Genomic DNA, 72,089 nt, shown 5'->3' on the forward strand with positions numbered 1-72,089 from the left:
ATGTATACAAGTTACATGCATACTGAGCTTTCCTTTGTTTTTTTACTCCAAGAATCTCCGAGGGTGAAGAACAATGATTTATTAAGAACTCAACTTCTACAACATCTTTGGGATTTTGAACACTCAACTTCTTCTTCAACATCTTAGGGTTTCTCTGTAAACAAAGTTACAGGTATATTGTCTTGTTTTTTTGTTGCTCCACTGTTAAATTTTATCTCGTTTAGACAAAATGTATACAAGTTACATGCATACTGAGCTTTCCTTTGTTTTTTTACTCCAAGAATCTCCGAGGGTGAAGAACAATGATTTATTAAGAACTCAACTTCTACAATATCTTTGGGATTTTTTGCAGAGAAAGCCACAGGTATATTGCCATTTTTTACTACTGTTCCATGGTTAAATTTCAACGCATTTGGACAAAGCCTATATAAGTTATATGTATGTGTTGACCCAATATTTCTTTTGTTTTTGTACTACAGGAATCTGTCAGTGAAGGAACAATGGTCTTGCTATAAGTCAACTTCTTGTTCAACATATCTAGGGATCTTTGTGAAAGAAATTACAGGTACAATGTTTCTTTTTTAAATTGATCCATTTAAATTTAATTTCATTTGGAGATAACATTTGCAAATTATACACATGTTGATAGGTAACTTTTGTATTTGGTTGTTACAGATGTCTTCACGGAGGAAAAATATCAGTAGCATACTTGCAGTGGAGGTCTTCAACAGGAAAGATAATGGCGGTAATTGGATTTGTGATAAGTATTATAAGTTGGATTGGATTTTGATGCACCCAAGTACTCGAGGGAGTTTCAAGGTCAAGCGCAAGGATGTTGCAAACCCTAGCAAACATTGGAAAGGTAGAATTCTAGAGTTCAGAAAAGTGTTTAATGGCACAAGTGCAGTAACAGAAGTGTTGATTCAACATGTTTATACGCATAAACAAATCTCTGTACACGACGAGAACAACATTGCAAATTATAAACAAAACAGTAAGTTGTTAAATTTTATCATTGATTATTCTTTTGTATCAGAGTTGTTTTTAAAAGTCTTTGCAGTATTCTAATTCAGTCTTGTTTGATTGACAGCTCTATATCCATCGACTTTGCATGAATGGCAGAATGTGGAATGTTTAAGCGGCAAGATACATGTTTGGCATGAAGAGATAGGTTCTTTGATCTATGATAATACCTCTACAAGTCAACTTGCCACTCAAAATATCTTTTTTTATAATTCATTATATGTGGTAGAAAGCCAGAGATTGCAGCATGTCCCATTGCCGCCATTGTCTAGTGGTGAATGGTTCATTGGTAGCTTGGAGTTGTCAGGAGCTTGCAAGTCGAAGATAAAATCTGACATCAATAGTGCTATGAAACCCACCACAGGCTCCAAAGATGTGCATCTTAATTGGTTTATTCCATTCTCATTGTTTGCACATTTGTTTGGTTCATGTGATGTTTTGAAGAAAACAAAGATTACTTATCAATGCAAGTGTCCATCCGAGGAATGGATGAGTCAGCTATTGGGTGAGTCTTGGGAAGTCAAAAGAACACATTTTGATGAGACGATTGAGTGCAGGGTCAACCAATCTGATATTACATTCAGGTAAAACTTTTTTACTACTTTGCATACCTTGATTTAATTGATATAGGTCTCGCTTAGATGAATTGTTATGTTAGTCGCGTTGATCACTTACCATTATTTTTGTTTTTATTACAGGTATTTCATTGCTAGACAAACTCTGTGCGTTCGCTTTCGATATAGAAGATGGCGACTTTTGCGAGGGGAGTGGATCAGCTTGGATCAAGATATCCGAGATGACACACATACAGCGCTCGTAGATGTGGTAATCTTGTGGAGTGGTCATAATCCTTTCGTAGTCAGTGCAGAGAGTCATTGGCCCATTTATTTTCTGAGACAAGAAATCCAATTAATGTCTAGTGAGCCCCTCTACAACTTCTATTTCAAGTTAGATAATAGAAAAGTCAGGACTCGTAGTGAGCAATCCATGACATGTAAACAATGTGCTTCTCCACATATCCTTGAGATAGTGGAATCCTTGTAAAAAAACTTTATAAAGAGCGAATACATACCTTTTTTGAACATCTGAGTACTTTAAATTTTAGTTTACTGTGATCCAAGCGTGCGATAATACATACTGTAATTACTCAATCGTGCAGTTAAAAATCATAATTAAATTGCAGGTTAGAGGTCTATAATCTAGAGAATATTGTCTTTGCACAATGATATATTGTAGCGCATCTCTGCTGCTCGTTTATTACATTTTAATATTAAATTGGATCCAAAGGGAATTTCAAGGCCTTTTAGATTTATTTTCTTTAAAAAATTATATATTTTCTCTCGTTAGACTTGAATATACTCAGCGACCCAAACATATTCGAGGATATAATAATGTAGAACGAAGCGTTTGTCTGTATGAGTAATTTTAACAGTGACTTTAAAGTACTGAAATAAAGAAACTAAGGTAAGAGTTTTAATTTGAAACTTTAGAATTAATAACTTTATAAAGAACCTTTATTTAAAACCCTAGACACATAAAAGCTATAACTCCAAACTCATTTTCGCTTTCATTCTCCACTTCCCTACACTTGTGCTCTCATTCCTTCTCTCTTTGTGTGCCATGGCTACCACTCCCGCCTTCGCCGCATGGATCAGTTCCACATGCTACGCGCACATAGGGGACCAGATATACCCTAGGTTTTGCGTGACCTTGAGTCTAGAGAGCTCGCTTTCCGCTGTAGACCCTGACTCTAGTATACTAGCATCGTTTTGTGATGCAGTGAACCCTCTCACTTGCTCTATTCCCGACTCCACTCTCAGGTGGGTTCCCATGGATTTTTTGTATAGTTTGTGTGCCGGATCCAGCCATGCAAAGGTGATAAGTCGAGCCCTGGTGCATGTGGGGCAACATCTCTGCGCTAGAGCAGTGCCCACCTCGTCACAGGACCACGTCACGATGGATCTCATTGAGAGGGATGCCGCCTTTGCCATATATGTTATGTGCACTGAGGTGCAAGAGGACAGTGACGAGGACATCGACGCACCCTCTCGGCCACTATTAGAGTACTTTGAGAGGGAGCCTGAGGAGATCACTCTCGATCTGAGTGTTGAGGCAGCACAGAGCTTGGCCATTGTGCACCCACCTCCCTGCCCTGATGAGATGCCCACGAGCGAAGAGCCACCCCTCTCTTCTCTCCATGCTATCACCATCGAGGGGGTGGAATATCTACTCATGCAGGATGTGCTAGAGTTGTTGGAGCTTAGGGAAGAAGAACTATACTGTATCATGGTGCGTGATGCACCTAGTGATTTCATAGATTTTGATTTACAGGATGCCCCACCACATGTTGATGAGGTGGCTCGTTATGATGGCACGAGCATCGATGACATCTCTGCCATTGTGAGCATCCAGGAGCAGATTGAGGATGCGGCGCCACAGTATCAGATCTCTGATGAGGAGTTCGAGCGGTTGCAGGAAAGCCTTTTTGGTCCTCGACCCGACTATGCAGTGCCTACCCAGGAGAGAGACGAGGGCAGCCCAGTGGCAGGAGCAGACCTGGATGCTCCATTACAGCGGCAGATAGATGATGCAGAGAAGGTAATGTTCTCGGTTTCATATGAAACTTAACCAGTAGGGCCTCTAGGGCATCGGGAGCACACACATGTGTTTTTGTCGGGATCGGGCCCCCAGAAGTGCCCTGGCCGGAGGCTCGCGTCTGGGGGCCTGAATCTGCAGATTCAGGCCCCCAGACGCGAGCCTCCGGCCAGGGCACTTCTGGGGGCCCGATCCCGACAAAAACACATGTGTGTGCTCCCGATGCCCTAGAGGCCCTACTGGTTAAGTTTCATATGAATATGATTTATATATCTTCAGCACACTCCATGCATAGTGAGTCTGATACTGAACTTGTGTGTTGCAGGAGATTGTCTATATAGATGAGTTTTCATCTAGACAGGGTGGCCGATCTGGTAGCCAAGGAAGGGTGCAAGACTCGGCATTGAAGGAGTATGTTGGGCAGCTTGTCAACGACATTATTGTATTTCATAAGACATGCTCCCCTGCTTTTGCAGAGAACTTCTTGAAGTTGAGGGCACTAACAAAGGCTGGGCCCTTCAAGACCATCCCGACCAACTCCAGCCTGGAGAAAGTAGTGTTGCTTCGACGTTCGAAGCTTCTCTACTTATTCACGAGTACTAGGTCTGGCCCACTTTTCTCCATGGTGGCCCGTGGCATGGTTGCCGGTGTTGAAGACCCCACTATCATTAGACAGGAACTATTGGGGCAAAATGTATTGTTGCCTATGATCAAGAATAGCTCTGACCATGGGGAGCCTAGCTCCAAGAAGCCTAGGAGAGAATAGATGTACTTATTCCCTACTGATATCGCATCACTGATGTACTGCACTTTGTAATCTTCTCTTCAAGTAATGAAAACTGATGTTTGTTGGATTCGCGTGCAATGTAGTTTGTGATACGTGTCATTTACTGTTTTTTTTTACTTGAATGTTACATTTATTTATCGAATTTATACGTAACACGATTCGTAGCCTAAATTTAATACACAGTGCTTTATCGAATTCGTGCGCAACATGTATTTGTTCGAACGCATGTAACGATAACTCAACGACGTAAATAAAATAAATATCAAGTGACTAAACAAAAATAAGACGCGCCAAAAACTTTGTATTTGTATTAATAATAATTTTACATGGGGTCCATTACGACCAAGGCTTTACAAAATGTCTTCAGAAGCTACATTCCATGTGCTTTTGAGTTTGTACACCTCTATCCTTGCTGACCTCCGCGAGGACTATCTTTCCATCGCCGAAAGAACCTGACTATCCGCAGATCCCTCTCGGTGACAGTGACCCTCCTTACATGCACCGCTGCATAGACTGAGTCTCCAAATAAGTCGATGAGGTAGGCTTCAGCAGCTTCTTGTAGTGTGAGGAGGGCCTGGGCAGTCCAGCGATCCGGTTGTTTCGCGCGTGATGTGTTTGGAAACTGGTTCCTGTTGTTCATGATCAGTATGCCCTCCATGATCTCCCGCACCAACTTTTGGAATGGAGCCTTCGGTATCAGGAGGTGAGTGGTCTTCTGGTAGTGGCGGATCTCGCGAAGAGCCACTGTGCCTGGCTTCCATCGACGCTTGCGATGCTGGCGTGGTGGTGGTGGTGGTGGAGCTGGAGGACGTGGCTGCCGTATGGAATTTCCAGGGGGGTATCTCCGGGCCGCTTGCTTGGTGCGTACCATGTCTTCTAGGAGAGAGAACTCAGAACTCAAAAGTGAAATGTGTAAAATGAGGTGAAACTTTAAACTTATAGCCAAACTTTTCAAAAACCCTAAAATTTCAATTAATGAATCCACGCTTAGGAAAAATATCACCAGTGCTCCGATTCACATGAAATTTTACCTGTAGGCTCCTCAAGGACACATCAACCATCCAAAATTTTTTTGGCCCCAACAGAAGCCTCTGGATCACCTGTCCGGAGGCTCGCGTCTGGGGCCCTGAATCCCCAGATTCAGGGCCCCAGACGCGAGCCTCCGGACAGGTGACCCAGAGGCTTCTGATGGGGCCAAATTTTTAATATAAATGAGTTTTTCTAATGCCCAGCATGAGGGTGAAGTTTCACCAGATTCCGATTTATAAATTTGACGGTTCAATCTTTTTTTGAAAATACGTTAACTGCATTATACTGCACTGATAATGTATTGTCAACCTCGCAACTGTAGATTAAATGTATTGATAATGAGTGTGTGCAACTGCAGATTAAATATATTGTCAACCTCGCAATGCGAAACATTGGAAACTTAAAAATTGACAAAAAATAAATCATGGGTAAAATGGAATATCGCATCAGATATATTGTTGCCAAACCACTAAATATAGTAAGGATATAGTGCATCGGCCCATGTACAACTGATCACCGACGTGTACGTGGTTGCACATTGAATTTATCCTCAACAAAACTACTTACAAAATTGGAAACTTGAAAATTCACACAATGCGAAACATGGTCAAAATAGAATATCACATATTGGATTTAGCATTGCGAAACTATGAAATACACGGTAGATAGTGCATCGCACCAAGTACGACTAGAGCTAGGGAAAATTTAGCTCCATTTTGCAGGCCACTACTATCAAATACTTGAAGGTCTATTGGAAAGATAACCCAAAACTAAGATCCTTACAATCTACAACCAAACCTGAGCTAAAAACATAGATCCAATTACAAGGTAGCTTCTCAAAGCATATTGTTGACATTAAGATTAAATGCATCCTTGTTATTGCGGATCCTGCGAACAAGAACCAGATCTATGGGCTTAATAGTGATACGTCGGGCATGAATGGCTAAAAGTTGACCATCACTCATTAGATCAATCAAGTAGCTTTCAACTGCTTCTTGGAGAGCAAGCAAGGCTTGGCTTGACCATCGCCCCACATTCCTTGCCTGGTTCCTCGAAAAGAACTTGTGATGATGCCCTGACTGTAGATCTTGCAGTATTTCTCGCACCAACCTGGAGAATGGTGCCTTAGGAATAATCAAGTCGGCACTCTTCTGGAATTTCCTTATCTCGCGTAGCGCAGCTGTGCCTGGTCTCCATCTTCGCTTTTTATGTGTTGGAGGGCGTGTATTACGAGTTGGAGCAGTAGTGGGAGGTGGAGCAGCTGGAGCATGTGGACCACCATTTCTGGACAATGGCAAACCATCATTATCGACCATACTAGGGCCACCATTGTTGGCCACAGTAGCGCCACCATTATTGGCTGCAGTAGGGCCACCGTTATCGGTCACCAGGGGATCTTTGTCACTCACAGTACGCTCACTAGATTCAGAAGAGTGTTGAGCTTTTGCTCTCGCAGGCGCCTTTTTGATAGGAAGCTTGGAACGTGCCATGGCTGTGATAATGAAGGATAGAAAGGTGGAGGGTAGAGTGGAGAGCAATGGGAAAAAATGAAAGGAGAGACGACTTAAATACGAAACTTTCAAACTTACTGTGGTGTAAATGAATTTTAAATTTATCATTTCATTTCATTTCTCCACCCCATCCCTACCTCTCTCTATCTCCTGACACCCCCCTCATGCCCCCCCTCTCTCTCTAGGCCAATGAATGTTCCAATGTTTAGAATTTTCATATCTTTGTCTTAGGATTTCAAAATGGACTTTTCATAATTAAAAAACAAAGTTCGAAATCGACTTTGAAAAATATAGTGACAAACCTTTGAAATTTTAAAGAAAATTTATAAGACATCTCATGTTAGAGATATGAGTATTGATGTGTCATATCCTTGGGACTTGTGCTCTCTTGTGGACTCTAAATGCATCAAAATTATTATCTTTATCTAGGTCTCCATTTTTTGCCATCTCTCTCTTGGGTTGCCAACCATTCTGCGTGCCGTTGTCTAGCTGTGTTGTTTTCATATCTTGCTTTTCTCACTTCATATATTGCCCTACTTATAGATTCTGCTTGAGATGTTTTGGACTTCTTTTCTTTTTCCTCGTATCGTATCTCTAGTCTCCTATACCACCATTGGAATAATTGCCTCATAGAATTGGAATCATTGATGCCACCTCCATGATCAGTTGCCTTTTGAAAAGCACAGCGAGCTTGCCAGTGAGATCTTTCCATGCCTTGAGTTGACCATATTGCCAAACTTCCTTGATCTGCAAAGTATGGACCATGTGCTTCAAGTATATGCTGCACAAGAAAAGAGATTAGAAACACAAAGTAATTCGAAATGATGATTTTTTTTTGCAATGGTGATAATACTGACCATGTAGTGTGTTATGCTATTTGTAGTCCATGCCTCCACCATGGACTTATGAAATTTAGCAGCTGCCTCTTTAAATGCATTGGCATCACCATCCATAAACCCCAACTTCTGTAAGAGAGCTGCTAATCTATCTAGGTGTATCCACACTTCTGCCTTCGCAATCCTCGTTCGTCCCCCATTGCTCCAATCTGAAACAGCAAGGTGCAACTTTTTCCATGCTTCGTACTTCTCTGGTTGTTTTACTAGTATATTGCCTTCCTCATCTCGAGGTGGAGATAAAAACTTCCTAGCCTTGGGTCCGCCAAAGCATGGTTTACAAGGAACATTTCCACTCTTCCCCGATTTTTTCTCGTCCTTTTTTATTTCTACTTGGCCTCCGTGCAATCCAACTTCAGAGAGGACTTGTTCTACCTTCTTGCATGTAGCATCAGATTCTGACACGGGCTGCATCTTGTATGCAAAGCATATATATTCATATACTAGCTTCTCAATTATTCTAACCAAACAATGCAATGTGCAAAAGTGAACCCTTGTTAGTGGTATTTCCAAAATAGGGCGCCAGTTTGGATCCACTGGAATTAGCATTCCATTTCTCATGACTTTCTGATCACGTGTCGGAGCACCCTGTTGTCCTGCCTTGGCAAGCCATTCTTTCTTTCCATCTTTCCCTTTCTTCCTAGTTTGCATGCAGTATATGCACGGAAATTTTGCATTTGCTGCATTTGATAAACCAAACATACACTTCAATGTTTTTAAATCACCTGCAAGATGCCATTCAACTTGATAGTCCCCAAACCCCTCAACATGTAAAACTGCTCCATTATTTTGCTGTTGAATAACACTGGGTATATTAGTGAGGTTAAAAAAAACTTTAAGTACTTCATGGTCCTCCTTTGGTACTTCAAATGCTGCAAGCCACCATATTTCATTCTTCGATTGTACACTGAAGTATAAAGGATGTTTTTCATCGATGTTGGGATCCAATGCTCGATTCATAAGTGTTATACTCACACGCTCAAGTTTTTGCCCCTTGATAATCTCACTCTCATCAAGTTTGAGGACAAACTTAAGCTTGCCTCTACATTCTTCCATAGACATATTGTAAAACTTGACCATAGCAATCTGAACCCTACATATATCCAATACAAAGTTGTTGGATGCATTCAATACAAAGGCAACTTCTTTGGAACCATACTTCAATATGTGTGTGTGTTCCAGATGCGTAGGCTCACCAATTAGTTCTAAAACTTTCTCATTTAGTTATTTTCGAGCCTTCTTCACGTGAAATGGTTTTGGCAGAGGCATTACTCGCTTAGTATTGAAGACTTGCTTAAAACCTGTATCCAATTGTTGATAGAGCATACTATATGACTCAGAACTCATTCCCACCTTGTCACATAATCCCTGAGCATCTGTAGCAGTAAACAAGTTGCTCACATCCCTAAGACGTTCACTAGCAACACCATCCACAATGTCCCTGAATTTACGATTTTCCAATGCATTTTTTACCATATTCTTGCTAAGGACTTTGGCAATAGTATCATTCTCTGCATGAGGAAACATATTTCTCATTGTAGTAGATTGAGCATATATCCGTCTATGATATTGTCCACTTCCTTTGGCTAATTGGCCAATTGGTTTAACGGATCGGATGCGCCGACGTGCCTCTTTGGTTTTTAAAGTGGGCCCAATCTCCAAAGTTTTTGTGAGCTTCCTCTCTATGTTTTGATTCTCCTTCTCCAAGTCATTGACTTTAGACTGTAACTCCATATTTTGCACGTGTGTAGCATGCATAGCATCTTCAATGACAGACATTGCTTGTTGTAGGTTCTGGTTCTCTCTATCCTTCTTAGCCAATAATCTATCCTTTTCCATCAAAGACTGCATATTCCCTTGTAATCTTGTCTGCATATTTGTCAAGGTTTGATGAGCCCCTGCTATTCCTTGTGTGACAAGTCTGCATGTGTATCCATACAATCCTTCATTGCCTTCACAAGCAAACTTTACAAATGATGTAAGCCCTTCAAATTGTGGTGGCCTTCGAGTGAGTGGATCGGGTGGATAAATGCACCCATCAACCCAAAGGTCCACATTTTTTTTCCCTGCATTTCTTTCTTGTTGCATCCTGCATCTTATTGCATCATCTCTTTCCACAGTTCTTTTGAACATTGGTGCATATTCATCCTCCAATTGAAAGTGAATATCTCTCTTTCTCTTGGTACATCCTGCACCTGCATTCTGCAAAAAAAAAAATATGCAAATGTTAACTTGGATTAACATTCAAATAGCAGAACTACACCCCTTTGATTCACTATATCTGTGTTTTTTTTAAAACCCAGTTGGTTCTTGTCTCTTTCTCTTGCTTTCAGTCTTGATAGACCCTAATCAACCCCTAATCAGCCTGTAATCTTGGCTTTTAATCTACCTCTAATTAGCATCAAATCTTATCTTCTGTTCTATCCAAAATATTCTCTCTCTCTCTCTCTCTCTTTCTCTCTCTCTCTCTCTCAACAAAAATTCATCAAGGAAACCCTAAACACATTCATACTGAAGCTTGGCTAGTGGAAAACAATAACATCATCTTATCTTCTACCCTAATTTACTATCTGTCACTCTATCACTTATTTTCTTTGTTCATCTCACACAGTCCTCTCTGTCCCCCCCCTTCTCCCCTCCTCTCTCTCTCTCTCTCTCTCTCTCTCTCTCTCTCTCTCTCTCTCTCTCTCTCTCTCTCTCTCTCTCTCTCTCTCTCTCTCTCTCTCTCTCTCTCTCTCTCTCTCTCTCTCTCTCTCTCTCTCTCTCTCTCTCTATGAATTGATGCTTAAGGACTGAACAACAACTGTGAAGAATAATAACATCACAAAGATTTAAAAAATAAAGATACCTCCATTATCACTGGATTGCTTGTAGTATAGACTGTTGAAGACGGAGATTTCTTACTGCATATTTCTGAAGAGGAAGATGGCTTGTAGCAGGGTAGAGTGTGTTGTAGATAGAGATTCTTGATTTCAACAAATGGTATCAAAACTACTCCTCAATGCTGCTTCAGAAGAACTCGTATGCAAGAAACCATATTCTGGAGGGAAAGAGAAGAATGCACAAAATTTGGGACAAAACTAGAGCTTTCTGAGGGAATGAAAAAATGCCCAAAAATAGGTATACACTTGTCCAAAAAAGACGAAAATTTACAAGGAAACTCTTGAGTCAAAAAGGTGTCTCTGGGTAAAAAATAATCTTAAAATATGATGTGTACGTCATTTTATATCGTTTTTTAACTTCCGCCCTTTTAAGAAGCGAGAATGAGAATGATTGAAAAGTCATGAGGGCACTAAAGAGGGCATTAAAGAGTCATGAGGGCATTAAAGAATGATTGGCTGCGTTTTTAGAAAAAATAGAATTGTATTTTTTTAGTTATGAGGATTTTGAGAAAAAGTGACCTTATCCTGCAGTTTGGGAATAAAATAATAGGTGAAATCTATTGAAAACACAAAAACGAGATTTTCTTGATTGTAGAAGATCTCTTTTTATAATATTATTTTGGAATCTCTTTTTAGAGAGAGAGAGGTGAGAGAAACCCCTTAAGGGGCAAAAAAGAGAGTCCATATTTCTCCTAATGTAGAATCAACCATAATCTTCAACATCTTCATAGAATTCTTCAATATAACAAAGAACACAAAAGAATACACATCTTTGAATGGAAATCAATCACATAGTATTCATCTTCAATGTCTTCATAGTTCTCTCTCTCAATCTCTCACATACAGTTACACTGTTTTGATAAAATTGACCATCTCTGGCTCTCTCTCTCTCTCTCTCCATCAATAGTACATCATCTCCTCACTAAAATGCTCTCATAATAACCCTCAATAATCCTTCTTAGGTCGTGGATGTACCTCCCAAGAGGTATCTCTGATATGAAGAGTCACCAGAGCCACTACAGTATCTTTTCACAACTCACTACTGTCACTGTCACTTAGTCTTCTCTTCAGTCTTTAGCAGCTGCTTCTTCCACTTTTTTTTAGCTCTTTTGAACTTAGATCCATCCTTTCCAAAAGTTAGAAAACTTTCCCAAAGTCACACATACATTCTACAAAACACTTACAGAAGGTCTACAGAACAATTACAGTACAGCACCAAAACAGCTACAGTACAGTTATAGTACAGAGACAGAACAACTACAGAGGGTCTACAGAAGGTTATCAGAACCTCATAACTCATACTTAAACCATTCCAAACTATCAAAAACTATTTAATAGGCTTTCAAAAGATCTCAATCTTCATCAATCATCAATCCATGCTTCATACAGAAGACAATCAGAACAAAACAGAAGGTATATAGAACCAAACAGAACTTATCAAAACATCGCAGACCTGAGAATCATCATGAACTTCCAAAACATAATCAATATCATCCAAAACACTCTCAAATACTTCCATTAACAATCATACATCACTCTAAATCCATCAAAAATCAATCATTCAGACCTTAAAAACAACAAAAATTAGTCGAAAATTCAATCTTTTTCCACTCTCAACAAATTCCCAAGTTTAGTCACAAGAGAGCTTTACACATCATGCATGAAAAGAGGGGGTAAATTGGAGTATATTTGGTATTGATGAAGAAGGAACTTCCAAGTAATAAGGATCTGAAAGATGAGGAAGATCCTTTGATAAATTTGATTCTTTTAGCATGCCATCACAATATTCCTTCGGAACATCTTCTTTAGAGATACGTTGTTGCCACCTTGAATGAAAATAATAGTCTTCGTTCAGCTTTTCCAATTGTGATTATTTATTGGAAACTCAAACTTTTTGCGGAACCATTAAAAGGTTTGATTGCAAAGATATTTGCAAGTCCAATAAATCTCATAAAATCATAGAGTTGTAGGAATAAGGGTAATAGATAATCTCATTCTAGGATCATTTCAAATATTCTGAGCTAAAGCCTGCTCGCCAGTTCACATTGTAGGGTGGAGGAATCAATCGTTCCACCACCAATCTTTAGCATCTCCCTTGAATACAAACGGAAGAAAGGTAGGATAGTCAAACTTGTAGAGTAAGAATAATTCGCAGTGATCATATGGGAATGATACTTCAGAACGGCAGAATAAGTTTACGCTTGTTGCTGACGAAGGTGTGTTCAGACTCGGTATTTAAAGCGTCAACCCAGTTCGGCATGCGGCCGTTGTTCGTAGTCATCTCTTCTATTGCCATCACTGACATCGACTTCAGCACCGTCGACAACTTTGGCTCTCTTCTTCCATCCTTTGTCTCATCTTCGCTTATTTTCCGTCTCCTTCTACACTGTCTTGTAGAGCTTCGCCAATCCTTCTTTCAGTGGCCTTCTCATTGCAGTCTTCCGATCCCTTCCCCAGCGGCCTCCTCACGATTCCTCCCCTACATCACTTCTGTCGCAGCTGCTTTCTCGTCCTCTTTCTCTTCTACAATGACGTTTCTGCTTCCGTCATCACCTTCACTTAGGATTTGTTCTTCTTCTCCGCCTACTATCGTTCTCTGCTGCGACTTTGTCACCAGCTTCTTCGACTTATCAGTTTCTTTTTCGACTACCTGTTCATCTTCGTTGTCTTCATCGTCAGAGTTCGATGTTGCTTTCAACTTTGTCTTCGTCTTCAGAGCTTTTCCTCCTAACCTTTGTCACCTACAGCAGCTCCAGACGTCCTCTGTTTCACTGTCATCTACCGTGTTCTTCAGGATCGCACAAACTCCTTCTCCTTCATCTTCCCGTTGCATAATTTTACGTTCCCTCTGGCTAGCCGTCATCTTCCGTAGGCTTCATCAAGCTCTTCACAGTTTCATCTTTTTTCTGCGTCCTCCCCTCCGTCACCTTTTATTTATAATCAGCGCCAAAAAAAAACACGCAGTCACCCTGGAAAGCCATAGCTTTTGTGTTGAAGCTTTTTCCCAAAATCAGTTCGATTCTTGGCATGCTTTTAGTTTTTTCACTCGTTGCTGGCTACTGACATCATTGACTATATCAATTATGCTACCTCCACCAATATTTTCCTTAGCTTCTTCTTTTTAAGACTGCCCGTCAGTCATTTCTTTGCAAAAGTTCAGCCTTATCACCCTTAAATAAAATTGCCATAATCATGTACATATCATACAATAGCTTAGTAATTTAGAGAAGCTATTAACCAAGTTCGTTGCACTAAGGGTGATCAGATTTAGCCACGGGTTAAGTTCCTTCCAAGGCACTTTTGTAGACTAGACATTTTAGATACAAAGCATGTGCAACATGTTGATGTTTGTCTAAGGACTTCAAAATCCTGGTGAGAACCTCCGTCCTCATGTTCGATGTGGTAGATGCATAGAGTCACAACAGAAAACATTCCATGGGAGTGCCGGGCAGTGACGCTTAGATTCGTTTCTCGATGAACCGCTAAAACGTGCTTGGGCACACTACAGTTGGTATTAGAACGAAACTTCGTAATGTTGCATGCCTAATTAATGTATGGTTCATATACGTATCTTAAAATGGAATAACCTAAATGGTATGCCTTGATCATCAAGCACCTTCTACACCCAAGAAATGCAAGAAAAGAAGTTCCTTCTCAAGCAAATTAAGGCACCCGAGTCTCATGGAAAAGGGATAGACATCGCAGCAGAGGTGGAGATATCGATGCTAGAATGTCGTCATGGGACGCCACGAACATTGCGTCGCAAGGCGGACTCAAGGAACCCTAGGCAACAAACCCTGGAACATTCCATGGGAGTGCCGGGCAACGATGCTTGGATTCGTTTCTCGATGGACCGCTAAAATGTGCTTGGACAACCAATAGGCGGACACGTTACAGCCAATAAAAACTTAATCTAAAGCTCACTCAAAAAACTCACTTCTTGCCCTTCCCCATCTTGCACATGATCAAAGAGTACAAAAATAAGCTCCTTTAAGTGATTGTTGATTCCTTTACAAACTGATTGGAGCACTTTCATTTTCGCGATAGGAAATCAAGAACCCAAGACAATGAAGGGGACCTAAACTTAAAGAAAACATTGTCTATGGGCACAAAATATAATTGTCTTCTTTAACACACGTGGCAATGTTGACGATAACCCACTACAATATTCTTTGTTCAATAGACGAAGAGCTACATGCATGCAGTAACTAGAATCAAAGGAGATGATAATGATTCAAGTCAGGACTACAACAATCTGAACACACTTGACTATGAGGTGTTTTCAGTTGTGATGTTTGGAAGGTCTTGTCAAGGTGAAGTAAGAGTTACCATATCATTACAAATATATGTGATGGTTGAAAAGCTACCTTCTCAAGTCTTGCCATAGCTTCACCTAGTTTTCACATTCATAAGAAGAAAATCAATATGGTTAAACTATCAAAAACTATGTAAATCATCAATAAGCGGATACCATACGTGCAAAATCAATATGATTTGACTACCAAAAGCAATATATGTTATCAATAAGATCATATCATATTGAAGCATGTTCATGATATCGTGGATAATATTAAGCTACATTGCTTTCATTGTCATTTTAAATCATTTGTGGGCTAAAGCAAGCTTACATTCCCCCTTTAATCTTGCACATGATCAAAGAGTACAAAAATAAGCTCCTTCAAGTGATTGTTGATTCCTTTACAACTGATTCGAGCTCTTTAGTTTTGGCAATTGGAAATCAAGAACCAAAGACTATGGAGGGGACCTAAACTTAAAGAAAACATCGTCTATGGGCACAAAATATAATCCTCCTCTTTAACACATGTGGGAATGTTGATGATAACCTACTTTAATATTCTTTGTTCAATAGACAAGGAGCTACATGCATGCAATAACTAGAATCAAAGGAGATGATAATGATGATTAAATTGTTGCTATTCAATTTAAATAGCTCTCTTTTGCAAAATATAAGGTTTCAAGAACAAGCACTTCACAATATATCAAGTAAATTGGTTATTTGCTCATTTTTAGAGAGACCGTCGCCCCTTGCATGAGTTTCCACTTTTGGGCTTCTACACCATGGACTTAGCTATGTCACCATATGTAGTTAAATATACAAATCTAACAAACATGGTAAGATGTAATTTTTCAGAGTGATGGTTAGCATGGCTCATCTTTCCAATGGTTAAAGGCTGCAATGGAGTTTGAAGTCAGGACTACAAGAATCTAAACACAGTTGAATATGAAGTGTTTTTAGTTCTGATGTTTGGAAGGTCTTGTCAAGGTGAAGTAAGAGTTCCCATATCATTACAAATATATGTGATTGTTTAAAAGCTACCTTCTCAAGTGTTACCAAACCCAAGTAAGTCTTACCATAGGTGCACCTAGTTTTCACATTCATAAGAATAAAATCAATATGATTAAACTATCAAAAACAATGTAATCCATCAATAAGACAATACCATACCAATAAAACCAATATGATTTGACTACCAAATGTAATGTATGTTATCAACAAGATCATACCATATTGAAGCATGTTCATGATATCATGCATAATATTAAGCTGCATTGCTTCCATTGTTATTTTAAACCATTTGTGGGCTAAAGCAAGCTTACATTCCCCCTTAAGCTTGCACATGATCAAAGAGTACAAAAATAAGCTCCTTGAAATGATTGTTGATTCCTTTACAAGTGATTGGAGCACTTTAGTTTTGGCAATAGGAAATCAAGAACCCAAGACTATGAAGGAGACCTAAACTTGAAGAAAACATCGTCTATGGGCACAAAATATACACTTGTCTTCTTTAACAGAGGTGGCAATGTTGATGATAACCTATTTCAATATTCTTTGTTCAATAGACAAGGAGCTACATGCATGCAATAACTAGAATCAAAGGAGATGATAATGATGATTAAATTGTCACTATTCAATTTAAATAGCTCTCTTTTCAGGAATATAAGGTTTCAAGAACAAGCACTCCATAATATATCAAGTAAATTGGTTGTTTAGTCATTTTTAGAGAGACCATCTCCCCTTGCATGAGTTTCCACTTTTGGGCTTCTACACCATGGACTTGGCTATGTCACCATATGTAGTTAAATATACAAACCTAACAAAGATGGAAAGACAACAATTTTTCATAGAGATGGTTAGCATGGCTCATCTTTCCAATGGTTAAAGGCTGCAATGGAGTTTGAAGTCGGGACTACAAGTATTTGAACACACTTGAATATGAAGTGTTTTCGGTTGTGATGTTTGGAAGGTCTTGTGAAGTAAGAGTTCCCATATCATTACAAATATACGTGATGGTTAAAGCTATCTTCTTAAGTGTTACCAAGCCCAAGTAAGCCTTACCATAGGTTCACCTAGTTTTCACATTCATAAGAAGAAAATCAATATGGTTAAACTATCAGAAATGACGTAAATCACCAATAAGCGGATACCATACCAAGAAAATCAACATGATTTGACTACCAAGAGCAATATATGTTATCAAGAAGATCACACCATATTGAAGCATGTTCATGAAATCATGGATAATATTAATATGCATTGCTTTCATTGTCATTTTAAACCATTTGTGGGTAAAGCAAGCTTACATTCCCCCTTTAATCTTGCAAATGATCAAAGAGTACAAAAATAAGCTCCTTGAAGTGATTGTTGATTCCTTTACAAGGGATTGGAGCACTTTAGTTTTGGCGATTGAAAATCAAGAACCGAAGACTATGAAGGGGACCTAAACTTAAAGAAAACATTGTCTATGGGCACAAAATGTAATTTTCCTCTTTAACACACGTGACAATGTGGATGATAACCTACTTTACGGAGCTACATGCATGCAATAACTAGAAACAAAGGAGATGATAATGATGATTAAATTGTTGCTATTCAATTTAAATAGCTCTCTTTTGGGGAATATAAGGTTTCAAGAACAAGCACTCCACAATATATCAAGTAAATTGGTTGTTTACACATTTTTAAAGAGACTGTCTCCCCTTGCATGAGTTTCCACTTTTGGGCTTCTACACCATGGACTTGGCTATGTCACCATATGTAGTTAAATATACAAATCTAACAAACACGGTAAGATGCAATTATTCAGAGAGATGGTTAGCGTGGCTCATCTTTCCAATGGTTAAAGCCTACAATGGAGTTTGAAGTCAAGACTACAATAGTCTGAGCACACTTCAATATGAAGTGTTTTCGATTGTGATATTTGGAAGGTCTTGTCAAGGTGAAGTAAGAGTCCTCATATCATTACAAATATATGTGATGGTTGAAAAGCTACCTTCTCAAGTGTTACCAAGCCCAAGTAAGTCTTGCCATAGGTTCACCTAGTTTTCACATTCATAAGAAGAAAATTAATATGGTTAAACTATCAAAAACGATATAAATCATCAATAAGAGGATACCATACCAAGAAAATCAACATGATTTGACTACCAAAAGCAATATATGTTATCAACAACATCATACCATATTGAAGCATGTTCATGATATTGTGCATAATATTAAGGTGTATTGCTTCTATTGTCATTTTAAACCCTTTGTGAGCTAAAGCAAGCTTACATTCTGCCTTTAATCTTGCACATGATCAAAAAGTACAAAAATAAGCTCCTCGAAGTGATTGTTTATTCCTTTAAAAGTGATTGGAGCACTTTAGTTTTGGTGATAAGAAATCACGAACCCAACACTATGAAGGAAACCTAAGCTTAAAGAAAACTTCGTCTATGGGCACAAAATATAATCCTCCTCTTTAACACACGTGGGAATGTTGATGATAACCTACTTAAATATTCTTTGTTCAACAGACAAGGAGCTACATGTATGCAACAACTAGAATCAAACGAGATGATAATGGTGATTAAATTGTTGCTATTCAATTTAAATAGCTCTCTTTTGGAAAATATAAGGTTTCAAGAACAAAGCACTCCACAATATATCAAGTAAATTGGTGGTTTACTCATTTTTAGAGACTATCACCCCTTACATGAGTTTCCACTTTTGGGCTTCTACACCATGGACTTAGCTTTGTCACCATATGTAGTTAAATATACAAATCTAACAAACATGGTAAGATGCAATTTTTCAGAGAGAGTTAGCGTGGCTCATCTTTCCAATGGTTAAAAGCTGCAATGGAGTTTGAAGTCAAGATTACATGAATCTAAATACACTTGTATATGAGGTGTTTTCAATTGTGATGTTGGGAAGGTCTTGTCGAGGTGAAGTAAGAGTTCCCATATCATTACAAATATATGTGATGGTTGAAAAACTACCTTCTCAAGTCTTGCCAAGCCCAAGTCTTACCATAGATTCACCTAGTTTTCATATTCATAAGAAGAAAATCAATATGATTAAACTATCAAAAACTATGTAAATCATCAATAAGTGGATACCATACCAAGAAACTCAATATGATTTGACTACCAAAAGCCATATATGTAATCAACAAGATCATACCATATTGAAGCATGTTCATGATATCATGCATAATTTAAGGTGCATTGCTTCCATTGTCATTTTAAACCATTTGTGTGCTAAAGCAAGCTTACATTCCCCCTTTATTCTTGCACATGATCAAAGAGTACAAAAATAAGCTCCTTAAAGTGATTGCTGATGCCTTTACAAGTGATTGGAGAACTTTAGTTTTGGCGATAGGAAATCAAGAACTCAAGACTATGAAGGGGACGTAAACTAAAAGAAAACATCATCTATGGGCACAAAATATAATTGTCTTCTTTAACAAAGTTTCACTTTGCCATTATAATAATAAAACAAAGTTGCACTATGATTGTTAGACCAAAGCATTGTTCCTACAAAGAGATTACATGTTAACCAATCAACTAACTAAATGCAATTAAAGGTCTTGTCTCTCACGTAATATTGTGCTAAAATTCCTAGGAGCTAGAAAAGACCTTTGTCTAAATGCATTTATTAATGTCTTCAACATATGAATAACTTTGTTTCGCTTCATAAACCTTCACAATTGCAAAGTCTTTTGTTTTGCATTACCAGTTGTAAATCATCAATAAGTGGATACCATACCAAGAAACTCAATATGATTTGACTACCAAAAGCAATATATGTAACCAACAAGATCATACCATATTGAAGCATGTTCATGATATCATGCATAATATTAAGGTGCATTGCTTCCATTGTCATTTTAAACCATTTGTGTGCTAAAGCAAGCTTACATTCCCCCTTTAATCTTGCACATGATCAAAGAGTACAAATATAAGCTCCTTGAAGTGATTGTTGATGCCTTTACAAGTGATTGGAGAACTTTAGTTTTGGCGATAGAAAATCAAGAACCCAAGACTATGAAGGGGACGTAAACTGAAAGAAAACATCATCTATGGGCACAAAATATAATTGTCTTCTTTAACAAAGTTTCACTTTGCCATTATAATAATAAAACAAAGTTGCACTATGATTGTTTAGACCAAAGCATTGTTCCTACAAAGAGATTACATGTTAACCAATCAACTAACTAAATGCAATTAAAGGTCTTGTCTCTCACGTAATATTGTGCTAAAATTCCTAGGAGCCAGAAAAGACCTTTGTCTAAATGCATTTATCAATGTCTTCAGCAAATGAATAACTTTGTTTCACTGCATAAACCTTCACAATTACAAAGTCTTTTGTTTTGTATTACCAGTTGTAGATTCCTTCTATCCTTTCATTTTCTCTTGGTTCTGTGGTGTTCATTGGTCCACTTTTGCAACTAGACCTTTTGCATTTCCTCTACGGAAATAATAATCATGTAGATTGTATATAGTGACATTGGATGGACAAAATAAAGATAAGTGCATCATTTGGTTTGTTACAAATCCCATCAATTGTGCTGGTGATATGACATAAATCATGACTAAAGATAAGAGCCTGTGTAATAATGATAGGAAAATTCACCCTTCACATTGTTCTTGACTAACAGAGCCACAGTCCAGAAATTATCAGTTAATGTCAATAATCTATGTATAAACAGATGTGCACCACATAGAATTACTCATACATCAGCTGGAATTTGGCATAAAGGGACACTCACCTGCCCCACCTGAAGTGTGAAATAAGGCCAGTTAGTTTTGTACTTACGATGTTTCTTTCTTAAGCTTCTTGTGCCTGTGGGATTTTTTTTCTGAAGATGCTTGGAGTGCTTGCTTAGTCTTTAATGATCTCTGAGGTGAAGATTCAAGTTCACTTGTTGAAAATGAATGTGCCTTTCTCAACTTCTTTTCCGATTTCTTAAGAGAACCTGTAGATATTCTTTCCTCATGTTCTTTGAGAATTTCAATGGTGGAGGTGCCTCTAGTAGTTACTCCCGTGCTTACTGATGTTGTTTGTTTGTGCTCAGTACTACTCCCCTTCTTTGATGATGATCTTGTTGAATGTGTATCTGACCAAAGAACAATCATTAGCATAATCTGCACTGAAAACATTCTAATCGAAACAAGCTGTAAAGTTTGCTCCCAGCTTGGTTGAATTGCAGCTTATACCATCTACATGCAAACGCTCATCATGACTGTGAGGACTAAATTGATTGCGATGTTGAGGAAAGATGTTTGAAGTGCTCGGATCAAGACTCCGCACGAAAGCAACATGTCGAGAGATCCTGCATACTGAATTCATAGGAAATTTTGTTCATGAATTCATTCTAGTATACCAAAATCCCTCCCTCCTCTCCTGTCCCTGCCCTGCCCTCAAGACTGTGTACGTGCAGCTGCAAGTTGCAACACTCACTCATTACAAACAGACGGACTGACAGACATACAGGAATGCAAAGGCTTGGATATAAGCAGTGTGCCACACACATACACATACAGTCCTGCCCCAGTTGGTATAGTATCACAGTACTGCCTTTAGTCATGGGTTCAAAACCTGGCAACATGGGTGAGGACATGGAATAAAAAGTCTGAAAGATCTCATGGAGTAGCAGGTCAAAGTTTGAAAACAGTAAGGTGAAGACATCCAGGATGGCACTGTGGTAATGTGCAATCGTGGCCGTGATCCTCCTATTACAGCATGTACATGTGCAAGGTAATCAGGGTTGGAGGCATCCAGTTCAACATGGCTTGTTAGCTCTGTCTAGTATCATCTTGACCAGAATATGACATCAATTTATATCACCAACTGGGGCTGCCTGCCTGCATCATGAAGAACAGACCCTGGCCGCCCCAAGTATGCATGAAGTGACCACGGAGCTCCTAACGAGCCCTGGACTCGCCCTACACCTGATCCCATCAGCCGCGGAGGGAGTGGATGATGGAGGTCCAGAGCTCTGCTAAGGTCGCATGTGCTGAAAGTCTCTCTCTGCCGAAAGCCTCCTGACGCCGCGCCTTATATATGCCATCCAGTAAGACTCCCTATGATCTCCCATACCTCCGAGCGGTCTGTTGTGGGCTCCAATACCTGGCGGATGGGTAGAGCCTCCAGACCGACCACTATGCACGACCCTGCCTCGATCATGAATATCGTGTCCTGCATCCCGGCCTCATACAAAAGGTGGCGGCCCTAGCTGATTGCCCGCCAACAGAAGGCTCCCCATGAGATAGACCCAAGGCTAGGTGCTATACGGCGAAGGATGCGGCATGCTCCTCTCCACACGAGCTGCGCCTCCTCACATGACCAAAGGCAATGCTTTGGGGTTTCCAAAGGCTGTTGTGTGCAGCACTTACAACCTCCCTCCTACATCTGGGCAAGCCAACTTCCCACCGCCAAGCCTCCATGTGCCACCAGCCATAACAAGTACGACACCCTCCTCGGCCTCCAGCTATCCCATAGGCGTCGCCAGAAGGTCCGTCGGAAGGGCTCCATGATGCTGTGCTTTGCCCAATGCCTGCTACGTGACAACGCCTAGTCCATATCCTCCTGCATCAATACATGTCTGCCAATCCTAGCAGTGTACTCTAGGAACCTGGGTGGCTTCTTGGTGACTGCAGAGGCTGGTCATAGCCACTCTCCTAGATCCCACTCCACCTCATCAAGTGGTCTGTCCTCCCAGATCCAAAGGCCCCAGTCCTTGAGCTCCTTCCAGAAAACATAGGGGTCCAGTTGCCATGTCTTCCCTTGAAGGCCCACTACACGAATCCTCCTCCACGAAAGGGTGGCAATCCCCTCATCCTATTGCCCTCTGTCAAGGGCCAGACGTCCCCCCTCCTGAACAAGGAAGAAAGTCCCCTGTGGGGCGCCACCCACTCTATCTACCACCTGAAGGGGGATGCCTGCTGGTGAAAACCTAGCTGCACATACCTCCCCGTGCTCTATCGGCTCTCGTATCGGGGGAGCAAGCCACTCCGGAGGTATTGCTGTGTCTATCTCTCTTCTCCTCAACTCTACTCCTCTCTGGCAACCTGATATTCGCTGCAACACCTCCTCGTCCGCCATCCTGTACACCTCCCGCCATGTCCTAATGGTACGAGCCGGCCGGCCTCCCACCCAGCCCACTAGATGTGGGGGCGCTCACCTACCTGTGCCCCTTCCCGATCTTTGACCTGGGGGTTCCAGATGACGGTATATTTCCTCCTGGCAACCTGGGAGACTTTGGATTAGGGCCTTGCGGAGGCCCTGCCACACGCGAAGTAAGCTGCGAAGGAAAGGTGATCTAGGGGGGGTTGATCTGGGCTAACGTGAAGATCCATCTTAGGGACGGCCTCCACTCACCGCCAAGGCTCGGTCTACAATCCTGAAGGCCCTCCTGCAAGACCTTCCAGGTCTGCCCGCCTAGTGTGAGACCGCGGACAACTAGCTTGCCCAAGAGAGCCATACTCTAATACTCTGGGTCTATGATCCCAAGCCCTCCCTCTGACCTATGTCATATGATGGTCGCCCACGCCACCTTGGCCTTGGAATCCCTGGAACCATCAGATCCTAACCAAAGGAAATTCCGCACTGGGCGGCAAAGCTGCACTATGCACGATGAGGAGAAGCACCAACACGAGGCGATGTACCAAGCCGTCGCTGTGAGAGGCGAACCATGCTCCAATAGGTCAGTTTCCTCCAAATAGAATCAAGGACGGGAACAAACTGCTGGGCAGGAGTGATGTCGAGTCCCACCTGGAACCCTAGGTATCGGACGGTTTGCCCTCTACTCACCCATCTAAATCCCAAGTGGATGCTCCACTTTGTGCTGGAGTCCGGGTCTGTAAGGAAACCAACCGACTTTCACCAGTTGATTTTCGCTCCCGCTGCAAAGCAGAACACGTCAAGAGCCAACCTCACTCTCACCAGCATCAACTCATCGTCCTCTATGTAGAGGGCTGTATCATCTACATACTCTGAGTCTAACAACTCAGTCTCCTCTCTCACTGGAAGTCAGAGGCTGCCTTATCCGCTCACACGTGACCTGAGAAAGTGAGACATCGCCTCTGCGAAGAGTAGGAACAGGTATGGGGCCAAGGGGGAGCTCTGTCGAACCGATCTCTCCAACCAAAACTCCCCCCTCGCCTTCCACCTATGAGAACCCTGTTGGTGGCCGATCTATACATGCCGAAGACCCTACGAATCCAAGCCTGGGGAAATCCCAACCTCACCATGGTGCCCTCTAGGAAATCCCAGTCCACCTTGTCATAAGCTTTCTCAAAAACCAAGAGTAGTACTGCTAGTCTCTACCCACTGTGATGAGCCCACTCTGTCGTCTCAAAGAAGGTAAATACATTGTCTAGGATGCTCCTATCCTGGACAAAGCCTGCCTATGTGTCATGGATGATATCTGGAACCACGGGGCGTAATCGCCTACCGATCATCTTTGCCAATGCCTTATAGGCCACTGACAATAAGGTGATCGGTCTCCACTGGGAGAGCTCCAACTGGTCTCCCCCTTTGGAGAGAAGACTGATAAGGCCTGCCAAGAGAATCCCTAGCATCTGTCCTGAAGTGAAAATCTCCTGGGAAGCCATCAATAGGGGGTCCTTCACCATTTTCCAGTAGGTAGTGAAGAAGGCCTTAGAGAGGCCATCCTCCCTCTGGCATTTCTACCCATCCTGTGTATGAAAAGCCTCCTCTAGTTCCTTCTCTGTGAAGGGGGCTAAGAGGGAGCGTCCCATCTCCTCTGTGACGAGGGACGAGATGTGATCCCATACCTGTTGTCTACATCTTTGTCCTCTAGCTGAAGCTGTCTCCTACTAGAAAAGGCACGTGTAATAGTCGGTGGCAATCTCCATCACCTCATCTGGGCTAGAACAAGTCCTCCCATACTGATCCCGAAGACTACGTATCTGCTCTCCTACGTTGCGGGACTGGTGCACTTGGAAGAACTCCCTGCACATCGAGTCCCCCTTCCACGCCCAGAATGCTGCTGAGGTGCAGAAAGAGAAATCCGAGCGTCTATCCTTTAGGCCAGCAATGGCTGCTCGCGCACGCACCTCCTGTGCATGGAGGGTGGGATCCCCCGGTGCCTCCTGCAATAATCTCTACCCTGCCAACTACTCAATCTGGCCTCCACGAGAGCCTCCCCACTCTCCCACATAAAACCTGTCCAACCGCTCCAACAAGACTCCACCTAGCCGCCTATATCCCCAAGAGAAGTCCAACGACCTCTCCCTCCTGTGGAAGGCAGGGTCTTTCCAGGCATCACGTGCTCAAACTGCAAGCAAAAAGACCTCTTATGCCTCCTGCTCCTCCCCAGCCATGCCCTGGTAGTTTTTGCCTCTGCCCTACTGGTCCTCCAACGCTTCCAGGTTGTTGAAATCTCCTTCAACAATCCGGGAGTCCACCTCTCGGAGTCCATCTCCGATCTACACCCAGAACCTGTTGCTTGCCCTAACCTCCGTAGGGGCAAAGACATTGAGGACTCCAATACACGAGTCTCCAATATCCAATCTGATCCATAGAATCCTTCCTGCCACTATCGTCCCGTGGTCTCGTACACAAGCGGTGAGACTCGGGCCAATAGAGATGCATACGCCTCCACTCCTGCTGCGGGCACCTATAGCGTGCTCCCAGTAAGTGTGCAAGCTGCCCGGAAGTACCTTCCCAACCCGTTGGGCCTAGGTGGGGGTGAGCTTGTGCTCCTGCAGAAGCAAGATGTCGATCTGTCCGGCAAGGGCCGGCTGCAACTCCTGTCGAACAATCAACTTCCTGAAACCACATGCCCCACTATAGTGAAGACTGTTCACATTCCAGGATGCAAGGTGTAGGCTCATGGGGAAACCTGTGACTGACCGAACGGGCATCTGTTCGGTGTGGAGGCTGCTGATGAGGAGGAGAAACTATGGGGCATGCAAGTACGCTTTGCCGCAAGTCTAGACGGTGAACTCCAATCCCCCATGGTGGCCCTCGGCCGGACCATAGGGGTGATAGATGCTCTAGGTGGTACTATAAATGCATCTATCAGCCATGTTGAGAGTCGTCACTCTGTACATTGGTAGAAGCAGGTCGCCTATGCCAAAGGCCACTTGATCACATCCCGCAGAGCTCTCCATTGTGGAGGGGCTCGAAAGATAATGCTCAAGTGTGGAACCTCGGCACCAACCCACCAGTTAATGTCCATCACGCAACCAGGCCACTGCTGTGCAAACAGTGCTAGTCCTTCTCCCATCCACTAGGAGATGTGGTCCTCCACCTGACTCTTCAAACCCTCCTCTATCTGTGTCGTCGTCCAATCCCTTGAGTGAGAGAACTGAAAGAAGAAAGCGTAGTTTGGTCCATCCGGTGGTGCTAGTAGATGGACCTTGCCCCTCCTGGACTTACAAACCACAAAGATCCCCAACTCTAGAGGTAGTGGGGACTCTCCGCACTCCACGACTCTCAGGTAGGACCATGGGCCACTGCAAAAGAACTCCCATGGCAACAGCTGTGCCTGCCTCGGGAAAGTGTAACGAGTGACGGGCGGCAGGGGCAGATGAGCTGGTGACTGTGTGGGAGAGGGAGAACTGCTACTGCGAGGAGGATGTGGGCGTGAGTGGCTCATCACCTCCTGTGGGAGGAGGGGGGGTGGGTCTGGGGGGGATCACCTGAACCGGGGGCCGATCAAGGGTGGTGCGCAGCAGGGGAGGTGGTGGGGGGGGGAGAAGACCGAGGGATGGTGGGAGGATCGGAGGTGTATGGCGGGTGTGGAGGGGGACTGGTGGCCCTGATAGGGAGGGGCCGTGGGCCTGGGTCAATGGGGGGGGTCATGGGAAGGGGGGAAGGGGATGTGTGTGGGAACTGTGGGATCTCAAGTGGGGTAGCATGTGGCGCGGGTGGTGGATGTGGGGGGGTACGGTCCTGCCGGGTGGGGCGGGTAGGGGGGGCTGCGGAGTGCTCTGCCGAGGGGGCGTTGCTCACCCTCCTGCTCCCTACTCTCGAGGCTGCATTGGAGGAGCTGACTACGGCCCCCCTTGCCATCTCCCCCTCTGTCGTCTCTAGACCCGTGTGAAGCTGTCAGCATCCACCTACGGGCCTGTCAGCGAAGCCGCCTTGGCTCTAAAGCGCGTACAGTCTGCTACCTAATGCCCAAAGTCATGGCAGCGCAGGCACTGCCTTGGTTGCCCAGTCACAGTGACCTCCTGCCTCAATCTCCAAGAACTTGGGTATACTCTTCATGTCTTTCACGGCCACTCGTACCTTGGAGACTCCTATAGCTGTCACTGCATCTACGAAGGAGGCAGGAAGAACTATGCCGAAGAGCGTCCAAAGTCCTCCACTAACTGGCGGTACTCTACTGCCAGTCCGGGAAAAAGTAAAGTGACAAGATGTCTTAGAAATCTGTTGTGGATCTCAAATGATTCCACTGTGAAGCCGTTGTACCAGGGAACCATGTGAATTACCCCCTTCATGGAGACATAGGGCGAGCTCTCCACTGACTCACGAGCTGATCCGCAGAGGTGAGACGAACCATGAATATCCCTCGCCCATGAGGACTGCCTCCACGATTTGCATTGTGCCAATGCGTAGCATAGAGTGAAGCCAATCTCGAAGCTAAGCCCTAGATGGAGAGTGTCCTATTACCTGACCGAAAATAGTTGTTTCTTTAAGCTCCAATTCTGTGGTACGGATGGCCAAGAGTTGTTCCTTAGAGAGCACAACGCGCAAGGTGTTTGACTGGGGGGACACTCGCAAAATGCACCGGCGTCTGACCAAGGGTTTCCATTGCGTGACCCTCTTGAGGACCTACCGATCCCACTATTATGCTACCGAAAGCATGGAGATATTGCTACAAGTGGAGGGAGCAACGGAGGAGGGGAAGTGCTACCTCCCTCTCTTGAGTATCAAGCAATACTCCAAACCCTTGCTCTGCTGAACCTGACAGAGCCCGAACTAAAGTCGGCTCTAACTGAAAGGCATCTAGGTAAAGCTACAATAACTGAGGATGGTCTATCAAGTCATCCTCTTCCATCCATTTGGCAACCATTGGTGAATAATTCTGAAATTTCACCAAGTATCTCCTGGAAACTTTCCCTTTGACCTTTCTTTCCTTATGTGCCAAAATCTGCTCAGGTACCAAAATCTCATCTAGCTCCTCAACCTCAAGCTGGATTTCAGCAAAGACATCCTCTAGCACATCTCCATGAAAAGGTCTAAGCAAGCTCACATGAAAGGCATTGTGTATCCACCAATGTGGAGGTAATTTCAGCCAATATGCCACATCGCTGATCTTCTCCAACACCTGGAAGGGCCCATAGTATCTCATACTCAACTTCAGATACAGTCTTTCTCTTCCTTTCATATTTTTCAACCTTGCCTTTTCAAAACGCAGCAACACAAAATCACCCTCTACAAACTGCAAAGCACGTCTGTGGCGATCAGCAGCCCTCTTTTGCTAATCCTATGATCTTTGAAGTGCATACTTAACCTTTTGATAAGCTACATCCATGCTTTCCACATAGCAATCAAACTCAAAGATTGTATCTTTTGTGTGCAAAATAGGGGGTACTTTCTTACCACCCTCTACCACCTCAAATGGAGCTTTGCCCATAGAACCATGCACTGTGTTGTTGTAAGCAAACTCAACCAAGGGCGAATACTGCTCCCACTGTGTCTTGTGGTCTAGAACATAGCACCTCAAAAGATCTAACACTGTGGAATTCGCTTCCTCAGACTGACCATCTATCTATGGATGGAAGGATGATGAGAATTTCAGCATGGTACCTATATTCTCAAACAAGCCCTTCCAAATTAAACTGGTCATCCGGAGGTCTCGATCACTAATAATCGACTCTGGAATACTATGATACTTAAAGATGTGCTGCAAAAACAATCATGCAATATGATCAGCCTTTATTTTCTTCCTCACCGGAATGAAATGGGCTTGTTTGCTAAACCTGCAAATGATAGTCCATATCCCATCATTCCTTGTAGGTGTCTTACGAAGCTCAAAAATAAAGTCCATTGCAATACTCTACCAAGGCCTATCTGGAATAGGCAAGGGCTACAACAAACACGGCATCTTTTGCCTATCATGCTTTACCTTCTGGCATATGATGCATGTCTTAACAAACTGTTCTACATCATGCCTCAAAGCCGGCCAATAAAAGAAATGTTCCACTACCTTGACTGTGGCATCAATATCTCTATGTCTTGCATACGAAGGAGCATGACTTTCAGTGATAACTCTAGGCCTTAACTGCTTTGTGACACATAGTTTTCCATGCATCATCAAAAATCTATCTCTTATACAAAGTGTCCGTGCCTTTGGCCATTGCAAAGCTGATCATAAACATTAGCAAAGTTCGAATCAGCAACATATTGCTCTTTCATGGCATCCAACTCAATGTGATAAACCATATTGACAGTCGACAACTGAGATTTACGTGACAGTGCATTACTTTTCTCACTCTTTCTCTGCAATGTGTTCCTCTTTCCAGCCCTATTTTTCAGATCTGCCCCTATTTTCAGCTTTATTTTCAGATTTACCCTTTTTCTCAGCCTTTGCCTCTTTGACACGTGACTTGGCATCATCATCGTGGAATCCTGCATCCTTCCACACAGCAATGTGTCGGCTGTAGTAGCATTTTCTATAAGCTGAGACATGTTGGAAACAGTGGACTTAATGCAAAAATCCTTGCTTCCTTTGGCAAACCACAAATATACTTCTCCACCTGCTCATGGAGGAGTACTATACAATAAGAAGTAATTGGCAACAATGCATCCCAAACTTCTTATTATACTGATCCAAGTTCTTGTAGTCTTTGGAATTCAACTGATTCCAAGCTATCATAATGTCTACTTCAAAGGTACTTGTCAACCAATTTGAAGCAAACATTTGCTTGAACCGGACCCAAGTGGTAGGTGACTTTCCTTGAATAAGGAGTGTAGACCACCACTGCAATGCATTTTCCGTCAAAAATGTGGCTGCCTTGCGTATCTTAGATGCCTCTATGAAGTTTCCTTCAGAATAGGTTGCATCAAACTACTGAATAAAAACAAGTGCTTTCAACCTATCTTGTGCACCACTGAAAGGCTCAAACTTCAAACTTTTGCCACCTTCATCATAGTCCTTCGACGAACCTATGGGAGTCAAGTTATCATAAATGGGCTGCTGCAAAAAGGGTGCATTGGCTGTATTTGCATGAAAACCAGCACTATCTGAAGCACCTCCATGACCGGCACCAAATCCTTGTGCTCCAACAGTCCCTGGGGGTGCCGATACATATCCATATGGCCCGTTTTGTGCCCCAAGCATCATACTTATGCTACCATACATGAGGTTAAGCATTCCACTTGCATTACCCAGATACATTGGGTATTGTGAGCTATGCATTGGCTGCTCCATACCATAGGGATTTGTGTCATACATTCCCGTATGCGGTGCCTGTCCAATTATAGCATGAAAAATGGTACCACCACCAAAGTATCATTGCTGTCCTATGCTTGCATGTGCATAATTGCCTTGCTGCCCATGTTCCCATGTATTGGCACTACCAAGTTGGCCATGCATTTGCACTTGCAGCCCCACGGATACCAACTGTTTGAGCTCATCAGGCGTTTTGGGCTCTTCTAAAGAAGGCTTAGGCATTTCCTTCAGTTCTTGTCGTTGTCTTGAAGTTGTCGAAGGTGTCTTCTTCTCTGTGCCTTTGCTGTCCTTCTTTGGGACATTCAAGAATCGAGTAAATTGGGGATCCTTTGCCAATTCAGCAAAAAGATTTGCCGTTGTACACATTCGATCCTCGAAGCTATCATCAAATTCTTTAGCCCCTTGCTGGTCATCAGTCTCTTAATGCATTGAAGTGCCAACATTTGGGTCATTTCCCACATTTTCAACATGTTGTCCATGTTGAGAACTATACCCAACATTAGTCATTGCATTTTCCACTTCACCATGTGATTGACCAAGGAGTGATGCATCCTCTCCACTTGATCCCGTATCACCATGTGAAGACATGCTTGCTGTAATTCACTGCTGAGAACAATTTCAGCGATAATGCAATAGTCCCAAGTTGCAATCAAGTACCACAGGCCCAACAATTCAAAGGATTTGATGGTATCCCAGCAATGGAACCATGTAACCAGCCTTCCTTCCATGGATGGGTGGTAAGTCCCTGACTACAACTTAATTACAGCAGTAAACAATAAATGCAAATCTGAAAATACAAATTTACCTACTGATCTTGGACAATGCACACCTGATTGGCCCCAAAATTGGCACCCCTTCCGGTATTTCTTTAGCTATGTTGAAGAAAAAGTTGATTTACAACGGGATTCTCCCAATCCCTTTCGGTATTTCAACTCCCCTTGCTGTCCAAAGTGACCCGCAAGTCTTCAATCTATTTTGCCCCTTGATTTGGGCACTCAATTGGCCTTCACTCACTTCATAGGCGATGGAAATGCCCCGAATTCAATGGGTGGCTAGTCCTCCACCTAAATTCAGCTGAAATTCACCTTCACCCTTGTTGAATCCAAGTCTTGGAGCTTCTAAATTTTGGCACGCTTCCCAAGGCTTCTGCTAAACCCTAATTTCTGCTGTAAATTAGGATTTACAGCAAAGAAATTTGCAATTTCTCAACCTCCAAGGGTCCAAATGCTGAGATCTTCGGAGCAAGGCTCTGAAATGGCTGGGAGATGGGAGGGAAAGCTGTAGAGAGAGAAAATTCAGAGTTTTGTCGCGAAGAGTGACTGAAATTCAGTCAACTGCAGCTGCTGCCCTGCCACAACAGCATGTAGATGCAAAGAACTGAAGAAAATCGGTCATTTACTGCTGCTGCCCTGCCTCAACAACCTGTAGATGTTGTCTCCTACTGTTGATTGGTCTTCTTTTGCCCTTGGCTGCCTCAAAAGGTCTTCCAATGGCTGCAAATTAGACCACCAGCCTCCTCTCCCTCTCTATTACAGGCTCAATTTATAGAAATGCCTCTCTCCAACCTCTAAAGACGTTTTTCAGTCTTGCATGGGCATTTTTCACAAGTGGCAACCTTCCCAAATGGTTTTTCCAACATTTTTCATAATTAAATATTAAGTTTCAGCCTTAAAATACTGAAAATTAATCTAATAATTATTTCGGTGCCTTGAAAAATAATCTAGCTGGCCAATAATTGAATTGGCTAGGCAACTTCCATTCTCGAGTGTCTCTATGCCATCTTTGACCATCAGATTGGCGTTAGATACCATTAAACACCACTTCTCAAGTGTCACCAACTAACACTTATGGCCAAATGGATGACCTAGGCCAACAACTAGCACCAAATACCACCAAGCACCTGTGCGGCATAACTTATAGCAACTTTTTCCTTTGACATCCCGTGATTTCTTGGAGTCCCGGGCTCGTAAATTTACTTTAACCCCAATTGCACCTCACATGTGCATCATTTACTTAATCATGTGATTAAAATTTAATTCACATGTTAAGTGAGGTTTAAAAATACATGTCCTCATGACACCGTGCCTCAATAAGGAGTGCCTATGTCTGTGTAGCCCCAAAATGGAGAGCCCAAGGCACCCTTCATCTGAGAGGTGTATAATCAGTTTACTCTTTTTTCCTCTTTTTCTTTTTCTTTTTTTCTTTTGGCTTGTCAAGTCCATGGTAACCATGAAATATGTTTCACCAGGCATGAAGCATGAGACGCATTTCACTGATGAAAGGTTTCACTGTGCAATATTTTTTCATGTAAGGGTTTCGCTCCAAGGGGGGAAAAAGCAATTTCCACTAAACACTGGCTTAATATATGCATTGTAAATGTGTTATTCTACGTTTTCATGTGGCACTTCACTTGGGATCTACCCACAAGTGAAATGTTTCATGCTGAAACACAATATTCCAGGGATAAAATATTTCATGGTTACCTTGGGACTCGGGACCTGTGTTTGTCAAGAAACCCAGCTAGACACCTGCATAGGTATTGCTCCATTGTCTCTGCCACCAAGTGGCATAGTTGGCATACAAGGTCCTTGAGGCCTATTCCTTCCGCATTATACCTAGTTGGTCAGATGAGGTCCTGATTTGGCTTATTGCACATCATATGGAACATATGAGTATCTACTATCCATGCATCATGGATGTAGAGGGGCATCCTTTTGCATGTCATAAATACTAAACCACATGATCCTCCATCCAATGTTAACTGTCATGTCGAGTCTAGTGCCTATCTGGGACACGTATCCTATCCCAATTCCCATAATTTGTCTGTAAATCAGTGTTTGGAAGAGAGCCCCTATCATTAATTGTGCTATTCGTAGCTCTGTTGTCACAATCTCATGCAACACTAGAAGATACTTTGGAACATGCGTGAGCATGTGTGAGATCATCACCACAAGCCTCTCCATGCTGATCTCCTTGCCATAAATTAATGTGGTAGTAACTAATGTGACAAGCCACAACCTTGTCCCAAGCTCCTGAAACATTGCCTCATTGTTACTCCTAGAGTTGCATATCAATTTGGCCTCCACATGGAATATCTAGACCCTACAAAAGTGATCCCATGGTAGACATACAAGGTGAAATACTCCCCTAGCTGTCCTCCATTAGTATTATATCTATGGTATTAACCATCCGACCTCCGCCTATGTGAGTTGGAGATGAGAATAATATCATCTGCATATAGCATGTCCAATATCAAAACTTTTGGTAGCCCCACTTGTTGAGCAACAAAAATCATGGCATACATAGCAATTAATTGTAGTGCATTAACACTTAATTTTGCTCTTCATTCACAACCAAAAAAGGCTTTTTTCTGTTTGTGACTTTGGTTTTACAAGATAGGACAAATGCACCAAAATCCCATACAAAAGGGCATGTTGTGGGCATTAATCCACTCCTGCTCACATTCCTCATTCACATTAGATTCTTCTCTTCCCACTCTTCTTCTCTCCCTCTTTGTTGAGCTAAAACATGTTTTATAGATAATTAGCATTTTTAAACAGCCCCAAAATATGCTTAATTAATAAAAAACACAAATTTGGTGCACGGTTCGGAAGAGTTTCAATGGTCCCCCAAAACCCTAATTTTTTGGGGCACCTTTCAACATCTATAAAGAGACAAGCTGCCCACCATTCAACCTTATCCTTTTGTGCAGGTTTCTCACTCTACCATGCAAATTTTAGCCATCAGCCACCTACCATCTACTGTCCAGCCATCACGGATTGCAGCCCATCACTGTCTAGCCCTACGTGGCCTATTTTCAGCCATCGCCTTGCTGTTTGGATGTCTCCATATGTTGTGTCATCATAGCACCTGATCAGCTTGCGTTTTCAGCATCTGGTGCCAAGCAACAAGCTATTGCCATCTCTCCCACCAGGTGATTGCTACAATACTTGTGTTTTTGCTGTCCAATAGGCCGTCTACATCAGCAAACAGCTCTCCTATTGTCACCTAACAGTTCTCTGCCTCGGGTGATGAGTTTTCAGCCTTTCTCTGGCGGTACACTACTGCGTTTACTAGATTTCAGCCTCGGACTCGTATGTTTTGGTGACTAGCCTACTGCCCTTTATTATTGAGCACTATCTCATCTCTGACTGGTGGTTACTGCACTTAGGATCTGTCTCTGGAGAACGTCACTCTTTGATACTGCATTGCTCTGCCCTTGGGTATTCTATATACTCTTACATTCATTTACAGCAGTCACACTTCACGGTTTCTTCTCTTTGTGTTTATCTGTGTTTGAGCTTTGAGTTTTGCGTTTTGCGTTTTGCATTAAGGGTTTGAGTTTTGATTGTCACTATCTGAGTCTTTGTGTTTCAATCTTGGTCATACATGCTATGTTTCCTCAATGCAAACCCTGGCGTATCTTCACATGATATCAGAGCCAGTGCTCTTCTAAAGAGTATCCTGTTGTGATTGTGGAGGCTAGTCTTTGTGCGAGACTCACAAACGACTCAATTCTAACTCATATTGTCTCAAGCACCTTCTTCTAAGGATCTTATGATGCCCTATCAAGCTTCTTCATCATTGGAGGCTCTAAGAAGGCATTATGGTTTCAAGTAGGAGGTAGAGACACCTTCACCTTTACTACCTTCTTCTTCTTATTTTGGTCATCTTCTTCTTGTTTTGGTCACCTTATAGATAAAGAGTTTAATGCTTTCACTCCTTTATCACATCTTAATGAAATCAGATTTTAGAATTTTTTGCATTAAGAGGTAGTAAGAAGTTGATTGCGCATCACATACAGTTCAGTTTACCCTCCTTCAACGAGTGCTACTACTCCATCTGAGCAAATAGGTGAGACTAGCCACCTCTCTCATCTTGAAGGGATGACGACATTCGGCGCATCTGGCAATCCATCTCCTTTATCGTAGCTAGGCCTTACATGAGGTTCGTATAACCCTTTTGAGTTGTATGAGCCAAAATCCTCTCTTGTTTCTTCTTTTATTGTGCAAGACCCCGACACACTAGGGGTTGGATCTTCCATCTTAGCTCCTAGCATCTTCTCATTCACCATCCCACAATCTACCAACCCTGGTTGGATCTTCCATCTTAGCTCCTAGCATCTTCTCATTCACCATCCCACAATCTACCTACCCTCTATTCACTCCATCTCTTGGTGCATCATTAAGGGCAATGTGAAACCATCCTTCCTTCTTGCAGAGGGTGGTAATTCCCTCATTAAGCAGTTAATTACTGCAATCAGCAAATAAACATAAATCAAAATGCACAATTTACCTTAATAATCTTGGACATTAGACACTCTGTTGGCCCCAAAATTGGTGTCCCTTTCAGTATTTCTTTTTAACTTGATTGCTAATGGAATGAGTACAAGTTGAATTCACAATCTCCTTTGCTGTTCCAAAAAGCCTCTTTGTTGTAGCAACAATCAATAATCAATTTGGGCCAAGTGTCCTTGATTTTTCACCCAGGATTTGCACGAATGGAACCACCAATTGACCAAATGTTGCCCCAAATTACAATGAATGGACTGCCATCTAAATTCCCTGACAATTACACAAATTTCAGGTGCTGAATTCAATGTATGATGCCTTCACCAATTGGCATGGGTCCCAAGGTGGCTGTCAAACCCTAATTTCTGTAGAAATTTAGGGTTTATAGCAGAGATCTCTCTGATGTCCACCAAATTTGGCTGAGATCTGCTCAAAATGGCTGAAAAATATTAGGATCTCTTGGAAATGGGTTGGAGAAGGTGAGATAAAGCCAAGATGAGAGAGATCTGATTTTCTTCGCAAGGAAACCCTAGCTTTTGCCTGCTACCTACTCCAACCTGCATTTAATGCAATCACCTACTACTAAGCACCTCCAAAATGCTATCACCTAATCAGCAATGCTCTTGCCAGCCCCTGGAAAGTAACTCCCTGCTGTCCCTTGCCTATTGAGGCCCCCAAATGGTTGTCTTCTACAACAATTTGCTATTCTCTGATCAGAAAATGGACTAGTAGCTCTCCCTTCCCCCCCTCCTCTCTCTCTCTCTCTCTCTCTCTCTCTCTCTCTCTCTCTCTATAAATTAACTGAATGGCTGAGACCCAACCCCCAAAAACGTTTTCTCAATTTGCATGGGCATTTTTACCAAGTGGCAACCTTCTAAATCCATTTTCAAGCATTATCCAATCATTTGATTAATTTTCAGGATTAAATAATCCTAAAATTTAATTTCAACCCTTTTGATCCTATCCAAAATTAAATGTACCCATCCATAATTAAATTGGCTAGGCCATTTGTAACCTAGAGTGGCCCCCAACCTCTGTTGACACTTAGATTTGCATTAATTAATTAATTAATGCTAGTCCCTAGTGTCACCACCGATACTTGTCGACATAACTCTCACAACTTTTGCCTTTGACACCCATTGCATCCATGGGGTCCTTGGCCTATTACTATGGAATATCTGCTATGTGCATCATATGTGCTTAAACAACTTTGCACATTTGATTAATAACTTAATCAAATGTTATCAACAAGATTAAAGCATCTCAAAATTTCATGTCCTCATGACAAAATGTCACTCTTTATCACTGCACCTTCCACATACCCCCACTTTACCACATCCTTAATACTCTGGGACACTTGTGATGGACAGCCCCCTTACTACACCGGAACACTCACAATCCCCCCACACGACCTTTTAGACACAAGGATATCCATTCTCCGCTTATGGATTGTCGTCATATATCCCTTGGATCACTCCTACGCAAGGATTTCCATCATTTTTTCCTCGCATCCTATCCCTTCATCTTGGGCTCCATATGCAGTTACCATGCCCCTACGTGATCCACCCTTGCCCATATTTGGATCCGCTATGCGCACTTTTCGTATGCATGGTGGGCACTCTAGGGTTCCTTTCCAAGTATACTCCACTCCCCCACCCTCTCCCTTACTTACCCTACCCCCATTACATACCTTCTCCATCTCCTAGCACTACCACTCAACTAGCCAAATGCTGCTCCAAATTACAATGAAGGGACTAGCATTTAAATTCCCTGACAATTACACAAATTTCAAGTGCTGAATTCAATGTGCACTGCACAAGTCTCAAGGTGGCTGTCAAACCCTAATTTATGCAAAATTTGGGGTTTACAACAAAGATTGACTGAAATCTCTTCCCTTGATGGCTCATTGAAAAATGCTGAGATAACTTGAGAGAGAGCTCGGGGATGAGAGAGAATGTTGTAGAGAGAGAAATTTCAAAGTTTCATTGTGAGAAGCGCTAAAAAGCTATTGTTGCCTTGCTCAAACAACCATGGAAGCTATCACCTACAACTTAGGACCACCACATACTGATGTTCCCTCCTCTATGCTGTCATCTACACCAGAAGAACCTTAAGCTACTCTCAACTACTCCTAGAGGGCTCCAAATTGCTATCACATGATGTAGGACTGATCCTTGGTGGCTGCAAATCACATCAGCAACATCTCCTTGCTCTCTAACAGTCTTCTCCTCTCTCACAATGGTTGGAATAGACTTCAACTAGTCCCTAAAAACGTTTTTCCCACTTGCATGGGCTAGTTTTACTAAGTGACAGCCTTCTAATTCCATTTTCCAACATTTTCAGCTTATTAAATTAATTTTTAAAATATTTCAATAATCACTTTAATACTCAAAAAATTAATTTCACCAACCAATAAATAAATTGACTAAGTCAATTTGTCCTCCAAGTATCCCTGAGCAATTATTGCCCCTTAGACCGACACTAATTAATTAATTAATTGCCTAGTCTCTAATGTCACCACTAATTATAGTGACCAATAAATTGGCCTAGGCCCAAATTTGACATCAGGTACCAGCTAGTACCTATCAAGCATAGCTTATTATAACTTTTCTCTTTGACACCTGCTGCATCCTTAGGGCCCTTGGCATGTTACTATGAAATAACTGCCATGTGTATCACATGTACTAGCAACCTTGCACATTTGATTAATAACTTAAACAAATAATATCGACAAGATTAAAGCATCTAAAATTTTCACATCCCTGTGACAATCTCACTATCTAGATTGCCAACCTCCTACGAGTTTCAGTGCCTACGAGTTTCAGTGCCAACTCTTACATTACACGAGGCTACACATTCAAGTCCACAAGAAGTCCTCCACACACATCCATTCAGAGGAGCGAGGGTTGGTTGCCTCTTCCTTGGTAGGAAAAACCACAAGTTGGCAAGAACTCGCCATAGTTGTCAAGTACGAAAGGTACAGTACGATAAAATACAGTACTAAATGGTACCTTATGATTTTATAAGATACGATACAATATTAGTACGAAAGAAATTAAGATGTAAATAACAAAAACCATAAATCATTAAATGATAGATCATAGAATACATGTTTAAAGTGAAAAATAGCCATTTCATTACAGAATAAGATGAATACATGAGGGTGACCATCGCGGTCGCATAGGCTGCGCAAAACATGTGATACAACTACAGTCTAGTATATTTGATACAAAAAAGAGCAAGGCCTATGAATCTATGATGAGGCATCACTATCATTATCATCATCATTATCATAACCATTTGAGTGCTCATCAAAAGAGTCTGAAGATGACTCCTCGGCATCCGATGATGAGACACACTCATACTCATCCTCGCTGATGAGGTTATCATCATCATCAAATGATGGCTCCCTAGGTGGCGGCTATGTAGGCAAGGGGGGAATGTCATCATGAGGCCCAGGATGTGAGCTACTAGAGTCCCGCCTTACATATGTCTACAAGCCACTCGAACCACCCCTCCTCGATGATGGACGGCATTGAATGACCTGATGGACGGCGTCAAATGACCATGCCCCTGCTACCACCTACTCGAACTCCTCGCCCACGACCACACTGACTGCGAGTGTCACGAGTATCTGCTGCTATAAGCTCTCTATAGAGCTCTACAAAAATCATCTCCTCATCCACCTCCTCATGTATACTTGGAAGAGTGTCGCCCATCAACTTGAATGTATCAACATTCACCTACACAATGCAGTAATGCACGTAAGATTGATCATTCTAAATGCTAAAGTCTAAATTGTAAAGTATAAACTTCAAAGTTCAAAGTTTAAAACAACAAATTTTAAATGTTATGGTTAAGTGTTTAAGCTTTACCTACTTCGGACTACCCATGCTCATCATAGCTCTCATCATGCATAAGTTAGTGCGGCAATAGACTAGCCGCTCTAACTATCATGTACTAAACCAATTGCGAATCTTTGTGTGAATGAGAGAATAGACACTCTAGTTTCTCTCACATCTTGGGCAAGGACCCTCATGGCTAAGGGCTAAAGGGTCTCCTATGCGTATCCAAAGTTTTGCCACCAAAATAAAGGCTTCACAAGTGACTCTCTCCTCCAACAAGTGGGAGAAGCAAAAGCCACATGCCCTCTCTAATTTGCATAGCATCCTAGCTCCTCCAAAATTGCATTGTGGTCAACCACAAGGACTCTTATAATCCCCACGACGTATGTTAACATACAAGAATTGGTCCTCAAGAGGACTTTTTCCGTAGTCAACAGACTGGACTCTTTCTTCCACATGATCTCTACCAGAATATTGCAAACCCAAAGAAATAAAAGAAGAAGGAACAAAAGACGAATCTAAAGTACCTTGCAACGGAGTGGATGGAAGAGGATGAAAGAAAGGAACATACTCCGGGTCTTGTTCTCCAAGAGAAGGGCCCATCCTTGATAGAGCTCTCGACAGCCCTGCAACATCATCGATTTACGTGCAACATATGAAGAAAGAAATTCATGCATACCTTCTTTTAGAAGCTTTTCTTGAAGGGCAATCCTTCAATTGAGCTCCTCAATCTTCTTTCGTCTATAAGCTATGATCAGTTTATATTCTTTAGAGGTCAACTTGCCTAGCTTTTCTTCCATGTAATCAGAAGTGTCTTCCACCATGTTGGAACTTTGTGGAGCAAGCTAATCGGCCCACTCTCGCTTGGCTCTCAACATTGTTGGTTTTGGAGACTGAATCGGTGTTGTTGTGTCCAAAGTCATTTAAACCTACTATTGTTCTTGCTTCTTGTGTAGAGCTTTCAGATCAAAGGCCTAAGTTTCTCAGAGAGTACGACGCTCTGATACCATATAAAGAAATATCCTAACATAGAAACATAAACAAAAACCGTACGATAAAGCACAGACTGCTAAAAGAACACAGGCAGGGTTAGGATAACTCGGAGACAATGAACACAGTGAATAAATCAAGTGATATGACTACTGAATATACGATGCTCATGTAGCAAACACACTATGCAGTGAATGAATACTGTACCTCGAACTCCTGTATCTCAAGGATCAGGGCAAGGATAATGAGCTGGAGAGTATGTCGTACTCTGAACGGATCCCAAACCAGATCAAGGCAAGGCCGCCTCCGGATGTCGAATACCAGCAAATTCAACAGTGAGAAGCTGGATCTGATGCAGACAGCAATGAGGAGAGAGAAATACTAAAAACACAAGCAACAGGTGAGAGAAATACTAAAAACGCAGACTACAGAAGAGAGAAATACTAAAAACGCAAGCAAGACAGCCTACAGGAGAGAGAAATACTAAAAACGCAGACTACAAGATTGTGATGACGTGACAGGCTGTACGGCAGCAAGTCTACAAAGGAATAGCAATCGTCTAGCTGCAATCAGCTCCAAATTGCGTGAAGAGGGCTGGAAACCAAGCGCCAACTGATGGAGACAGCAATGGACAGCTTCGGCTGAGCTGCCCTCCACGAACGGGGTGTGAACAGCAAGCTAAAACACTTGAAATCTGCAAAAACGAGATTAAGGGCTGAATGAAAGGTAGCATATGTATTTACAGAAAGTTTGGGCCCTCCCAAGTGGGTTTGTGCTTATGGGACACAGAAACTCTCTAGGATCGCATTTCTCTTAAATAAACAAGGTTTCTTCATTAATTAAGCATGTTTTGGGACTGTTTAAGTAAAGCTAATGCATTTTTAGCTCAACAGTTGTTACTGCACCATGCTCCCGAATAGCAAGGTATTGATAATGGTTTGCCACATGCAATGGAAGATGCAATACACTGCACAGCAAGAAAGGAGTGCTGTAAATACAGCCAAAATAGTCTCAAGATGGTTATTATGTACTCTCCAAGAGAGTAAAATGGATGCTTCCTTACCTCATCACACTAGAAGGACTGCTAGACATGCAGCACATGATGCAAGGGTGGTAAAAAGGCCATTAGCACAAAATGGGTTTTTAAACTCAAACGTAAAGCTGATGGCACTATTGACAAGTACAAAGCATAGTTGGTAGCAAAAGGCTATGCGCAAAAGAAGGGCATAGATTATAACAAAGCTTTTACTCCTACGTCCTGTATGAGTACGACGAGATGCGTAATTGCTATGCTGCAAATTATAGCTGGAAAGTACATTAGTTGGACATTACAACGGCATTTTTGAATGGGGATTTGCACGAGGATATTTATGTGTCACAACCGCCATGGTTTGTGGTTAGGGGGAAAGAGAACATGGTATGCAAGTTGCATAAAGCAATCTATGGTCTCAACAAGCTCCCCATACATGGTACTCTAGAATTGATGCTTATTTGGCCAACAAAGGGTTCAAATTTAGTCCAATTGCAAAGGAAAAAAATTGCAGTTTTAAGACTGAATTAAAGCATGCATTTGCTATGTCAAATATAGGCCTCCTACACTATTATTCGGGGATTCAATTCACCCAAAATCAGCATGGTATCATCATGTCATAGTCACAGTATGTGTATAAGCTACAAACTTGTGCACACTCCTATGGAGCCAAGCTTAAAGATGTCTATACATGATGATGAAGAGATGTCTAATGTTGCAATTTACAGCCAAGTTGTTGGCTGCCTTATTTACCTTTGAAACACACGCCCTGACATTCAATATGCAATATCTCAGGTAAACAAGTATTTGCACAGCCCACAGAACATACATTGGCAAGGTGTTAAGTGGATCTTCAAATATTTGCAAGGTACTCAATCACATGCATTCTTATTTCCCAAGGGGGAGACTTGCACTTACAGGCTTACAATGATTCAGATTGGGCTAGTGATACACACACTAGGTAGTCTACTAGTAGACACTTTCTTTCGAGGCCACTCATGTATTTCATAGCTAAGCAAGAAACCACCTATAGTGGCGACCCTGTCTTGTGAGATTGAGTACAGAGCAACCTTCATGGCAACAGTGAAATATGTATGGTTGTGCAGATTATTGGTTGATCTCCATTTACCATTGAAGGGTCCGACACCCATTCTTTCTAACTGACAAAGTGCTATTGCAGTGGCACAACATCCTATGCTTCATACTCGCACGAAACACATTAAGATACATGTAACATTACCACTATGTCAGAGAGATGTTATGCAAGAGAGATGATCAACTTGATGTATGTATCCACACGAGAAAATATTGCAAACATTTTCAGCAAGGCACTACCATACGAGAAGTTTGAGGCTTTTCGAAAGTCCTTAGACTTCTTACCCTTTGGTGATTGATCATCCTTGTACTTCATGACATTGGCATTGCAAGGGGGTGTTAGAATTTGTCAATTCTGAGCAATGCCCATGTAATTCGTGTGATGTGGACACTTTAAAGTGTCACAATAGTGTGTGTGTGTGTGTGTGCGCGCGCGCGCGCATGTACCTAATGTCTTTGTATTTAAAAGTAGTGACCCTAGGGACTAGAGGCACTTAGCTTAACTCTAATCAATTGGTGGAGGGCTGCACACGCGCACATGTACCTAATGTCTTCGCATTTAAAAGTAGTGACCCTAGGGACTAGAGCTAGTTAGCTTAACTCTAATCAATTGGTGGAGGGCTGGTTAGGTCAACCCTTGACCTAACTTAGGTTGTGCTTTCACTCTAACTTTTCAGTTAAGCAAGTGCACTCTACTCTCTTGCTTCAGCTCACTCACTATCATTGTTTCATTTCTCTCTCCTCCATAGTTGATTCACTTCTCTCACAATTACAACAATAAAATAGAGCTTTGTACAAACTGTTAGCAGATATAATTAGTTCATGTGTCAATCTATGCTTGTCTCAATGGACTAGGCATATTTTCTTTATCAGTGATGTAGTTAGACTCAACCTCTCTCCTCCAATTTGTATCACTTTACATACTTCCACATCATGTTTTGTTGGGGAGAGGGAGCCAACGCCAATACATGCACACCAATGACTCACGTTGTTTATGTACTATCTCATGTCTTGGTATATGGATTCCATTTCCTGAGCATCTCTTTTCTTCTGGGTTCTTTGTGCAGAGTTTTTCTTTCCTTTGCAATGTTTCTCTTTTCTCTTCTTTCTCGTGTTGTGTGGTCTATTGCAACAAGTTTGCATACTTCCATTGCTGCACTCACTTCTAACATGGTATCAAGCGTCCATAGTCGCATTCATACTACATACGGACTGGTTCGTTCCATACACTTCATACCGTACTGTATAGTACATATCCGTACCATTTTCTGCCAAAAAATAGACTACTTTTTGCCCATGAAGACTTGACCGTACAATATCTTTCAACTTCCAAGCCTTATGTTTATTATCATAATTTCAAGCCTCTCTCACACTCTCTCTCCCAACTTCCAAGCCTTATGTTTATTATCATAATTTCAAGCCTCTCACACTCTCTCTCCCAACTTTCAAGATGAACACACAATTCCAAGTCTCTCTCTCTCTCTCTCTCTCTCTCTCTCTCTCTCTCTCTCTCATACACAAGAATGAAGAGCCTCTCTGTCTATCCACCCTACACTTTGTTTTTTTGTATGATGTATCATGTATGATTGTATCATGCATACACTCCCATCTGTCTACTCAGAGAGACCGAAGTGCCCACACTGTGGGAAAGGGACACATCCCGAGGAGAAATGCTGGAAGAAGTACCCTCACCTTCATCCGAGAGCAAAGGGTGGATCTACATCGGAGCCTTCTTCTACCTCTACACCAGCTGTTACCCATGAGTCCATATTCCTTCGTATCCATGCTTTGGAGGAGGATCCTTCTTCCGTGGCTGCAATGTCTTCTGACAGCCTTGGTTAGTGGACAGTGATGCTTCGAGTCATATGACTCCCCGAGGTGATTTGTTACAGGATCTCCGTCCATCAGAGGGTTCAGTCACTGTTGGTGACATTTTATCGATGCCTATTAGTGGTGTTGGCACATTGCCTTTGTTTACCGACCGACCTTCGAGCTCCTTTTCACAGGCCCTACATGTTCCGGATTTGGGCCTTCCCCTCATCTCAGTTTATGGCCTTACAAGGCTTGGCACACGAGTGATCTTCACCGAGCATGCCGTTGTTATTGAGGATTCTTTTACAGGAGTTGTCTTATCTACAGGTTGGCAAGAGAGCGCTCCATTCCCCTTCTTTGATGCAGGGTCCTCCGCGGCAGTCTATTGTTACACCCGTTCCCGCTTGTGCACCTTCTATTCCACAGGTTCCTTCCCATCCCCCACCTTCTCCTCCGGTGGTTCCCTCGTACCCCCCATCCCTTTTAGCGGGGGACGATCTCGGTGATGCGGCTGTGGATTCCCTGGCCCCTAGTGTTTTAGAGGGGGATTCCTAGGATCGTGAGGAGCTCCTTCAACGGCAGTCTACATCGACGAACTTCATTGACATTGGCATTCCTCTTGCCACCCCAAGATCTATTTCCTCTTCGGCCTTCAGCCACATCCAGGATCTGAGAGGGGGTGTTAGCAGTCATGTTTGTCATGCCTTGTCATCTCCTGCCTGTGAGCCTCAGTCTGAGTCAAACGAGGACATTAGAAGCTCTGACATGTCTATCATATGTTATGATGGGGGAGGCTAGTCACTCTTGACTGGCTGTCTTAGGATGTGTATTTCTTTTTGGCCTCTTTTAGTGGGCAGCCACTGGCTACCCGGCCACTTTTTTGGTCACTGATGTGGGGCGCCCATTTTAGGGCATTTTTAGGGTTTGCACCCATTTTAGGGTTAGGGTTAGGGTTTGTCCTTTTGCCTATTTATAGGCAGCCCCCCTCCCCACTTGATCACTTGTCTTCTTGCAAATTCTGACACTCCTCCCCCGTGGTGGTGCTACCATCATCATCAACCTGATCTGGTGCCCTCACTGACGCTGTGGGCTGCATGCAATCTCTCTCTCTCTCCCTCCCTCCGTGTTCGTATTCCCTCTTCCGCAGCGCACTCTCACAGGAACATCAAGGATGTTTAAGAGGGACTCGAGTGGAAGAACTCCGCTAAGATAATGGCTAATTATTTTCAAAGATAAGAGTATATGTCCCAAAAACTTCAATATTAGATACTCTATGAGTACCATGATAGTCCTAGTATCAGACATCTAGGGGTTAAGAAGACTTACAATCTTGTTAAGAGGCAACTTTATCACCTAGAATGTATAAGGACGTCCTAGATTACGTAATTATTTGTATAAGTGCCACATGAATAAAGCTGAAATATCAATAATGGGAGATCTTCTCCACCCTTTAGAAATTCCTTAAAGAAATGGAAGAGTATCTCCATGGTTTCTATTGTTGGATTATCTAGGAGGCAAAGGGGGCACGACTCTATGTAGACATTGTGGATAGATTTATCAAAATAGCTAGGTCTACTCCAACCTCATCTCCTATTAAGGCTCTAAAACTCGCTAGATTCTTTATGTAAAACCTATAAAAATTGTACAGCCCTCCAACAAATATTGCTTCTTTATTGGACTAGAAAGTTTAATACTCACTTTTGAAGGGTTATGTTTACGAGGCTAGACACTAAACTTAGCATGAGTATAGTGGATCATTCGCAAACTTACAATCAAACTGGAAGGGTTAACCATATCCTAGAAGATATGCTTTATACACATGTAAGTAAAAGGTAAACTATTTGGGAAGAGTGCTTACCTATAGTAGAGTTTGCATACTATAGTGCCAAGCACACTTTCATCCAATATAGTCACTTTTTGTTGATGTTTGAATTTCATTCTCCAGCTCCTTGTGTTATGGGATTGAAAAGGAGAAGAATCAAGCAGCCAAAGATTTTTTTATGTTTGGATGCCTAAACAATCTAAAACCATGCAAACACAACAATGTCCAAAGTTGTCCCCTAGGTATTATGGTCCATTCACAATACTTAAGAAGATAGGTGAAATGGCTTACAAGCTCCAGCTTCTTGCCACAAGTAAAATACATCTTGTTTCTCATATAAGGAAGCTAAGGAAAATGTTGGGTGAAGCCAACAATCTTGTCTCCAGAGATGAGATAGCGGGGCTCTTTGATAAACAACTCCTTCCACATGAGCTTGAAAGGATTTTAAGCCTACTATCAAGATGGTCGTCTCTCTTATGGCAAGACCATTATTGACCAATGTACTAGATGAACATCAAATAAGCCTTCCACAATAGAGTCCTACAAGAGGGGATTTATGGCTAATCAACCTCAAAGTTTTAAGTGTATCTTGTAAAAAAGATCATGTCTATCTCCTACAAGGCTCTCTAAAGCCTAAAGTAGGCTCCCAAGGCGTACTATCAATGGATTGACCACATCTTCCTTCAACATGGTTTCATGAGTTCAAATCGCAACCCCAACCTATAGTATCAATTGGAGAATAATTGTTCATTCATATGTTAATGATTTGATTCTTACAAGTAGCCGTAGTATATACAAAGGAGGTTGCTTGTACAAGGGAGACTAGTTTGATTTGACGAACCTCGAGCTCCTTCATTTCTTCCTTGGTCTTCACGTATTAACAAGGTAGCCACAAAACTTTTCCCCCTACAACATTGTGTTTAAGCATGAAACATTTAAACACTGGGTAGGTCCTAAGTAAAAATCCACATAAAACAATCAAATAACAATATTCAAATACATATGTTCAACAATTTTTTAATAGAAGTTGTTTTTTCCCCTTAGAGTGAAACAAGTAGGCAAAATGCTCCATACTAAAATGTTTCATTAGTGGCACGTGCTTGACATGTTTCAAGGTTACCACTTTCAGCATAGCTACTTGCAAGTCTATTTCATGCTCCATGGACCCAAGTCCAAGTTCTATTAAGAGGGCACTTCGGAGTATGTGGTAGCACCCTGCTATCATACTTTGTTGGATCCCTAATTTGGCTCATTCACATGCGACTATACAGCTTCTTCATAAAGAAACCACTCCACTATATAGGTAGTATTTATGAGGCACCGATTCTCATGAGACTCTCTATGAAGACTCAAGAGGTGGTCACACTCTCTAATTGGTCACATTTAGATTGGACAGGTGATGTTGACACCTATAGATTACGACGTGTTTTGCATTTACCCTTCGACCCAGAGCAATCTCTTGGAGCAATTGTTTGTGCTCTTCAATAGGAGGCAAAGTACGGAGTGGTGTGTTCTTCAACTACCGTTGCTCTTTTTTCTATGGAGGCAAAGTATCAAGCTATGTGCTATGCTTTGGCAAATGCTAATAGAAATCAAGTTCCTCAACTGTCACAACCTACTCATCTTCGATGTGACAATCAAAGTGCTCCCTCTGTTTCCTGCTTGCACGAAACACACCGAGGTTCAATACCACTATGTTCGAGAGTATAACTTAGACGGCAAGCAAGGACTTGTGTACAGCAAACACAGAGAGTGTACAGCCAACACAAAGTCAAAGAGCTCACAAACTCACAGTGGAGCATCACGGTTTCATGTCTCGTGGACAGGTACAAGGTGAGCAGAGATGAGTCAATGACATTGAACAATGCTCAAAGATGACTAGTCATTGTGCTTTCTTGACCAGGCGGCAGCACCTATAAAAGGATCTGCATTGTGAAGGGAACAAAATGCAATCTTTCAGGCAATGAAGTAGATGACGAAGATGAGGGCTGTAGAAGATAGGCTCCAATAGGCAGACAATGATTGCTAAGCAATGATGACAGCAGAATATGCAATCTGCAGGGCTGGAAATGCAGATGTGGCTGAGTCAGGGATGAACTCAACACTCTGGATAGTGACCATTAAGCTGGGCAGGTCGGCCTATCGGCTGATCAAAAGCAGCATAGTTTGATCTCGCCAATTCAGAAAAGTCCCCCATACAGCAAAATGCAGCCTGTTGCCTGATGATAGAGGATAGGCATCCAAGCAGCCTGACGGCACACTGAAACGTAGCACAGACAAAAGGCACCAACCAATAGAATCCACAAATCAAGTAGCAATCAGCACAAAGGATGTCTCCAACAGGTCACGTGTGCAGCAAGCATGTGACAAGGCTCAGCAGCCTCCAAATGACCTTGTGGAAGAGAGGTAATCTCCAAAGACAGCAGGGACAGATTGTGGGCTGACGATGAGGAGAGAGATGATGAACAATGGCAGGAAAGAATCCAGCCTGAATAAGGAATGAGTGGGGGTCTTGGATGAATGCCCACAACATGCCCTTTTACAGGAGATTATGGTGCAATCATCCTATTGGATGAAATAAACAGCAACAAACACAAATAAAGCCTTTTTGGGGCTGTTAATGAAGAGCAATGCTAAAACTTAATGAATCAATGCTTACATAGGCCCCATCCCCTATACAAACTCAATGTCCTGACCATAGGATATCCCTATAACCTTAAACTCTGCATGTGATTGCCCACATCCAACTCATTTTAAAACAATATCCATCCAAGCTGGTTGCCATAATCATAGAGTTAAGTAATGCTTTAAAACAAATGTAGAACTTTCAGCCCCAAAGACTTGACACTGATCCAACACAAAAATCTTAAGTCATAAAGTTCATGTCACGACATGTCATTGACCTCCTGGTTAGATCTTATTAGGGGGAAATTGTTAACCGAGAACAAACTAGCTCCCAAAGTCCCCAACAATACAATCATCAAGGGTGGAACATAATATGACAGCAAACATCGTTCTGCACTCATGCCCAACAGTAATAAATTTGTGACTGACTTGCTTGAAAAGAGTAAAATGCTCACTTTCATAGGCATACGTACCATCTAAGGATGTTGTATTGGCTCTTGGCAAGAAGGCAAATGCTTGGGCAGCCCCATTGGTTTCATCTAAACCCAAGATCTCAAATTGGGTTCCTGCATCAGCATCAAGTGGTCACACCACGTTATGCCAATTTGAAGGCAATCAATGTTTTGGGAAGTGAATGTGTACTACTAACCTTTGGAGCTTTCAAAATAACCCAGCCTGGCATCTGTTGGTCTGGCAGAAACAATTACCCGATTTTCTCTTAAGTCCTCTGCACCAAGCTGCACTATAGTGCCTTTAGTAAAAATCTACTTAGCAGTCGGGGGAGACAACAAAGCAAAAGTCACACTTTGGGTTGTAGGCATAAAAAATCCACATTATTGTCTTTCGAGAAAAAACTTGAAGGACGATAGTTCAAGCAAGCTCAAAAGTATCGTTATTTACTTTTTCTATCGTTATTTACTTTTCCTAATGCAAAAACATGACCCCTGAACAACATGGCAACTACCACTTGAAAGTTCTTCAAACATTTGAATGTAGGTTGTACCTTTGAATCCATCGCATGTGAGTGTAATGAAACCCCTTCAACACGAAGTTGAATGATATATGGAGGCATACAACACCCTGAGCATCCAATGCAGGCACACAAAGCCCAAGCTTGTTGACCTAAGAATGATTGTGCATAACAGTGTGTGCCCCTAAACTTCATGAACGTGGCTCTCACCATGTGCACGGGAATGCATAAACAGTCATGAGCCTGGATGAAACACGAGCAGAGAACTCAAACAGAGGAAAGCTCATACGGTTAAACGGATGATATAACTTACTTGATTGTCTTGAATGCGGACCAACCACAATTCGGTATTTTCTGATAAAGGCTCTTCTAACAAGGGAGGTGCATCTAGGGCTCTGAATTGGGCTGGGGGAATGTATCTAGAAGACCATACAGTAGAAGTGAATTAGCAGAGTTCCTGCAATGAGCTTATCAAAACCCTAGATAACACAAGATAATATATATCGAGTGGGAACTCACGGTGGAGGGGCATTTGATTCCTGTGTTTGCTCACCGAAGGCGCCATTTTCCTGTATAATATTTGAGGTGTCAACACAGGAGCGACAAGCAAAAGAGGATGCAGCAACCACGCCACAACCAACCTGTGCATGACCCTGCATCACCATGGTTATATGCTATCCCGTGCTCATACTATGGGACATATGAGCGTTCTTCGACAAGGTAGTGCCGTCACAGTCGGCGCGACCGAAGAGCAAGGTCATACGGTTAAATAGTTGGATGTTGTTTGAACGTCAGTAAATAATCGATGTTCGATTGCACCCTTTGACTTGTACAACAAAAAGCCAACAAGGCCAGCCCTCTTTAAAGCAAAACGCACCGCACCCCAATTCAGTGTGTATTTTTCTCAGGTCACTAGTATTGAACACATTGAGGTGATTAGACATTAAAGTCCCCTCCTCCATCAATGAGTTTTTTCAGCCAATAAACCTGCAAAGCTACACTTTCTTTCTCAAAAAGTTGATTAAGCTTTTTCCATTCACCATGCACTTTTCATGCCTTTCACATTAAAATGCATGGATTTTGAGAGGGCCAACATATTATTAAAGCATGTGAGCTCATCCAATTCCTTGCATACATTTGGATCCATGTCCTCATACTTAATCCCACTACATTTAATTGGCTTCACTTGCTTCTTCTGGACCAATATATTCTAGATTTGTCATTTCAAGTATGAAATGTTTGTACCATCAAGCCTTTCAATATTAAACAATGCACTCTCTGAACCTAATGAAGAAGCCATGATGACAATAATGTATATTACACACCAAAATGCCCAAAGTATGCTCAGTGACCAATCAAGAGAGAGACAAATCAACTATCAATTCAAACTCCCTACAAAGATAAATAATGGCAAAACTAGCATCCATAGCCAAAAACTAATCAAAATGCATACCAAGCAACCAAGATACGGTTCACTACAAGACCAAAAGCTAGAAACCAAGTGCACAGTGCAACAACAAAGGCAATACCATAATAGCCCATGCACTCTTCAATGCATACCAATATTTTTGCAATCCTATTTGGAAAATTTCAATTGTTAATTTGAGGATTAAAAACTTCAAAACAAAGTTATATCATTTTTGTAGTATGAAATTGATTCTAGCTCAATTTGCCTTAATCTAAAGGTTACAAAAAGAGGTTTCTAAGATAAAATACATATATTGTAGATTCTAGGATATGAAAAAACATGGAAAAATGCCAACCTAGTGTTGGGGGTAAAGGCGCCTCCGCCTAGCCGCCCATGTATTACTACACTGACAGTCACCGCCACTGCACACTGCAGGTGGCGGGCGCCCGTCACCATCACTTTATTCTTTATTCTTTTAGTAACAGTTTGAATAAAGGAAAGCCCGGTCACACATTGTGACCGTTGGAGTTCCCATTTCTAGTCTCTCCCTTTCTTGCTCTTGCTCTCCTGCCATAGCTCTCGAGTCCAACCTTCGATCCGTCGCTCCCTTTCAACTGGTATCAGAGCTTTGCTTTCCGACTCTTGAGCTTGGTTCGTGGCATTCTCAGCATCCCATCGACTCCCTACTTGCATTCGGTCTCCTTCTCGGCAGCCATATCCGACTCCTTCGAGCTCCTGTCACTCCTCGGCTTCCCGAGCACCTTCCCGACATTGTTGGGCACCTTCAGGGCATTACATCAAAGGTATTTGATCATTTTCTTAAGGGTTTACTTCAATTCTCAGGTCTCACAGGCTGTAAACAAGTTGTGGGCAGCCATAGCTCACACCTCTTAGAGCTTCCTTCACCTGGATCTTGCTTCCAGCCTATCAAGGCTTGCTGAGGCTTGGTGTAGGCCTTCTTTGGCCCTCATTTGTGCCCCCTTTGGGCCCCATTGTTGACACATGGGACAGCAAACCCCCCCAGCCAGCTCACGTTTTTTTTGCGCCTATTTCAAAATCTGGCCCAAAAATCACTCTTTTTGTCATATCGCGGGGATTCGGAACCCGATTTAGGCAAGGTAAGAGTCTAAGTTGGGGTCTTAGCACGCTCTAGACGCGATGGTAATGTCGAATTTGCCAAATTCTGATGACAAAATCTTTTGCAATAGATTTCAGGTCTGAGATAGCATTTATTTGTATGCCTATGCTTGTTTGGGCATGACTATATAACCGGTTTGATGCCTATTGCATCCCGATTGATTGGGGGATTGAAGCTACATGTAATGCTATGATTTTGGCTTGATTTTGGGATTGGAGATACACAGTTTATAACAATAAATGCATGCTGAATACTCTTGGGCTGAAGCTATCTTTCATGCTTTGACATATGCCTATTGGTTCCGGTGGATGTATGTCTTGGGTTATGCTATGATGTATTGATCATCGAGGGACGACTTTGAGCTTGTCATTGAATCCGGATGATTTTGGAAGCTTGAGTTTATTTCAGCCCGCACTTATTGACATTGGTATATGCTTTGACAGTGATGCTTCTTGGGTTTATGCATACCTGTTGCCTACGGCTTGATGCTCATGTCACGGTTGATTACCCTATGCATACGTTGAGCTTGAGTGCTCATTGAAGCTTCACCTTGGATGCATTTTGGATTATCTGGACTAGTCTTGGATATTACTTGGCTTGCCAAAGTTGTATCTTGGGATGTTACTTTTGCAAAGGATGTCACTCCTCTTTTCTTGCTTGGTACTCTTAATGAGTCATGGGATGTATTCCGCACTGCATTATATGCCTCTACTACTACCTTGAAATTATTTGATGTTGAGAGTGCCCTTCTGCAGGAAGAGGTTAACCGTAAGAATTTGGATGCCTCTCGTGTGTCTCATGCTATGATAGTTAGAGGCAGGAATGATGGATATGGAAAGCATGGTAGTGGTATTGGCCGTGGACGAGATTCTCAGAAATCTCGGTCCAAGTCTCGTGGGAAGTCACGTAGCAAATCCCGTGGCAGGAATGCAGATGTTACTTGTCACCATTGTGGGAAAAAGGGCCATATTAGGCCACCATGCCATGAATTGCACAATGAAAGGCGCAAAGATAAGGGAAAAGACAAAGTGCAGGATAAGTCTTCTGATCGCAGCATAGTATCTACAAAGTCCAGTGTTAAAATTGAAGAGATCAATGTTATGCAGCCTGAGAATGTTGATGATGTTTATTATATCCTAGCAGCTTCTTTTAGTGCTTCGTAGATGACAAAGATACACTCTATGTATGCACAGTGTTGGCTCTTGGACTCAGGTGTGTCCTTTCATATGACACGTTGCCGAGAGTGGTTCATTCATACCGTATTGTTTCGGGTTCTATGCGCTTGGGTGATGACAGCTCTCTTGATATTGTGGGCATTGGTAATGTTAGGCTGCAGTTTCCTTCTGGTAGCAGTTTTGTTATGCAGGATGTACGTCATGTACCTGCTTTGACACACAGTCTCATGTCAGCTGGACAGCTTGGTGACGCAGGATATCATGTATGTTTTGGAGACTCTGCATGGAAGATCACTCATGGCAGACTTGTGATTGCGAAAGGTGCCAAGGCTGGCAGTCTCTACCCCTTGATTGTATCAGCTTCTTCCCTTGATCATGCTTTGCCTGTGGGTTCTATCCCACATGTATCTCTTTGGCATGCCCGTTTGGGCCATATGTCTTTGAAGGAAATGAAAATGCTTTCTGATTTGCAGTACTTACCGCCCCTTGATTATGCATGTTTTGATTCATGTGAGCATTGTCTTTATGGCAGGTAGACTAGGTCTACGCATAAGAAGTCTGGTAGGCCACGCATGAGTGAGCCCTTACTGGTTGAGAACCAGTTTGGGTATAGGCTAAAATGCCTAAGGATAGATAATGGGGGTGAGTATGTCTCACGTGCTTTTGAGCAATTATGTGATGAGAGGGGTATTAAGAGTCAGTTGACATCCCCCTACACCCCCCCAGAATGGTTTGGCTAAGCGGATGAATAGAACCATCCAGGAGTGTGTACGCAATATGCTTAGTCATGCAGGCCTACCACAGAGCTTTTGGGATGAGGCAGTTAGTACAACTCTGCATGTCATAAACAGATCACCTTCTAGTGATTTGGATTTTCAAGTTGCAGAGGAGGTATGGACTGGAAAACCTCCCTCTTATGCGCATCTCCGTGTCTTTGGATGTGAGGCATTTTGCCATGTGTCCAGGGACAAGAGAAGGAAGCTGGATCCCAAGAGTGTCAAATGCATTTTCCTTGGTTATGGGGATGCGGGCGAAATGGGTTACCATCTCTAGGATCCGCAAGTGCAAAAAGTCATCCGCAGTCATGATGTAGTCTTCCGTGAAGACAAAATGCATAGGCAGCCTGAGAGAGTTGTTGAGATCTGCAGGGTTATATTTCAGGAGGAGCCAAGAGCTCCTGCACAGCCAGTTAGACAACCTATGGCTACAGTAAATGCTCATGGTTAGGGCGCTGGACAGGCAGTAGAGCCTGCCATGAGACGTGGTCTACTAGAGACAGACGTCTACCAAATCGATTTCAGCCCTTGATGCATTATGTCTTGGTTACAGATGTAGGAGAGCCTTTCACCTATGATGAGGCTATGCACAGGGGTGACAGTCACTCCCGGGAGAGGGCTATGAAGTCTGAGATAGACTCCCTGCATAAGAATGACACTTGGGATTTGGTTTCCTTGCCTACGGGCAAGAAGGCTTTGCCATGCAAGTGGGTGTACAAGCTAAAAAGTACCCCTGGACACCCCAAGCTAGCATACAAGGCTAGATTGGTAGCAAAGGGTTTTAAGCAAGAGTATGGTGTGGACTTTGATGAGGTCTTTTCTCCTGTGTTTAAGATGACCACCCTGCGCTTAGTCTTGGCTTTAGTTGCTCAGCTTGACTTGGATTTATACCAGATGGATGTCAAGATGGCTTTCTTACATGGGGACTTGCATGATGAGATTTATATGGAGCAGCCTAAGGGCTTTGTAGAACCTGGCAGGCAGCATCTAGTGTGCAAATTGAAGAAAAGTCTTTATGGCTTGAAACAGGCACCTAGGGAGTGGTATCATAAGTTTGATGCCTTTATGCAGTCACAGGGCTACATCCGGATTTATTGATTTTGGTACTATATGTGGATGATATGTTGATAGCAAGGAAAGCTCATGATGAGCTAGATGCTCTTAAGGCTCAGCTCAAGAAGAGCTTTGAGATGAAAGATCTGGGACATGCCACTCACATACTTGGTATGCACATTAGACACAACAGGCATCAAGGACTCCTCTACTTGTCACAGAGGGAGTACATTTATAAAGTCCTTGAGCGCTTTCGCATGCAGGATGTAAAGCCTATTGGTTGTCCATTGCCTTCTTATGTGAAGGTATCACAGACTGATTGTCCGCAGACAGAAGAGTAGAAGGCCGAGATGGCCAAGATTCTCTATGCATCCGCAGTGGGCAGTCTTATGTATGCCATGATAGCCACTTGTCCAGATATTGTCTTTGCAGTTGGTGTTGTGGCATGCTATATGGCTACACATAGCAAGAAGCATTGGGATGCCGTGAAGGGTATCATGAGGTACCTGAAGGGCACTGCAGATATGTGCATATGCTATGGCAGCCAGGATACATGAGTCGTGGGGTACACTGACTCTGATTATGAAGGACATGCAGATAGTAGGAAGTCCACTTCCAGCTATGTATTCACCTATGCTGGAGGTGCTGTTTCTTGGATGTCCAGGGTGTAGAAATGCACGGCCCTTTCTACTATAGAGGCCGAGTATGTTGCAGCCACTGAGGCTTGCAAGGAGGCCATTTGGTTAGGTCGTTTTGCTGACCTTGGTATTGATGCTATCCCTACACTGCATTAGGATTCTATGAGTGCTATTCAGTTAGCCAAGAATCCAGTCTTCCATGCGAAGATGAAACACATTGAGGTGAGATATCACTTCATACGTGGGGTCGTTGAGGACAAGTCTGTTGATCTTGTCAAGATCTCGACTGACCAGAATCCTGCAGATCTACTCACGAAAAGCCTCTCTACAGAGCGCTTTGCCTTCCTCAGGAGGTTGATGGGCGTGGGATGAGATGACGTCTTTCCCCATCCTGTTGTACATGTGTACATGTTGTATTGTCTTTTTTTTCTTTTTCTTTTCACTCCTCACTAGCCGTTGCTTCCATTGCAACAAGCCCGATCATTTGAAAAGGCAACGTCCCAAGCTTGGTGGAGGACAACGTCAAGGACAGATTCACCTTTAAGTGGGAGGTTGTTGGGGGTAAAGGCACCTCCGCCTAGCCGCCCATGTATTACTACACTAACAGTCACCGCCACTCCACACTGCAGGTGGTGGGCGCCCGTCACCGTCACTTTATTCTTTATTCTTTTAGTGATAGTTTGAATAAAGGAAGGCCCGGTCACACATTGTGACCGCGCCTCCACCTAGCCGCCCGTGTATTACTACACTGATAGTCACCGCCACTACACATTGCAGGTGGCGGGTGCCCATCACCGTCACTTTATTCTTTATTCTTTTAGTGACAGTTTGAATAAAGGAAGGCCCGGTCACACATTGTGACCGTTGGAGTTCCCATTTCTAGTCTCTCCCTTTCTTGCTCTTGCTCTCTCGCCATAGCTCTCAGTCCAACCTTCGATCTGTCGCTCCCTTTCACCTAGCCAAAATGCATAAATACATGACATTTTTGGCATAAACAACATCTTCGTGCATTTAGATCAATTGCACTATCCATAGATATCATGAACTTAGCAAATCATCAAGTCTCTGTCTCTTTCCTTTTCTCTATTATAGACACAAGTAGATCCTTTGCTTAAGGCCCCAACTTGAGACCTTTGCTTACACCCTCTACTTGGAACAAGCAAGCCCTTGCTTCCAAAAAACAAGCTGTCCCTTGCTCAAGGAGGCCGTGTGCTTGCATATATCAAAATCATGTACCAAGGCCTTTTCTTGATCATGTACAGCCAATCTATTTTCCTTCAATCTGAGCCACCAATTGCTACCCAAGTAATGTCAAAATGGGATATTGCAACATGAAATCGAGGCTCTATGGGTCTCAAATCTAGATATTGCTAAGATAAGAATAATACCTATATCAATGTGTAGGAAGCAAGCATCAATGCCATAGGAGAAGCTCAAATCCTCAACATTCATGGCAAAGCTTCACTCCTCATGCTCCTTGATCTAAGCATGAGCTCCCATGAGCATCAAATGTTGCTCTGATAGCAGTTGAGAGAGAAGCAATGGTGGATGTGAGATAGAAGCTATGGAGTGCAAAATGGTTGCGAGAGAGAATAACTCAAGTGAGTTATGTGGGTATGAAATGAATGGTACTCTTATTCTTTGTTATTTTCACTTATATATGAATGTACAATATCTATGTATAGAAGGGGTGCTTGCTTGGCTATAGGCCATTGGCATGTACCCTAACAGACAACACATAGACGTCCCTAGCACCCATGTCTTTGATGTAAGCTAGACCAACATGCTACCTACGATGGTGAGTGCCCTCTGACTGGCACTTGTCTAGGAGGGGGTAATATGACTTGTAAGTCATACAAAAGCACAATAGGTTAGTATCAATTGGAATGGACTATATTCTTTGATTTGTGCTATGACAACCCAAAGACCACCATTGGCAATGTGTAATAAAGCAATTGCAATATTTTTTTTTAAATTATGAAGTGGTTGTAGTAGTTGCATTATTATTTGGCAATGTAAATCTGAGAATTGGGTTTGCTCATATACAAAGTGTCTTAAAATTGATAGATTCCCCCATAGAAAGAGAAAGTTTCTCTATCTATTTTCACCCTATGAGGGCTCATAAACCTTAGAAAATCATGTAAACAAAGCAAGATTGGTCATGGGACTACAAAAGTAGGTTGGATGCCCAAAGGAACTGAGGAAAACCCATCCCTTAAAACTTGTATAAATCCTAACCCTATATAAAGGATGAAAAATAATGGAACAAGTTGGGATATGGTGTTATGAAGCTCCTTACATTCTTTCTACTTCTTCTCCATCCCATGTTGGTGCGTTGTCTGTGTGAGTGAGAGTATGAAAAGTTGAGATGTGAGGGAGTGCGTGACATGGCAACTCCTCTCTTGTATGGGCAACAATGGAAGCAAGATCGTGAGCAAAGGGCCATGCATATGGATCATGGAGTGACAATTGTGAACACATTGTGACTACAAACATGGTAAGTATTGGTAAGTGTGCTCAATAAATTTGTTGCAAATTGTTCTATCATTTGGTAGGTTAGTTTGTTGTGCCTGTAAGAGATAGTTGTAGGCTTCGTATGTTTAAAGATTTTGTTGTAGCTATAATTGAACAGCCATCTATTTCTTTATGGCATTATCGTTTGGGGCACATATTTGTCACTAGAATAAAAGCTTTGTGCCAATTGCATTTTCTTCCATTTCTAAATTTTCAAATCTTGGTTTTTGTGAACATTATCTCTTTTGAAATCAAACTACATGTTGTATGAGAGAGGTAGAGGAAGTAGAATATTAGAATGCCTTGATTTGGCTCATAGTAATTTGTGTGGGACAATGCCCATGGTTTCATTTGGTGGAGCATCATACTTTTTCACTTTTATGATGATTTGCAAGGAAGGTTTGGGTTTATCCTCCTCACAAGAAGAGTGATGTGTTGGGTGTGTCTCTTATAGAGAATCAATCATGCAAAAAGCTTAAGTGCTTAATGATTAAAAATGGTGGTGAGTACACCTCTCATGCCTTTATAGACTTCTGTGCAAGTTGTGGTATCGAAAGAGAGTTGATAGCTCTTAGGCATCCTAGTCAAAATGGTGTGGGTGAGAAGTTGAACATGACCATTTGGAAAAGGGTTCATAGTATACTCTCTAATGCTAGTTTCATCAATGGATTTTGGGCCAAAGGTTGTAAAGAGAGGAATACATTTGATCACTCGGTCTCCTAGCAACTCATGGGATGGCAAAATACCAAAGGAATCATGGTCAAGCAAGAGACCTAGTTATGATCACTTGTCTATTTTTGGTAGTGAAGTATTTATGTTTATGCCTAGGGACAAGTAGAGTAAGCTTGCTCCTAACTCCAAACAATATATTTTTCTTGGCTATAGAGAGTTAGATGAAGTGAACTATTACTTGTGGAATCTAAAATCTAGAAGAGTAGTACGTAGTCATGATGGTATCTTTGATGAGAATAAGATGCATAAGTGGGCTATCAAAATAGTTGAGATCCATTTAGTGGTATTTCGGGAGGTTAAGCAACTAGTACATAAGTAGATTGTATGCCCTATTCCACATGATGCAAATCTTGGAGAACCTACTAGTATTGGGTGGGAGTACCACAGGATGGTGGATACAAGTGGCTTTTATTGAGCTAGTTTTATGTAGATCTACACATGTTTCTTGACCGCCAGATAGATACACTCCATCTTTGGATTATGTCATACTTTACTAATTGCAGTTGTCGTCGCTCTTGCAGGCTACCAAGACCCATAGATCACTTATTGTTTTAGGCATTTCAAGCCAAGAGTTATGGTTGGATACCTCTCACATAGCCATGCACACTCTTCCACAGACCAATGTAGTGAGCTTACCTTTGAATTTGATCGAGTACCTTCTCCCACGAATCCATCGATGGCTCCATGATTCAAGATGCGCCCTCAAGCATGCTCCATCCCCAAGGTTCAAGCTTTGACCTCCATAGCCATGCATGCAAGAAGAGGAAAGAGAAGAAGAAGATGATGAAGAGAGGAGAAGAAGAGCTTCTCCACGGTCCCTTACACACACTCCCTCCCTCTCTCACACTCCCTCTCTCATGCACAAGAAGGAAGCAAGAGTAAAAACCAAGAAGAGAGCAAGTTTAGCCACACACAAGAATGAGCTTCTTTATTCATTTCTTGACTTTTATGCATGCCCTTATTCCCTCCTTGGGTGGGCATCCCCTTTTTGGTCCATTGTCCATTCCTCTACTCTCTTTTTTCTCCTTCCAATTAGTGTAGGCCTACACCTCGGCTCCCATTCTTTACAATTTGCATGTGAGAGAGCCCATCACTCTTTTATAAAATGAATTGCAATGTGCTCGGTGCTTCTCTTGCTAGCATATCATGGTGAACTAATTATTATGTGCTTCCTTTTACCTTCGAGACTTTTTTCTGCACTTCATGTCTTCAGATTTTTTTGTGAGTGTGCCTTTCTCCTCTGTTTTCCTCTTGCCTTGGGACTATCTTCCATTTTTTATTTTTTGGCTTTTCTATCTTGGTTTTTCGAGGGTGTAACATTACCCCATCCTAGGTGGGTACCAGTCCCATTGCACCAATGGTATGCGTTGAGTTTGCAGAGGTTTGATGAGGCACGGTTCTTGGGGTTGTTGGGGAGGTGGGTCACATTGGGCATGCTTTGTGAAGAGAGTCTAGGAAGTTGCAGATGGCAAAGATAGATGATTGGTCAAAGAAGGACTCTATAGGTGTTGGTATGTTGCACCACTGTACAATGCTCCTAAAAAGAAAAAGAGTGCACTTTCCTAGGGGGTCATGTCTACCTTATCGTGCAGTGCACTGTGCAAGTGATGGTGGAAGTGGGAGATGGGTTGCAAGCCTAAGGTGTTATCCCACACTTGAGGACCTAGTTCGTGTAAATGGAGGTGTCGTGAGTGACTTAGGGAGACAAGTCTATCAATCATGTCATACCCTTGGTGTGTCCTAAGTTGTGATGTAGGGAAAGGACTAGGGTGGTCCCTAGGTGTAGTACTTGTGACACTCGTGAAGTACAAATGGGTTTATTTCATTGTTGTATTCCTTTTTTGTAACGTACTTGTCCTTGATTATGTGATGGATAATGCTTTAGTAGTTGCCCAGATTTTACCTTCCAACCGTTACCATTCCTACTCTAACCAGAATGATCGGAGTTTGTCCGGTTAGTTACCCTAGGTCTACCCTGCAGGAGAAGCATCATGCCGTTACCCACGGAGGACCGATTTGAAGGTTCCTAATTGACCAAACAATCACCTATCAACAAGTAGCTCACATTCGGAGGTGTCCTTCGAGAGGCTTCTTGTCCGGAAGGAGCGACAGCCATTACCCTTGGTTCATGGAGTACAACACTTTTTTCTAGTAGCAGACTAAGGATTTATGAAATCCCTCGCAATGCTCTGGCACAACTGCCGTACCTTTCCTCTAAGATAATTTACAGTTTGGGTTTTGAGACCAAACCCTATGTAAGTCAACGAATTGGCCCTTCCTAGAGTTTCTTCTTGGTGTTTGTTTTTTGGGAAACCTCTCGGCTAACTGAGACCACCCTGCCATAGGATTGGATTCATCAAGAATCCATCCACCCGCTTCCCTCCATGGAGGTTCTTAGTTATCTAATTACCTGCCATATTATGTGAAACATATAAAAATAGCTTCATTAATTAGATAGAAATCTTTTATGCATAGTTGTTCATTTGCGTAATTTACTCATGGACATACAATTAGAATAAAACAAATTCATTAATTATATTCCATAATGTGTGTTCTCCAACCCATACAGGAGAAATTACAATTTCACGTGATGCCTCATCCAGCGCATTTGCATGTCACCAAGATCAAATCCACCTATAGCTAGCATTTTTGGGTGTCCCAAGTAGAACTTGGGCCATACAAGGGACCAAATAGTTCCTAGGTGCCTAAAGGATTTACTAGCCAGAGCCCCCATGGCACCCTATCCACCTCCTACTTAATATGATCCCTGCTTGGAGACCTCTCACGATCGAAGCCGAGGTCCATGCTTCCGCGACAGTAAAAACGTCCCCTCTTGGTATGGGGATTCACCACCTATCCTTGGGGGAGGTATAGGGCTCCTCAAATTTTATATGTTCCAATACTTAATTCAATCAGGATCTAATCTAGAAAATCACAAACAAGATTGATGTCTTCAAGTAGCTATGACTTCAATCAGTCATGCAAGTTTCAAGTGATGATTAATCTAGTAGCAATTGATACTTGAGCTTCACATAATGAACTATTTCCCTTGGAATTTAACTAAGGGTATCTAGATTTTGGGGTCTCTAACTTCCCAGTTTAAGGTTTATTCTTGTAACCAAGTTTCTTGGTCTTGAGTCATTTTCTTTAACTTAGAAATATTTCCGGTCTTAAAATCTTCTATCAAAGCTTCTAGATTAAACTATATACTTGACTAAATCGTCCACCACAAGATGTGGACTATTATGCGACTCTAGAGCATAATCCCACGTTCTACGACTGACTCTTGAAAAAGTAAGGAACACCAAATTTGCACCCACAATCCTAGAAAGGCTTTTCATCCCTTCTAAGTGGGAGGGGGAGAAAGTGAAAAATGGATGAAAACTCAAAACATGAATTGAATTTTAAAGGAAAGAATAAATGTCTAAAAATGTATGGATTGATTGATGTGAAAATTCTCATTTTATGGGTTATATCCTTCATCATCATAAACTAATCTTTCTAGTCACTTTACCTTCCATGCAAGAGATGCCTTTTAAAGAGAACTAATCACGGTATCATATGGCAACATGAACCTAAATGGCAGGTCAACAAGATAAGGCCAACTGGCTCTCCTTCTTAGAAGATGAGCATAGAAGATATGGATTAGCCATGGAGATACAAACATCTAATCAATTAAAATACTACAGCATCCACAATCTGGAAGGAGTGGTAATTCACCTGAAGAGGCAGTTGGACAGATGATGAACGATGTAATTTTGCCAAGTACTTGGAGAAGGTGGGGTAGAACATCGACCACAACAAATGTACAAAATTCTTGAGAGCTTTTGATGCATAAAGGAATAGTGACACAATAACTATGAGGCAAGGAGAGACCTCCAAAAGGGTGGAAGTTGCCCTTAATCCAGAAATTGTGGAGAAGGCCGTTGGATTAGTAGATAATCCGGAGAAGAGGCTAAAGAGGAACATCTATGGAATATTGGGGATGGACAAAAACAAGATCTACACAAACAATGGGATCAATCTACTTGACATTCTTAAACCCACTATCCGACTGCAATAAAAAATGATTCATACCCTCTTCTCAAGCCAAAGATATAATGCTCTTATAAACAGAATAGGAGTACCATTGCTAGAGATACTTGCAACATACATCTTGGTTGAACGAGGTAAATTGGATTGCCTATGCCCGTAAGATAATATAGGCATTGGCAAAGGTACTAGCCACCACACCAAGGACAATAGAAGGGGAGTCTTTGACTACTAGAGCCGAGTTAGAGAGGAAAAAACTTGCATCCAATGCTTCAACCATAGGATTTGGAGTACTGATGACCATAATCTAGGAGGCCCTAGGGGAGGTGGAAAGAGAAGTAGTAGAGAAAACCTTGGAGCCATCGCCTATCCTAGAAGAGCATCGCTTTCCCACCCCAGCGAGCCCACCTATTTTACTCTCAACAAAAGAATAGGGGGAGGATGAATGCCACAAGGATCAGCAAGATAAAATAGAAAAGAGTTGCTAATGAAAGGGAGGTTGACCGACCCACTCAGCCAACAACAAGGAACTTCTAGCAAGAGGACAATCAGTGAGCAACAAGGCTCAGAGCTATCGAGCCAAGGTGGGAGAAGGAAGATCACTCTTAAAATCCCCATAAGAAGAACTCAGTCCACCTCTAAAGAAAATAGAGAAATGTAGACGGTGAAAGAGGAGTCAAAAAGTTCTAAAGAAGAGTGCAGAAAGAAACAAAAAGAGGAGGAAGAGCGACTGAGGCAACAAGAGGAGGAGTAGATAGCCCTGGCCATTCGAAGATCAATGAACCAACCCTCCCAATCTCAGGAATGGGCAATGATGAGCCTAGTAGGAGATGACATGCCAAGAATAAGCACAGTAGCGGAAGAGGCAGTACCAAAACTGATGGTGGAAGGCAAGGGTAAAGCCCCTCTACACACAATCCCACCAGTCACCCCTACAATCACCCTGACACAAGGAACTACTAAAGGGGTGGTGAATGAAAGCAACATCATGGCTTGGGTTCAGTACTTAGTAAGCAAAGCACAAGAAATTGCGCATGCCCCCCTAGCGAAGGAGCCCCCCTTGTGTAGGAATGAAGAGGCCAATAACAAAACCAATGGAGAATCACACCAAGGGCCAAAGGTACCCATTTAGAAGTGTCAACTACTTTTATGCCTTTAGTTGTGCGCAACATTGAAGATCATGGCAACTTTGTAAAAGAGCTTCAGAGCCAACTCGATAAGATGATGAAGGAGAAAAAGGTCGTTCTTTGCAAAGCTAGAAGAAGAGAAGATTGCCTTTGCAGCCTATAGGATAGAAAGAGCAAGGATAATGACCACCTTACATAGGGAGATCATTGCACTAAAAGAGGCCTTAAAGGTAAGGGAAGGAGAGGAGAGTTTACTCTAGGAGCCTGGTCGCATGGCCGTCGCATGGCCGACTAGGTTTGTAGCCCAGGGATTGACCTCTTGAATGTGACCAAGCCTTGACAGAGCATAAAGGGAGCAACATAGTTCCCGTACTACCCTTAGGAGCACGCATAGAGCCATACTAGGTCATAGACACGAAGGGGGGATAGCTAGAATTGCATGAACATTTCATTGATGCACCCGGACTTGGGTGAATTCCGAGTCGCAGTCCAAGACATGGTTAACAAATACGACATGATAACCAGGACAGTGGTCCACAGTAGGCCAGTAGAGGAGGTGGTGGTAAGCCTGGAGAAAGAGAGGAAAGTGGTTAGGAGAGCACTGCAAGGCATAGCTACGTACAACCGCAAGCAAAGAACTAGGAAGCTGCAACAAGACATAGATGTCCATGAGGCTCGACACATGCTAGCCTTAGTCGGCAAAAACAAGGCAGGACCAACTGCAGAGAAAGAGAAAGCACTAGAGGCAGACCTCACGCTGAGCGAGCTTGTGACCAAGCACCTCATCGACAACATGGCTCTACTGAACAGAGTGCGGCATCATTGTTGACCTCGCTACTCTCAGGCCTAGGAATTACTCAGGGGACAAAGAGCCAATAAAAAATCCCTGCAATAGCTAAGCAGCTGGACAAGTACCAACCTTGTAGTGACTCGTACAGTTTTGTTGAGTAGTTTGAGCAAGTTTGCGAGACCAAAGGTCTCACGGACCTTGCACAATGCTCCCAAGCTTTTGGACTCTGCTTAGGCGATAAGGGTAGGACATGGTACACCAGCTTAGACATGGTAGAGCGAGCAAACTTTGCTCGACTAAAAGAGCTCTTCATTAAGAGATTCTCGGAAGCGGATACTCTGATAACCTCATAGTCCGATTGATGAATGTCAGTCAAAGGGACAAGGAGGACATAAGAGAATACATCAGTCATGTGCGCATCCTCTTCAAGAAAATCCCCACGAATGAGCAATCAAACAAAAGAGCAGTTTCCACCATATTCATGAATGGAATTCACAGTTAGGAGTTGTACAAGGCTTTGGTAGGTAACTCTAGCCTGCAGTGAGACGTGCTAGCAAGGGTCTTTGATGAAGCAATTAGGGTGGATGACCAGTTGAGAGAGAGGAGCTCTCGAAATTTGAACTGCGGTAACTCTAGTCAAAGGACCTCAGAGGGGACCACCTCCTCCAGCAAGGAACCAACTCCTAGCATGCAGAACAGGGGGAAGAGTCCAAACCAAGGCTAGGAGCTAGCCGAGGTAAGGATGGAGTTAGCACGATTGCAGTAATTGGTGAGGAAAGCAACACGACCACACGTCCAATGTGTGCATTGTGGTGGCAACCCCCTCCCAACCGAGTGCCACGATCCTAGGTCTAGACCTTGTGCAAATTGTGGTAGATTTGGCCACGATGCCATGCACTGTAGGTTGCCTAGGAGATTCCCCTATATCCAACAGTACAACAACCTACCGTACCTGGGGAATAGGCCACCAAATTTCCTTAGAAGAGGAGCTTAGCGTGCTTCCAGCACCAAATGATGCAAAGCTCGTCATCCCTAAGATAGAGATTAACCCAATAGGCATACCCCGGCCACCAGGATCCTATGTGACCCATCCACCGAGTGATGCTCCAGTCCATTACGTGGAGGAGCCTAATGAAGATGAAGCCTAAGTAAGCCCTTACATCTCGTATGACGAAGAGGGCAACCCAGTTTTGATGGACTATCAACTGGTACCAGTGATGGCATTAGGTAGAAGTAGGGAAACAGGATTCACACGGTTGACCCAAGATCCAATCTCATGTTGGACTTGTGGTCATCCGGGCCACATATCATCACATTTTCCAAAGAGAGAACAACTAAATAAGGAAAAAGCCGACCTCAGATGTGTCGAGTGTGGCATCACTCACCTCTTTGTTGATTTCCCTAGATGGAAGCCATCTCCTAACGTGCCCTCAATGCCCTTGGGGTTGTTTGGAGTTGAGACATTCGATAGCAAGGACACACCCATCCCACTGCATGTCATGACCAGAGCACAGACAAAGCAAGCGGGAATATCACTCTTAATACTGACACAAAGGTCACTCTTAAGACTGAGGGTGTGACAATGCTAGTGATCGGCAAGAAGGTCATGGATGCAAAGGTAGACATTATCGCTCCAAAGACGGTAGAGAAAGGGAGTGCCAAGGTAGGGGAGTATCCCCATCCTAGGTGCCAACTCGAGGCAATAGCCAAAGTCAAGGAGTGGGTAAAAGAAGCCCAGGAGCACCTTAAAGATGCTGAACCTGTCTTAGAGGACGAGATAAGGACCTCTCTAGTGTAAGCAACACTAGTCTCACCTGCACGACCAAGGTCGAGAGACACACCCATGCCACAGGCGGTGCCACCTAAGCCAAGTTTAGACGCCACAGGCCGGCCGATCAGTCAAGACCCGTGGCCAAGGAGCATAAACCTAGGAGAGAGCAAAGCAACCAACAACATCCTCATGACATTAGTGACCACCCCAGTGACCCTGAGTTTAGGAGACCTCCTCAGACATCACCCCACGCTATGGCAGGAATTGAAACACTGGGTAGAAGAACCGGTGGAGAATGTTGCTAGTGACTTGTAGGATCATGATGCAGTCATGCAAATGCTTATCTTGACACTGCACTCCGTGCCGAAGTCACTACACGTCAATGCCTTTTGGGAAGGCACTGAAATGCATGCAATCTTGCCTATCCTAGCCCTAAGAGACATCACACGGAAAGGAATCATAGATACTGGGGTGCGAGTGAGTGTGTTGAGCCATACTGTGCTCCAGGCTTGGGAAAACCCGCCCGTTGAAATTGCTAAGTTCAACGTCACTCTAGCTAACGGAATGAAAGTAAGGCCATTTGGAGTCTTAAAAAATTGGCCAATGAAGATCGCGGGTGTCCAATTCTATGTGAACTTCATTGTCATGAAGGAAGTGGACTATGGCATTCTGCTAGGACGACCCTGGATAGGGAACGCTCGAGTCATTGAAGATTGGGGCAATGGTCTAATGTCCCTAGGGAACCGAACGGAAGTGGTAAAGGTTGAGATGGACACTTTGAATCCCTATCGATCGGATGCCATCTTTGCCATGCTCAGGGGTGACACGCCAATAAGGAAGTCTCATGGACCCCTGACCAAATACATCCCTTGTCCTGATGAAGAGCGAGATTGGATGCACGTACTAGCAACCATCGATCTCCCATTCTCAGATGAGGAGGAGACGCACAAACAGGCTGAAAAACCATAAGTGTCTCAAGGAGGGAGCCCGTAGTGCCACTTTGTATGATGGCCAGGAGCTCAAGCAACCAACCTAGACCTATCCCTTCCCATGTTCCTAGTAACAAGCTAGAACTGCATGAGACCCTCGAGTATCTGGCGGGCAGGTTGACTAGCAATCCCGCTACTAATCTCAAGCCCCTTAGAGACCTCCTGAATGCTCCAGAGTGGAGATGGACTAAGGTGCATGACATGAACTTAATGTACAATTGGGCCTTAGTTATTGACAAAGGATGAGTCTAGATGATGACAATTGAATAGGAGGAGTCGATTTTGATGATGAGTATGAGGACTACTACTCTAGTAGTGAGGAGACCGGGGAGGAGGTAGACATCGTAGAATACGACACTGAAGGAAGGATGATAGAACAGCTCAAGACCGACCCCAAGCCACAAAAAGGGAGTACTCACAAGATCAAGAGGGGAGTCATGCAGATGGAATGCGATCTCTCCTAACTGGAGCATGTGGGAGCGATCGATTATGAACAAGCAGGGATAGCCCAATAACTGACAACATCCTTACTTAGAACAGACGCACCCACCGAGGTTCGACTACCCGAGGAAGCTTCTTCATCTAGCGAGGATTGTGATTTTAATTATGAATCGGAGGTGAGTACAGAGAGCAACCCAAAGATACCCTGATCCCCTAGGACTAAATGCACCAAGGAGGACCTACCAGTCCACCTAAGGTGCTGTCAATTGAAGGAAAAAAGGAGAGAACAGGCGAAGAAGGAGGAGGCAGGAATAACATAAGAAACCACAAGACCTACCGAGATGCTTTATGAAGTTTAAGAAGGGCGACAGAGTAGTGGTCCTATTAGGAGCAAAGAGACAAGGACAGACAAGTGAGGCGATTGAGGGATCTGCCAAGGTCAAGGAAGTCAACTTGGCAGAGGAAGGCGAGAGGCCTTGACTGGTGTTTATAGTTCATGCCGTGACCAAGGAGGAAGAGCCCAGTCTCATTATGCTCTTGCAAGAGTATGTGGATGTGTTCACCTGGTCCTTAGATGAAGTCAAAGGCATGGATTCTAGAGTGATGACGTATAACATACCAATGGCCCCTGATGTGGTGCCATTGAAACAATGACCATACCCTATGAATCCAAGACATGTCCAAGCCATCCGGGAGGAAATCGATAAGTTAATGAAGGCAGGATTCATCTATGAAATAGAACACATAGGCTGGCTATCACCAATTGTGATATTCATTAAGAAGAATGGGAAGATATGGGTGTGCCTGAATTATAAGAAGGTTAACGCCGCGATCAAAAGGGATCATTATCCATTACCATACATAGAGCACATGCTTGAAAGGGTAGCAGACAAAGAGGCCTAGAGTTTTTTGGACGACTTCTCAGGATACAACCAGGTGCAAGTACACCCCGACGATAGACACAAGACTGCATTTGCTACTGAGTGGGGTGTTTTCACTTACATCGTAATGCCCTTTGGGTTGATGAATGCATCTGCAACCTTCCAATGGCTAATGTGCACCATCTTCAAAGATATGCTTAGACGAGAGCTAGAGGTGTTTGTAGATGACCTATGCGTGCATTCTAGTTGGGTAGAACACTTGGAGAAGCTGTGAGTAGCCTTTGAACGTTGTAGACTTTACAACCTGTCATTGAACCCCTTGAAATGCCAGTTTTGGGTCAAGCATGGATGCATCTTAGGGCACGTGGTGTCCAAGAATGGCATAGCCACTAACTCTTCGAAGGTCAAGGTCATTGTCGACTTACCACCACCAAAAGACTATAAGGGAGTTCAGTGCTTCTTGGGTCACACAGGATACTATTGGCGCTTTGTGTTGAATTATGCATTGATTGCAAGACCATTGTATAAGCTATTGATCGTATTCGAGTGGACTGATGAGTGCCAACAAGCATATGAGGAGTTGAAGAAGGCTCTTACAATCGCATCCATCTTACGAACCCCAAACTGGGACATCACCTTCCACGTGCATATAGACTCTTCTAAGTGTGCTATTAGAGCTATCCTGTGCCAGCCAGGGGAGCATAATTTGGATTACCCCATGAGTTTTGCCAGTAGACAGCTCACCGACATGGAGATGAACTACTCCACCACAGAAAGGGAAGGGCTGGTCATGGTGTTTGTTGTAAAGAAGTTTCGACAATATCTCCTGGCCATGCCTTTTACCTTCTTCGTAGACCATCAAGCATTGCTCTACCTTGTAAATAAGCCACGTGCTACTGGACGCATCACTAGATGGCTACTTCTTCTTCTAGAATTTGATTTCTCTGTGGTCGTAGGCAAGGGCAAACAACACTACATGGCTAATCACATGTCCCAAATACGTATACGAGAAGTTGTTGGGCAAGGCATAGCTGGTGATTTGCCAAATGCTCACCTTTTCAGCTTGTCTAGCGAGAAAGATTTGTTCAAAGCCGATCTAACGCGGTACTAGGCGGATGATATAGTCCACGTGTTAGAGCACGGTTTGCCCGATAGACCTATCAAGAAGGCTAGGCTTTCATGACTTGTTCTGAGAATCCAACCTTACCAATTGGTGGTTGGTCAACTCTATAGGCTAGGGCAAGATGGGTTGCTATGGTGGTGTGTGTGCGAGCACAAAATGCACGATGTATTGAGCAAAGTGCATGGAGGGATTGCTGGAGGGCACTTTAGTGGGGATATGACAGCCCACAAGGTGTTGCAGTCTTAGTTGTGGTGGCCCACCTTATTCTGTGATACTGCTAAGTTCGTAAAACATTGCGATGAGTGCCAAAGGACTAAAGTCCCTATTTGAAAGGATAAGATGGACTTAACCCCTATCATTACATAGCAACCCTTTGAGAACTGGGGAGTCAACTTAGTATTCATAGGCTAGATACATCATAATAGCAACTGACTATCCTACGAAATGGGCTAAGGTACGAGCCACCAGGAAGAATGACTCTAGGACCATGGTGAAGTTCTTGTGGGAGCAAGTCATCTCATGATTTGGTTGCCCGATTGAACTCGTAAGCGACCAAGGCACGCACTTCATCAACAAGGTGATTCCCCACCTACTCTCAACCTTCTTAGTCATCCATAGGAAATCCTCACCCTACTACCCACAAGCTAATGGCCAAGTAGAATCCATGAACAAGATCTTAGTCATCGTCCTTATGAAGGTGGTTTCTACCTAGCGAAGTGACTAGGACAACAAACTTATGGCAGCATTATGGGCTTATCGGATGACTTATAAAGTAGCAGTGGGGGACAGATGCCCTTTAAGATGACTTAAGAGACCGAGAAAATTTTGCCATTAGAATTCCTTGTCCCTAGCCTGAGGATAGTAGTGTAGGAGAGATGCTAGGGGAGGGAAGCTTGGACCAATTGCCCCATGAAATTGGAACGATTCACTGAGACTCGACTCCTAGCTACCCATGCCCTAATTTGTGAGAAAGCATGACGAAAGATGTGGTTCGACAAGCATGTTAAATAAAACAATTTTGAGCAAGGAGATCTTATTTTTCTCTACTTGGTAAAGGGCCACAAGTAGAAAATGAAATTTTGAGGGTTGGGACCTTTCTAAGTACGCACCATTAGTAGGATGGGCAATGTGGAACTTGAAACCCTTGAAGGTCATAGGCTTCTTTAATGGCAGTCACATAAAGAAGTACTGCCCTCCCACACACCCACTACATGAGCCTCCCATGCTATCCATGTAGCCACCATCACCGAACTAGAGGATGAGGATGAAGAGGTAGTAGCAGCAACATACCTATGCATCATGGCTACTGCTCGGCGCACACATACTTTTGATGTCTTAATTGACGAGGGAGCTAACTGTAATGTCCTGACTCATGCGCATTGGACCCTCATTGGTCAGTTAGAGCCCACCAACTCTAAAATTAGCCCATTCAGGGGTAGGTCATATGCACTCCTAGGAAAATGCAAGATCGCAATCTCTATCAAGTCTGAGAGCCTATCCGTCATCTTCTATGTATTGCCAAACACAAAGGGTGCAGGTCAAGAATCATTATTAGGAAGACCTTTAAGAAACATGCGCAGTGCATC

The 72,089-nt window shown here is 42.8% G+C and overlaps 1 protein-coding gene and 1 long non-coding RNA gene across 3 annotated transcripts; one reads left to right on the forward strand and one right to left on the reverse strand.

The window, feature by feature from the left end:
• Positions 1–535: 535 nt before the first annotated feature.
• LOC148034978 (uncharacterized) lies at positions 536–1,574 on the forward strand. Its single transcript, XR_015691222.1, has 3 exons — positions 536–565; positions 676–862; positions 1,091–1,574. It is a non-coding gene; the product is annotated as an uncharacterized LOC148034978 (long non-coding RNA).
• Positions 1,575–20,517: 18,943 nt separating this feature from the next.
• On the reverse strand, positions 20,518–50,760 carry LOC148034979 (uncharacterized). Of its 2 annotated transcripts, XM_087679896.1 has the most exons (7): positions 50,557–50,758; positions 50,435–50,484; positions 50,229–50,334; positions 49,595–49,682; positions 49,419–49,511; positions 21,221–21,343; positions 20,518–21,120 (listed from the first exon to the last, which is right to left on the reverse strand). In XM_087679896.1, exons 1-7 carry the CDS (start codon positions 50,578–50,580, stop codon positions 20,816–20,818), a joined length of 789 nt encoding a protein of 262 aa, XP_087536022.1. In that variant the 5' UTR covers positions 50,581–50,758; the 3' UTR covers positions 20,518–20,815. The 2 variants fall into 2 exon arrangements, with proteins under 2 accessions (XP_087536022.1, XP_087536021.1); XM_087679895.1 differs by having other exon boundaries at positions 50,435–50,760.
• Between the last annotated feature and the right edge of the window lie 21,329 nt (positions 50,761–72,089).

This window comes from Lygodium microphyllum, chromosome 6 (genome assembly GCF_053477565.2).
Source record: "Lygodium microphyllum isolate KBCC chromosome 6, Lygodium_microphyllum_v1.1.10, whole genome shotgun sequence".
NCBI lineage: Eukaryota > Viridiplantae > Streptophyta > Polypodiopsida > Schizaeales > Lygodiaceae > Lygodium > Lygodium microphyllum.

Excerpts from the sequence above, each read along its gene's own strand:
- LOC148034979 (XM_087679895.1), bottom strand. The coding sequence starts at position 50,580 with ATGGTGATGCAGGGTCATGCACAGGTTGGTTGTGGCGTGGTTGCTGCA. Across the intron at positions 50,335-50,434 it reads GAATCAAATGCCCCTCCACC|ATACATTCCCCCAGCCCAAT; the intron begins GTGAGTTCCCAC and ends ATGGTCTTCTAG. Across the intron at positions 49,512-49,594 it reads TTATTTTGAAAGCTCCAAAG|GAACCCAATTTGAGATCTTG; the intron begins GTTAGTAGTACA and ends ATGCTGATGCAG.